The sequence below is a fragment of the Phalangium opilio genome, unplaced genomic scaffold (assembly GCF_054372755.1).
Source record: "Phalangium opilio isolate 3A_F unplaced genomic scaffold, DU_Popi_V2 ptg000528l_1, whole genome shotgun sequence".
In the NCBI taxonomy this organism is placed as follows: Eukaryota; Metazoa; Arthropoda; class Arachnida; order Opiliones; family Phalangiidae; genus Phalangium; species Phalangium opilio.
Window position 1 is genome coordinate 864,395 of NW_028324242.1, and position 72,089 is coordinate 936,483.

The 72,089-nt window shown below is 39.2% G+C and overlaps 3 protein-coding genes and 1 long non-coding RNA gene across 4 annotated transcripts; 2 read left to right on the forward strand and 2 right to left on the reverse strand.

The window, feature by feature from the left end:
- Positions 1-3,123: 3,123 nt before the first annotated feature.
- LOC149588931 (uncharacterized) lies at positions 3,124-5,778 on the reverse strand. Its single transcript, XR_016379762.1, has 2 exons — positions 3,516-5,778; positions 3,124-3,446 (listed from the first exon to the last, which is right to left on the reverse strand). It is a non-coding gene; the product is annotated as an uncharacterized LOC149588931 (long non-coding RNA).
- A 3,112-nt stretch (positions 5,779-8,890) lies between these two features.
- On the forward strand, positions 8,891-13,632 carry LOC149588932 (uncharacterized). The gene has a single exon (XM_089862008.1). The coding sequence runs from the start codon at positions 11,168-11,170 to the stop codon at positions 13,040-13,042; it is 1,875 nt and encodes a 624-aa protein (XP_089718134.1). The 5' UTR covers positions 8,891-11,167; the 3' UTR covers positions 13,043-13,632.
- A 122-nt stretch (positions 13,633-13,754) lies between these two features.
- LOC149588933 (uncharacterized) lies at positions 13,755-15,890 on the forward strand. Its single transcript, XM_089862009.1, has 4 exons — positions 13,755-14,108; positions 14,328-14,533; positions 14,600-14,889; positions 14,954-15,890. The coding sequence occupies exons 1-4, from the start codon at positions 14,020-14,022 to the stop codon at positions 15,800-15,802; spliced, it is 1,434 nt and encodes a 477-aa protein (XP_089718135.1). The 5' UTR covers positions 13,755-14,019; the 3' UTR covers positions 15,803-15,890.
- Positions 15,891-34,793: 18,903 nt separating this feature from the next.
- On the reverse strand, positions 34,794-36,929 carry LOC149588934 (uncharacterized). Its single transcript, XM_089862014.1, has 4 exons — positions 36,576-36,929; positions 36,151-36,356; positions 35,795-36,084; positions 34,794-35,730 (listed from the first exon to the last, which is right to left on the reverse strand). The coding sequence occupies exons 1-4, from the start codon at positions 36,662-36,664 to the stop codon at positions 34,882-34,884; spliced, it is 1,434 nt and encodes a 477-aa protein (XP_089718140.1). The 5' UTR covers positions 36,665-36,929; the 3' UTR covers positions 34,794-34,881.
- Between the last annotated feature and the right edge of the window lie 35,160 nt (positions 36,930-72,089).

Genomic DNA, 72,089 nt, shown 5'->3' on the forward strand with positions numbered 1-72,089 from the left:
CCAGTGGGTTGAACTTGTTAACTTGGAAATTGGAATTCAATGGCTAGGGGCATAGGCCTCTAAGTAGAGAAATGGGTGCTACTCCTATGGCAATAGTGTTTGTCTGGCTCCCTTTAATGAAACACTATACTCTCTCCGTATCATTTATCACCTCAACTTCAATAGGGCTATATCAGTTGAAGGGGGGAAACGTCACAGTTGGGCCTGCCAATAAACGGAGCCGGTTTTCACCCTCCCCCGTGCGGGCCGCTGAAGAACTCTATGCTAAATTTCCCGCACAATATGGCGCCTAGGCGGGGACTAGCGAAACCCCGCCTCAAAATCTCTCCTTTCCCCCCCGAATTGAAATAGCTCTATACAAAATTGTACCGCCTAGCCTAGCGTTTCTTACTTTCTTTTATCCCTTTTAGAATATTTCAGGACTGAAACCGCCTCTATCTCACGAGAGAGAGGGATTTTGGGGTTGCTCAAATAAAATTCGTCCCCCCCCCCAATGCCTGCCTATACGAAACGTAAAAATCTCCTTTATTCCATTGGATGATTTTTTTATCATGTGCCTCATTTAGTAATCGTCTCGACCGCTTGGAGGCTGCACCGCGACAGAAATTTCAAAATTTTCTCTCTTCGGATCTTAGCGCTATAGGGAGAGGGCGTTTGTCAGGGAGGGAAAGAACATCCTACGTCATTTTCTACCTCTACTGAGGGAGCGTTTGTAGGCGCGATACTGAAATTCCCCCGCTAGGGGGATGGAATCGAGGTAAGAGATATAAGCCTATGACGTGCCAAGAATGGGTTTGCCCTCTCCCTATACGAGTTCTGAAGTCATAGTAGCCTGCGGAAGATGCCCAGTTGTAACCCGTATTTGTGTACTTAGAGGCATGATAAACTTATGGCATTGGGTATTGGAGGCTGAATGACACCGTACCAAAGTTTGCCACTTCTGTACCCCCCCCCCCCAAAATGGAAAACGTTCCTGCGAACAGGGAATTGGAAACTTCTGTAAATTTCTTTTACTCGCTCACATCCTTATTGAATTTCTTAAATATTTTCATGAATAATGATTCAATAACCTATACAGTAAGTACTTAAGTATTTGACGATGATTTAAAGTTGAATATTCTTTAAGAAAATTGTATAAATTCCTGATAACAGTTCTAAAAATATTTTTCTTGAAATTCCCTTATAACGTTTAATTCTGTTGAATAGATAAAGTCAAAAACGGATTTATGTAAGAAGAACGTTGAACGTAGCAAATTCACTACCCATCCTCGCATACCTTATTGAGAAACTTCGTCTGCTTATATTTTGACTCCACCCACTAATTCTGACTGACATTTCCAGGTCCATCGTTTCTTTTAAATTTTAAAAATGTGGTCCTAAAGGATTTCCCTTATTCTTTTTTCCCTCACCAAAAACTTTTTAAAACTTTCTTATATATTGACTTTATCAAAAACGGATTAATGTACTAAGAACGTGGGATCGTAGCTTTAGCCTCTAGTACCATCCTCGCATACTTTATTGAGAAACTTCGTCTGCTTATATTTTGACTCCACCCACAAATTCTGTATATAGCGACTTCCAGAGATCGAAAATGTTATTCTTATCTCTATTTTCGTGGTTAAATATTTTTTTCCGAAATTGCGCCAGTGGTAAAAAAACAAAGTGGACAACAATGCGACATAACTCCCGATTTAGTGGAATTAAGTTTTAAAGTTAAGAATTTAAATGATTGATGTTGAAGAAAAACTATAGATACTTAAAAAAAGAAACATCAATTATTTATATTCTTAACTTTAAAACTTAATTCCACTAAATCGGGAGTTATATCGCATTGTTGTCCACTTTGCTTTTTTACCACTGGCAGAATTTTGGAAAAAAATATTTAACCATGAAAATACAGATAAGAATAACATTTTCGATCTCTGGAAGTCGCTATATACAGAATTTGTGGGTGGAGTCAAAATATAAGCAGACGAAGTTTCTCAATAGCATGGCATAGCATAGCATAGCATAGCATAGCATAGCATAGCATAGCATAGCTTAGCATAGCATAGCATAGCATAGCATAGCACAGCATAGCATAGCATAGCATAGCATAGCATAGCAGCATAGCATAGCATAGCATAGCATAGCATAGCATTAGCATAGCATTAGCATAGCATATCATAGCATAGCATAGCATAAAAACCCTTTGCGCTTGCCAATCTGCATTTCCGTAAACGTCTGGAAAATCCCCCAGCATGGCGCGCGGTATCAAAATTTTACCCCAGGCAAGCGACTTGTGGATTTCTTTAAGAATGTTTATGTGAACTGCAAGATCCTCAATACAAAAATTTTACTCTCACTAAAGGGTACAAACTCAATTGTATTGATGGCAGTGGTTGATGCTGAATACAGATTCTTGGCCGTGGATATCGGAGGGTATGGTTCTAACTCGGATGGTGGTATTTTTGGATCATCGGACATTGGTAAAGCATTAAACAGTGGACAAATAGGATTTCCCGAGCCAACCAAGCTACCGAGAAGTGATGTTATTGCACCCCACGTGCTTCTTGGAGATGAAGCATTTGCTCTGACAACTAATTTTCTAAGACCATTTCCTGGGAAGGGGTTAACATCAAAAATGAGGGTTTTTAATTACCGTCTCAGTAGGGCAAGGTATAGAAATTAAGTTGAATTAAATTGCGTGTATGCAAAACCCACAATAATGCGAATTAACAATTCATGAAGACGTTGCAGCGAGAATGCCTTTGGGATTCTAGGAGCCAGGTGGCGAATATTCCATCGAACGATAAATCTTATGCCACTGAACGTTGATCGGGTTGTTAAGGCAACTGTTGTCTTGCATAATTACTTAATGTCATCAGAAAAAAACAAGCAACCGTCAAAAAGAGTTTATTGTCCACCAGGCTATGCTGATTTTACAGATAGCTTAGGAATATTGCATGCTGGAACCTGGCAAGATGAGCCTCAAACTGGTTTACGCAACTTAAGAGGTTCACAAGCGCGAAACTTTTCTTTAAATGCAAGGCAATGCCGTGATAGTTACGCAGAGTATTTCTGGAATGAAGGAGCTGTTCCTTGGCAATGGGGTTTGCCAGGCGTTAAAAAATAAATAAACAATTGTAAACGTTAAAATAGTTTATTAATCATTATCTTCAATTTGTTCTGACAAGTCAATAAATTCATTAATGCAATTGTATATTTGATTTTGACACTGTCTTGGGTATTTTTTATCAACTTTTCTCAGCTGACTAGCAATGAAATCGGCAAACAACTGGGCTTCGTCTTTTGATTTTGGAGCAGCGACTTTGGCTAAAATTCTAACATACAGTGGCGGGTTTAACGGTAAGCGGACTAAGCGGCCGCTTGGGGCCCCGGGATGCCATGGGGCCCCGAATTGAGCAGAATTAATTTTCTTCCGTTAACAATTTTTTTTTTTCAAACTAAAAAATGGAAGAGACTAATAGATTTAAAAGGAAATAAATGAAGAATATTTTCCCTTTCAGTATTACCAAGAAGGGATTTATATATATACCCGCGGCGTCGCTCGCGTGCAATAAGAACTTCCATCAAAATGATATAAAGAATGGGTAGATTTTACTGATGACTAATACTTTTGTAGCACCCTAGGAGCGAAGGCACTCGGCGTTGCCCGTCAGCCCGTCGGGACATTTTTTATTACTTTCCACGCGGACACTATTACATAAAGAAGGGTTTTTAAGTTTTTGGCCGCCATTTAAAAAGATGGCAACAAATCGAACCCAAAAGACCATTCAGCCCGTCTATATTTTAAAGTAAACCAGTGTACTAAATATTTGCAAATTCGGTTGAAACGCGCGGACTTTGTTGCATAGAGATGGGGGCGGATTGGAAAAATCTTTCTTAGTACGCGCCTACTACTTATGAGTAACGTTCCTGCAAATTTTAAGCCTTCTAGGGCAAGTGGTTGGGGCAGAGCGTTGATTATCAGTCAGTCAGTCTGTCTGTCAGTCAGTCAGTCAGGACTTTGATTTATATAGATATAGAAGACCTACGTTGCGAGATTTTACGCTTCTACTCTTACGCCGGTGTCAGTGGACAAGTAAGCCCCACCCCTTTCATGCCCGTCATTGCTCTGCGCTTTCCCATTGGAGATCCCATGGGGATAGGTCATACGGACGCGAATGACGTATTCCACCTAGAGAAAAAGCAAACCTCGAGCAAAGGAAAAAGGAAATGCATTTCTGAAACTGCACGACGGTTGCTTTTAATTGCCATGAACAAGTTAGTTTAAGGTTTTGAACATACATGACTTGATGGATTTTGAATATGTGTCTCTACGTGAAAATCGTTCGTTCTGTAATTGTTTCAAAATTGAATCAAGTGTACTATACGAATGATTTCGGGAGTTCCAAAAATCAAAACAAGGCTTAACGAAAAGGTAAAAGAAATAGATGGTGGAAAACATATAGCGTTTTTCTTTGCGATAAAAACGAGCTGCTCCGAGACAAGGGATAATGGAGTTGAGATGGATTGGAAATGATGATGGGCGACCTGCGGCACCGTATCTCTCCCAATGTACCTCGCGCACGACCCTACCCTTCGGTAGGCGATTGCTAAGTGCTGCCGCGTAGCGCCATTTTATTTGTATGAGAACTAGCTTCTATTTTAAGGATAGAGGGAGCGCCCTTTACAATTTCGTCCAGTGCGACCCTACCTAACCGCTGAGGATGCTGGTAGGACTATGTTGCCGTAGGTGGGGGTACACAGGAAACGCTATAGGTATGGGGGTTTCCACTCCATTCCTCTCTCCTTCAAGCTCCAACTCTAGAGACGGAGCGCCTGAAGACGTCAAAAAACCGCTCTGAAAAAACTTTTGTCTTTCATTCGGAGCAACTACATTCGGTCCTCCGAGCTAGAGCGATGACGTAACACGTAAATTTGGAGCGATCTCGGAGCGCTCTCAGGCGACCCCAAAGAAAAACGATATAAGATAAAATATTAAGTCCCGGCTCATTTTCAACAACCCTCCCACACATTAAGGGAGGATTGTCGACTCTCACGCGCGCACCGGACGCTATTTTAGGCCTTCTTATATAAATTTCTTCTTACAACTACTATTTAATTTTAATATCTTGAGTTTAGGGGCCCCAAAGTGGTTACCGCTTGGGGCCTCCACTTGACTTGAGCCGCCACTGCTAACATATATTTGAATAGTTTAAAAATACAGTCATAACTATATGTAATGGATAAATTACAAAATCATATTGATACCAATCAATTTTTTGGATTTCCTCATCCTCTATGGTCCGTTGTCGCTTCCTAACTTTTGATGGCTCTGTGAGCGATGAGGATGGCAACTTCGATGACGATGATGATGATCTCGTCTCACCACAGCCTTCATTTGCAATATCAGGAGGCTCTGTGAAGGATGAGGATGGCAATTTCGATGATGATGTTGATGATCTCGTCTCACAACAGTCTTCACTCACAATATCCGGTCTTGTTAGTGGCAGCCTTTCTTCTATTTCCGACGATTCATCCTAATTAACAGTGCGATTCCATTAATGCATTAAATAAAAAAGTATATGTGCTAAAGTCTTGACAAGTAGCAAATCACTCAGCGTAATCTGTGTACACTCTGGTTTTAACTGAACAAAAGGGATTATACGAAATCTTAAAAAGCCCTACCCATGCCTGTGCTAAAAACATTACGTGTACAATAGAGTAATGGCACCTACTTGCCTTTGACTGTATTAAGCTCTATGGGTAGTTAACATGGAGTGCCACTACTCTATTAATCGGTGAAGAGACAGAGTTTTGAGTGATTTGCCCCTCGATGCTTGACTCACATCTCGCGAAATTATTTCCTCATTTCCGTTGAATTTTCCGGACATGTTTGATGTTGTACTGAAATTGTATGATATAACTGTTTAATAGAACAAATCTTTGAAGGTTAAACAATAAGCATACTGTCTCCTCGTGACCACATCTTTTAAGAACAATAAACTTTTAAAAAATGGGCAATGGCAAAAAGTAAAGCTCGAGGATGGTCCCCCACCTTTGACTGTGGGTTTCCTCTAAGTTTAGAAGCTCTCTCTCCTCTCCCTTACCCCCTATGCGAGTTAGCCAATGACGTTTGAGAAAACACCCCAACCGTTTATCGATTTTTTTGAGAGGTAGTTCATAGCGACGGCAGCGCCCCGGGACAGTAGCAGGTGAAATTGTCTACTCTAAAGGAAAATTCAAATCGACCAAGTGTTACATCGTTTAAAAATTCGGGGCGCTGATTTTTATCCTTTAATAGTCCAGACAAAAAGAAATGCAGAATAACCACCACTATCTTCTTCATGTTTTGACTTAAGAAGATCACAAATCATATCATATAACAGTTCATTCATGGATCCATTACCCTTCATACAGTTAAATATTCTAATTCTACTTCCAGTATCGTCCGTGGTAAAAAGATCGTCATTTATTAATTTTAACGTTTCCACTCACAGATGTTGCTTTACCGTATATCCGTATGCAATCTTGTTAAGCCTTAGCTAGTAGGAGTCCTTTTAAAACTGTTTACAGAACTATTTTTCAGTTGCAAATAGGCACTGGCAATGTGCAATGCCTCTCCTACGCGAGGGGGTAGGAACTGTGAGAGAGAGGAAAGGGGGTTTCTAGGTTTTCATGGCGCGGGGGATCTTCCAAGTGCTTTACTTTCCCCCCTATCTACTTTTGGCAATGGCCATGTGATCATCGATACATCTTCTTCTTCTATATATTCCTGCCCCGATTTTGTTTTTGAAATTAAATGAAAATGTTCCCGAAACTGGTCTTTAAGATACTTCCAGGAAGCTTTGGCATCTTTTTCTGTGGAAAAAATGTAAAATGAAAGTCGTTTAAGATTTTTATTTATCATAATAATCTACTTACTTATCATTTTGGTTTCAATTTCCACTTCATCCCAGGCATTTTCTAACTCATCTCGGTCTCTGTGTTTTTTATCAAATTTATTCCATATAACTTCTTTTCTCCTAATAACCTCTATAAGGTTTTCCTTCTTTTCAAGTTCTTTCAATCGTTTATCCAAAGAGGGTAGAAAGAGGGGGAGTAGAAGCTAGCGGCTTTGGCAAGGCATTTTGGGTGTTCTCGCTTTTCTTTTTTATTTATTTGTTATAATTTCCTCCTAATATCCGGTTCACCCTATTTCAACCAATAAGAAGGCAGAGAAAGATGCGCGCGCACACCGGAAGCTTAGAGGTAAACTTTCAAAGCTAGAACACTCCAGCCAAGCCTTCTACTCCCCCTCTTTCTACCCTCTTTGGTTTATCGGCCTTTAAAGCCTTTTCATTTTGTTTGCGTTCTTTTAAGGAACTCATCTCATTTACATAACAAGTTGGGAAAACCAAAATATTACCTCTCCGAGTCAAGAGGTCTACTACTACAAAGTTATTTACCTAGATATGGAATTATTTACGAAATATTGAAGCAGTATTCCAAGCATAGCAAATATACAGTAAAGCAGACGACATTTTACATCCAATAAGGATAAATTTTGGACACATGGAAATCAGTCAATGGCAAAAAGAACAGGAAATGAAGTCTACGCTTCAGCTGTTTAACCTATATTCTGATAGCTACATTCACAACTGGTTTGCAGTGTAAACACTATCGTCTCGTCTCACCTCGACAATATTCTTAGTTTGCCAACATGAGTGTTAAGGCGTTAAATAATACCAGAAGAGAATAAGAGAGAAGGGACACACTTTATATCTCCATAATGCTTTACACTCGTAACAACAGTCTTACTAACCTCAAATCAACTACCCTTCACTGATTGCCTATCTAACTTCTGTCTTAGCTGTGACGTCACATAAGAAGGTGACGTCTCGGTTGACGAATAAAAAGTAGTTTTGTTTACAACTTTACATTGAAGGAGATAAAAATGGCCGAATTTCATGTTGATAAACGAAATCAAGCTGTGCAATTAATTTAGATACACGGGAATTGAGAACATACCAAAATCAGATAATTTGAAAGTAATAAATAGATGAAAATTAATTATTCTGAATTAATATTAAAAAATAAAAATTATTTTCAATAAAATACATACTTGATGTTATAATTACACAAGAACGAAAGATCGACAGCCCTAAGCCTTTGGAGAATGAAAATCTAGCAGACAAATAGGCCGCCTGATACCGCGGAGAACTTAAAGAACTATATTTGCAGTAAATTGGTTAAAAGCTGTGTACTTGCGCAAAGTTTTCGCGGTTTTCTTGAGGTTGGTCGGACTCTCGTTACCAAAGCAGGCTCTAATGTCTCCCTTCTCTCTTATTCCCTTCTGATAATACCAAAGCTAAATTGTAGCTAGACGCACTGTTACTCAGTGCGCACGATAAAGAGAATAAAAACTATGTAGCTTAGCCCTACTAGCCTAATTGCCACCATGATCTTTTCTTCAATTAAAAAATCTTAACCTGATTAATTAAGAGTGTATTTAACTTTCGGCTCACTCTGAACCGTTGATGTCTCTTCATTTCAGACACGAAAATCAAAACCCAAAGTTTACTTCACCTCAGGCCTCACTTATTTACTTTTAATTTCATTAAGCCTATTGCGGGTAATACTAGATATACCCGCCAGAGTCTAGATCTTAGCTTTCTTCATGAAATCACTAAACCAAGGAATATTCTATATACAGATGTAGTATAGCTTAAGTAATATATAAACAGCCATTTCAAATAACAATATTAAAAGAAATCTTTGGAATATCAAAATGAAACAGAGCTTTAAAGCTACAAAAGTACAAAACGCATCATAATTACGAAAAATGTTTCCACATATTCACTTTATATTATGGATAAAGGGAATATTATGGTTCTGTAGGATTTCTTTACACATCAAAACAAAACGAACTTCTAACGCAGCGCACTAGTGTAACAACGGACGGACACACACAGGCAAAAACATAGACTGCTTTTTAGCTCTTTCCGTATTAATTTTGAATTGAGAAACAAGATTATCTTAAATATTAAAATAAATATAATTAATATTTAATATTTTCTTCGTTAGTTATTCGCCTTATTGAACGTTACATCGTTTTAAAAAAGAACCATTAAACATTCTTGAAAGACTTGACTAATATTGACGTTTGAAATGAAGCATACTGCGGTTGCTCGCCTTACTCAAATAGGTAGTATATAAGGGTGTCGAACTACAGCTAAAAGCAAGAACAACCGCAATTGCGAAAACCTTTGGTGGACAACCCACCCTAGGGAGGCTAGACGTTTCTCGTAACCCTAGCTGATCGCCGCGAATGTCTTAAACCAAACGATGACTATGGAGTTAGAAGCCAATAAGACAGATTGGTGTCTATGTGGAATAGACGGAAGACCAGTAGATGGTGGTGTTTAGAAGCCAGTATGTACAGACTGGTGTCCAAGTGGGATGGACGAAGACCAGAAGATGGTGGTGATTAGAAGCCAGTATGTACAGACTGGTGTCCAAGTGGGATGGACGAAGACCAGAAGATGGTGGTGATTAGAAGCCAGTATGTACAGACTGGGGTCCAAGTGGGATGGACGAAGACCAGAAGATGGTGGTGATTAGAAGCCAGTATGTACAGACTGGTGTCCAAGTGGAATGGACGAGGACCAGAAGATGATGATGATTAGAAGCCAGTATGTACAGTTTGGTGTCCGTGTGGAATGGACAAAGACCAGAAGATGGTGGTGTGAGAACTCAAGTAGAGGAGCCATTTCCGAACCTGTGAATGCAGTTCGGAAATGGCGAACACGTTTGCTCCGATTTGGAAACTGCGAACGCGGTCACGTGGGTGTAACAACAGACACACACACAAACAAACACACCCACAAACAGACACACACGATCGTTACAGAACCTCTCCGTGACATACGTCACTCGGAGAGGTAAAAACAACAGTTAACTCCGCCGTCGCGAAAGAATCGTCTGCTTGGACTTTTAAAATAGAGTGTCACTATTCTCACCCCCGGGTAGAAATAGGCGGAAGCCTATTCCTACCCTTGGTGAAAATAGCGTAGAGGCTATATCCACCCTACCACGTGACTAAGAATTTAAGTAAGGACCGCGGTAGGGTGAAATTAGCTTGGCTGCTATTTTCACCGCTCGGTGAAGTCATGGACGGTGAATCTAGAGGACCAGCAAAGGCTAGCCTTCCACTGTATAAAATTTTCTTCCCCGCTCTTCGATCAGCTCGATGCGCGTGAACGGAGTCGTTCAAGGTTATTTCTATCACGTGATCCAGGAATTCAAAAATGGCGACCGATTTTGCTGCTCCTACTTGATATAGTGCGGTCTCGTTAGTAAACTTCCAATTAAATATAAATATATATTTAATTTATTAATAACACGCTTTGGATAGTTTTTGGCGTTAAATACTAACCTTAAAATGCCGAAAAACAAACGGTGTATGTATTCGTTGTGTCTTAATAACTCTGATCCCGCTAAGCCTCGGGTAACATATCCCAACTTTATTCCCTTTCCCCGGCCCAGAAAAGATCTTGACAAATGTAAACAGTGGATTTTGGCCTGCGGGCGTTTTGATAACCAATTAGACATTGAAAAAATTGCCAAAAAATCTTATTATATATGTGAGGAACATTTTATTGGGGGGAAGGGACCAACGCCGGAAAACCCAAACCCTGTACAGTTTCAAGAAACTTCGGAAACCTTGAAGTTAATGGTAAGTTTGAGTTTCTCATTTTTATTTGTGAAAAGAAATTAAGTCACAATTTTTAATTGGCATGCAGAATCAGTCATGGCCATCGTTAAATGAAGAACATTGTCAATCATTGAATACAAAAAGTGTTGAATGTACTTCATCTGAGTGCTTGGAAGTTAAGGACGGAGTTAAATCTAAGGAAATTATGGAATATGACAATGTTATCTGCATATCTGAGGAAGATATTTCTATCTCCAAAGAGGGACAAATTAGCAGCTCTGCCAGTTTGAATGGCACATTTAGTGACAAGTATTACAGTGAAAATCATGCTGATCAAGAAAGTGTTCTAAATTCAACTATGATTATAAATAGCTCTAATGTATGTAAATCCTTCGATTTTTACTGATAACAGTCTTTACAGGGAAAACTTTATTTACTTTTCAGGTTAACTCTGTGCATTTTGAAAGTAGTTTTCATGACAATGTTATGGAATTTAGTAAACAAGTCAGTTCTCAGACTCTCGCTGGAAAATGTATTCCTAAAAATTGGGTCTTGGTTACTGTTGATGGTGGCATTGCTTTAACAATTCAAAACATAGAGAAGGGACTAATAACTAAATCGTATGTTTTAAAAGATTGTGAGGCCAGTGGCATTCTAAAAATTAACGGGAAAATTATACCTGAAAACCATCCTTTAGTAAAATCGTTGCCTGAAATTACTAGTGTAGACGCCCTATTTAAACTCCTCGATGCTGTGAATTCATTTCCACTATGTACTGGTATTATTCAAGAGGAACTTCAGAAGCACTTTGCTACTAAGGAAAAAACTGCGGGCTACATAAACAAATTTGACGAGGCTGTTCATTCAATAGCATGTAATATAGTTTTGAGTCAGCATAAGAAACAAAACAAAATTAACTTGGAAACTAAAGATTTATGTGAGCCATGCACAAAATACCGCAGAGTTTTGATAAATAGCATTATTCGTCAGAGGAAATCCAATTCGACCAAACATGGCGAAAGAAGAAATTGTTACTTACCACGAGACAAGTTAATAAAAAAGTTAAAAACTAAATCTCAAAGAGTTATAGACCATAGGAAAAGAATCAAGAAAATCAAAAGTAAGATTAAGAAGGATAGCAAACTGTGTGGCCAATATTTCCACGACAAAGACAGCAAATTCATCGCAGATAAGTTAGAAGAGCAAAAGAAAAGTTTGCCTAAAAATTCCTTTAAGAGATTATTTGTGGAACAGCAATTAGCGATTATGAGAACAAAAACAAAAAGGCAGCGTAGGTGGCACCCTAAAATCATCAAGTGGGCTATTCATCTGCACAAAAAATCCTCCTCCGCTTACAATGCTATGCTTACGAGTGGAATTTTTGAATTGCCATCCAAACGAACCTTGTACAATCACAGTTCACATGTTGGACTTAACTCGGGATTCAGAGAAGAAAGTTTAATTCAGGCAACGGAAATGTTTAACAAAGCTTGTCCTGAAGAGCATCAAAAATTCGTTTCAGTTATTTTAGATGAAATGAAGATCAAGGACGACATCATTTATCGAGCTAGTACAGGCGAGCTAGTTGGCTTTAGTAATTTGGACGACACTGGGAATGAAATTTTAAAAATAAGAAATCAAGGTGATGATTTACCAGAAGTAGCAACGCACGTCTTACAAGTAATGATTAGAAGCATTACTGGTAATTTTAAGTATCCGCTTGCATATTTCCCTTGCAAGGACATGAACTCGGATAGCCTTCATCGAATCATTTCAGAAGCAATATCAAAATTAGAATTTAATGGCATCAAAGTGTTAAGCGTTATTGGTGATGGAGCAAGCACAAACCGTAAAATGTTTCAAAACTTCGTTCAGGATGGTTTTCGGTGGAAAAATATATATGCCTGCGATGAAGATCGGTATATATATTTTATATGTGATCCCCCTCATCTTTTGAAGACAGCTAGAAATGGAGTTAGCAATAGCAACTTTCATACCAAAACAAAACATCTAATCAAGAACGGGCAACCAATTTTGTGGACGCATCTTTTAAATTTATACGATTTAGATTACCAAAGAACTGTTAAACTTGTGCCGAAACTAACAAGGGACCATTTATTTTTGGATTCACACTCCAGAATGAGAGTTGGCCTTGCAGCCCAAGTTTTCAGCGAAGCAGTGGCAAATGCGCTAGAATTTGAGTTTGGAGATGTGTGCCGTGAAACTGTGAAACTAATTAGATTAATGAACAAATTTTTTGACTGTATGAATTCAAGAAATTTCAAAGAAGGAATTTTGAAGCGTAATCCCAACTTGGCCCCCTTTTCTAATGAAAATGATGAAAGATTAAAGGTAGGTTAATGGTTTTTTCACACAAGTTAGATAGACAAAAACAGAATCTTCTCTTATTTAGTGGCTGGAAGGACCCTTCTTACAGTATTTTGAAGAGTGGCAAATGGAAGTTGACAGATTGCCTAAAACCGTTAAAGCAGCTGATAGGAACAAGATGTCTCTAAGTAGAGAAACTGTTCTGGGTTTACAGATGACAGGTAATATAATTATGTTTATGGGTAAAAACTATATTAATAATAACAATAAATCTTCACGTGAAATTTTCAGCCAAATCAATTCCTGCTATAATTCGATTTCTACTAAGAAAAAACGCTAGGTTTGTGCTAACAAACCGTTTAAATCAAGATTGTTTAGAACAAGAATTTGGCAAACAGAGAGGTTCATGTGGAGGCAATAACAATCCTGATATTTTACATTATGCGCAAAACATTGACCGATTCAAAGATTTGGATGAAATTATTAAAGCTCCTCAAACTGGAAACACTTTTATCGAAAATTAATGGAAAGGCTTAATTTTTTTGGCATTTTTTTTTTAAATTTAGTAACTCATTAATGTGTTTTATCACAAGCAGTTGAAAAATAAAATTTTTACAAAATCATTTTTCTTGAAATTTGTTTCAAAATTTATTAACGCATTAATGCGCTATATCACAAGTTGAAAAATAAAAATATCACAAAATTGTTTTTCTAAACTAAAAAAATATCACAACCATTACGGTCCTGGACTATACCCTTTACTTTAAGGGGTAGCGTAAAATCTTTCCTAATCACAGTTAGATTTTTATCTTTGGCGTTTCCTGAAGCTTTCTTGTTTTCCTTGCACTGTTTCAACCCTTTCCGCAAACTTGCCTGCGATCTTAAATTTTCATTCTTCTTCCCATGGGTACGGACGGTGAATCTAGAGGACCAGCAAACCCCCTCGTTTTCCAACCCCGTATACCGATCAAACTAGAGGGAGTCCTTCAAGGCCATTTAAGAAAATCAAAATGGCGCGTGTGTTTAGGTCGCTTAGGTTCGAGGGCGATAAGAAAAGACCAAGAAACGTTCCACATGAGGATCACCTATATTCTAAAAGGTAATTAACATTAATGGCTTGCAATTTTACAAAGTGCTAAACTAAATACATTAGTTTTAAATAACATAATAGCCTAGATCTGTTAGTTATTATCTCCATTTCATTAAGCCTTGGTTCATATTTTATACAAGAACTCCCCCAACTCAGGCAGACATTCAGATTGTTTTTAATCTTGTTTTAATTGAAACTTGAAATTTAAGCATATAATTATATTTAAAGGCCAGAAAACAAGCTAGAGGAGCTGGAAATAAATGAAAATATAGATTTAGTTTTAAATCTTCCTCAACCTGACGAACATTCTGCAGTATTGTGGACTAATAACGAGCTTAGCTTGAAATTCAAAAAACCATATGTTCTTGTTCGGGAAAACATAGCAGTGCAAAAATCTCCTCCCAAGAAAAGAGTAAAGGGAACCCCTAAGTCAAGTAATGCTTTATTAAACATTTTGTTCCAAACTTTAGGTATATAATTGATAATGTTATAATACCTAGGAATTTCACAAAAAGAGTTCCAAGACTATTTGGTGACGAGCGTGGGGAAGTTGTCTCTATTACGAAAATATAATGAACCACGAACGGTGATTGAACTAAGATTAGTACTAGAAGATTTTAGTTGTGCGGTTAGAGACAAGAAAATCCCTCCTTGGGATAGAGGTTTTGAAGCTTTAAGTGATTTAACATTACGAGAAGCTAAAGGATTTTGGACAGATGCTCAACTACTACAGTCAAATGAGAAGATACTAGAGGATGCAATGTCATATTTATCTTCATTTGCCCCTCCTGTGAGGTGTTTAAGCTAATTGTTCTTATTCAAAAATTAATATTTTTTTCTATAAATTACTGCAGATTTTTGCTTGCGTTGACTATCACTTAAGAAAATACTGTGCTGCAGAGCTACTTAGACACCTTTTAAATTTGTTAGAAATACATGTAGAAAGAGTAGAAGTGGAATTTCAAAAGGAATCCGACAGTCTTAAAAGCATAAATGTTCCTGTCAAGTTTGACACTAAAGAAGTTCTCAGAAAGCTTCAGATATTGTACTTTGTTGCTGGCTCGACAGTTAATTCTATTTGCAAAAGCAAAGCGATAGCGCGGGATTTTAATCTTAGAGATAGCCTTGCTATTAAAGGTGCAGGAAATGACATTAAACAGTATCTATCCGAGGAGTTACCTAACTTGGAAATTACTAGCTGGGTTATGTTGAATGATAGAGGGGGCCTGCTCTATGTCAAAAAGGGCACGTTTATTTTTTTCCAAACAATTGACAAAATAATAAACAAATTTTACGATGGAAAGACCCTCGCAGATAATAATCCAAGACGAAGGGAGGAGGCAAGAGATGCTGTTATTAAAAATGACACTGTGAAGGATAGTTGGAAGACTTTATTACAGTGTTCTGAAGTTCCTAATGGGAAAGAAGATTTCGTTCTAAGGAAACTGACTGAAAGTTATCTAAAATTGAGGGGCAATGGATTGCAACTATATTTACGAGCCAAATATTTTGGGAAGAAGAATGAAAATTTAAGATCGCAGGCAAGTTTGCGGAAAGGGTTGAAACAGTGCAAGGAAAACAAGAAAGCTTCAGGAAACGCCAAAGATAAAAATCTAACTGTGATTAGGAAAGATTTTACGCTACCCCTTAAAGTAAAGGGTATAGTCCAGGACCGTAATGGTTGTGATATTTTTTTAGTTTAGAAAAACAATTTTGTGATATTTTTATTTTTCAACTTGTGATATAGCGCATTAATGCGTTAATAAATTTTGAAACAAATTTCAAGAAAAATGATTTTGTAAAAATTTTATTTTTCAACTGCTTGTGATAAAACACATTAATGAGTTACTAAATTTAAAAAAAAAATGCCAAAAAAATTAAGCCTTTCCATTAATTTTCGATAAAAGTGTTTCCAGTTTGAGGAGCTTTAATAATTTCATCCAAATCTTTGAATCGGTCAATGTTTTGCGCATAATGTAAAATATCAGGATTGTTATTGCCTCCACATGAACCTCTCTGTTTGCCAAATTCTTGTTCTAAACAATCTTGATTTAAACGGTTTGTTAGCACAAACCTAGCGTTTTTTCTTAGTACAAATCGAATTATAGCAGGAATTGATTTGGCTGAAAATTTCACGTGAAGATTTATTGTTATTATTAATATAGTTTTTACCCATAAACATAATTATATTACCTGTCATCTGTAAACCCAGAACAGTTTCTCTACTTAGAGACATCTTGTTCCTATCAGCTGCTTTAACGGTTTTAGGCAATCTGTCAACTTCCATTTGCCACTCTTCAAAATACTGTAAGAAGGGTCCTTCCAGCCACTAAATAAGAGAAGATTCTGTTTTTGTCTATCTAACTTGTGTGAAAAAACCATTAACCTACCTTTAATCTTTCATCATTTTCATTAGAAAAGGGGGCCAAGTTGGGATTACGCTTCAAAATTCCTTCTTTGAAATTTCTTGAATTCATACAGTCAAAAAATTTGTTCATTAATCTAATTAGTTTCACAGTTTCACGGCACACATCTCCAAACTCAAATTCTAGCGCATTTGCCACTGCTTCGCTGAAAACTTGGGCTGCAAGGCCAACTCTCATTCTGGAGTGTGAATCCAAAAATAAATGGTCCCTTGTTAGTTTCGGCACAAGTTTAACAGTTCTTTGGTAATCTAAATCGTATAAATTTAAAAGATGCGTCCACAAAATTGGTTGCCCGTTCTTGATTAGATGTTTTGTTTTGGTATGAAAGTTGCTATTGCTAACTCCATTTCTAGCTGTCTTCAAAAGATGAGGGGGATCACATATAAAATATATATACCGATCTTCATCGCAGGCATATATATTTTTCCACCGAAAACCATCCTGAACGAAGTTTTGAAACATTTTACGGTTTGTGCTTGCTCCATCACCAATAACGCTTAACACTTTGATGCCATTAAATTCTAATTTTGATATTGCTTCTGAAATGATTCGATGAAGGCTATCCGAGTTCATGTCCTTGCAAGGGAAATATGCAAGCGGATACTTAAAATTACCAGTAATGCTTCTAATCATTACTTGTAAGACGTGCGTTGCTACTTCTGGTAAATCATCACCTTGATTTCTTATTTTTAAAATTTCATTCCCAGTGTCGTCCAAATTACTAAAGCCAACTAGCTCGCCTGTACTAGCTCGATAAATGATGTCGTCCTTGATCTTCATTTCATCTAAAATAACTGAAACGAATTTTTGATGCTCTTCAGGACAAGCTTTGTTAAACATTTCCGTTGCCTGAATTAAACTTTCTTCTCTGAATCCCGAGTTAAGTCCAACATGTGAACTGTGATTGTACAAGGTTCGTTTGGATGGCAATTCAAAAATTCCACTCGTAAGCATAGCATTGTAAGCGGAGGAGGATTTTTTGTGCAGATGAATAGCCCACTTGATGATTTTAGGGTGCCACCTACGCTGCCTTTTTGTTTTTGTTCTCATAATCGCTAATTGCTGTTCCACAAATAATCTCTTAAAGGAATTTTTAGGCAAACTTTTCTTTTGCTCTTCTAACTTATCTGCGATGAATTTGCTGTCTTTGTCGTGGAAATATTGGCCACACAGTTTGCTATCCTTCTTAATCTTACTTTTGATTTTCTTGATTCTTTTCCTATGGTCTATAACTCTTTGAGATTTAGTTTTTAACTTTTTTATTAACTTGTCTCGTGGTAAGTAACAATTTCTTCTTTCGCCATGTTTGGTCGAATTGGATTTCCTCTGACGAATAATGCTATTTATCAAAACTCTGCGGTATTTTGTGCATGGCTCACATAAATCTTTAGTTTCCAAGTTAATTTTGTTTTGTTTCTTATGCTGACTCAAAACTATATTACATGCTATTGAATGAACAGCCTCGTCAAATTTGTTTATGTAGCCCGCAGTTTTTTCCTTAGTAGCAAAGTGCTTCTGAAGTTCCTCTTGAATAATACCAGTACATAGTGGAAATGAATTCACAGCATCGAGGAGTTTAAATAGGGCGTCTACACTAGTAATTTCAGGCAACGATTTTACTAAAGGATGGTTTTCAGGTATAATTTTCCCGTTAATTTTTAGAATGCCACTGGCCTCACAATCTTTTAAAACATACGATTTAGTTATTAGTCCCTTCTCTATGTTTTGAATTGTTAAAGCAATGCCACCATCAACAGTAACCAAGACCCAATTTTTAGGAATACATTTTCCAGCGAGAGTCTGAGAACTGACTTGTTTACTAAATTCCATAACATTGTCATGAAAACTACTTTCAAAATGCACAGAGTTAACCTGAAAAGTAAATAAAGTTTTCCCTGTAAAGACTGTTATCAGTAAAAATCGAAGGATTTACATACATTAGAGCTATTTATAATCATAGTTGAATTTAGAACACTTTCTTGATCAGCATGATTTTCACTGTAATACTTGTCACTAAATGTGCCATTCAAACTGGCAGAGCTGCTAATTTGTCCCTCTTTGGAGATAGAAATATCTTCCTCAGATATGCAGATAACATTGTCATATTCCATAATTTCCTTAGATTTAACTCCGTCCTTAACTTCCAAGCACTCAGATGAAGTACATTCAACACTTTTTGTATTCAATGATTGACAATGTTCTTCATTTAACGATGGCCATGACTGATTCTGCATGCCAATTAAAAATTGTGACTTAATTTCTTTTCACAAATAAAAATGAGAAACTCAAACTTACCATTAACTTCAAGGTTTCCGAAGTTTCTTGAAACTGTACAGGGTTTGGGTTTTCCGGCGTTGGTCCCTTCCCCCCAATAAAATGTTCCTCACATATATAATAAGATTTTTTGGCAATTTTTTCAATGTCTAATTGGTTATCAAAACGCCCGCAGGCCAAAATCCACTGTTTACATTTGTCAAGATCTTTTCTGGGCCGGGGAAAGGGAATAAAGTTGGGATATGTTACCCGAGGCTTAGCGGGATCAGAGTTATTAAGACACAACGAATACATACACCGTTTGTTTTTCGGCATTTTAAGGTTAGTATTTAACGCCAAAAACTATCCAAAGCGTGTTATTAATAAATTAAATATATATTTATATTTAATTGGAAGTTTACTAACGAGACCGCACTATATCAAGTAGGAGCAGCAAAATCGGTCGCCATTTTTGAATTCCTGGATCACGTGATAGAAATAACCTTGAACGACTCCGTTCACGCGCATCGAGCTGATCGAAGAGCGGGGAAGAAAATTTTATACAGTGGAAGGCTAGCCTTTGCTGGTCCTCTAGATTCACCGTCCATGACTTCACCGAGCGGTGAAAATAGCAGCCAAGCTAATTTCACCCTACCGCGGTCCTTACTTAAATTCTTAGTCACGTGGTAGGGTGGATATAGCCTCTACGCTATTTTCACCAAGGGTAGGAATAGGCTTCCGCCTATTTCTACCCGGGGGTGAGAATAGTGACACTCTATTTTAAAAGTCCAAGCAGACGATTCTTTCGCGACGGCGGAGTTAACTGTTGTTTTTACCTCTCCGAGTGACGTATGTCACGGAGAGGTTCTGTAACGATCGTGTGTGTCTGTTTGTGGGTGTGTTTGTTTGTGTGTGTGTCTGTTGTTACACCCACGTGACCGCGTTCGCAGTTTCCAAATCGGAGCAAACGTGTTCGCCATTTCCGAACTGCATTCACAGGTTCGGAAATGGCTCCTCTACTTGAGTTCTCACACCACCATCTTCTGGTCTTTGTCCATTCCACACGGACACCAAACTGTACATACTGGCTTCTAATCATCATCATCTTCTGGTCCTCGTCCATTCCACTTGGACACCAGTCTGTACATACTGGCTTCTAATCACCACCATCTTCTGGTCTTCGTCCATCCCACTTGGACCCCAGTCTGTACATACTGGCTTCTAATCACCACCATCTTCTGGTCTTCGTCCATCCCACTTGGACACCAGTCTGTACATACTGGCTTCTAATCACCACCATCTTCTGGTCTTCGTCCATCCCACTTGGACACCAGTCTGTACATACTGGCTTCTAAACACCACCATCTACTGGTCTTCCGTCTATTCCACATAGACACCAATCTGTCTTATTGGCTTCTAACTCCATAGTCATCGTTTGGTTTAAGACATTCGCGGCGATCAGCTAGGGTTACGAGAAACGTCTAGCCTCCCTAGGGTGGGTTGTCCACCAAAGGTTTTCGCAATTGCGGTTGTTCTTGCTTTTAGCTGTAGTTCGACACCCTTATATACTACCTATTTGAGTAAGGCGAGCAACCGCAGTATGCTTCATTTCAAACGTCAATATTAGTCAAGTCTTTCAAGAATGTTTAATGGTTCTTTTTTAAAACGATGTAACGTTCAATAAGGCGAATAACTAACGAAGAAAATATTAAATATTAATTATATTTATTTTAATATTTAAGATAATCTTGTTTCTCAATTCAAAATTAATACGGAAAGAGCTAAAAAGCAGTCTATGTTTTTGCCTGTGTGTGTCCGTCCGTTGTTACACTAGTGCGCTGCGTTAGAAGTTCGTTTTGTTTTGATGTGTAAAGAAATCCTACAGAACCATAATATTCCCTTTATCCATAATATAAAGTGAATATGTGGAAACACTTTTCGTAATTATGATGCGTTTTGTACTTTTGTAGCTTTAAAGCTCTGTTTCATTTTGATATTCCAAAGATTTCTTTTAATATTGTTATTTGAAATGGCTGTTTATATATTACTTAAGCTATACTACATCTGTATATAGAATATTCCTTGGTTTAGTGATTTCATGAAGAAAGCTAAGATCTAGACTCTGGCGGGTATATCTAGTATTACCCGCAATAGGCTTAATGAAATTAAAAGTAAATAAGTGAGGCCTGAGGTGAAGTAAACTTTGGGTTTTGATTTTCGTGTCTGAAATGAAGAGACATCAACGGTTCAGAGTGAGCCGAAAGTTAAATACACTCTTAATTAATCAGGTTAAGATTTTTTAATTGAAGAAAAGATCATGGTGGCAATTAGGCTAGTAGGGCTAAGCTACATAGTTTTTATTCTCTTTATCGTGCGCACTGAGTAACAGTGCGTCTAGCTACAATTTAGCTTTGGTATTATCAGAAGGGAATAAGAGAGAAGGGAGACATTAGAGCCTGCTTTGGTAACGAGAGTCCGACCAACCTCAAGAAAACCGCGAAAACTTTGCGCAAGTACACAGCTTTTAACCAATTTACTGCAAATATAGTTCTTTAAGTTCTCCGCGGTATCAGGCGGCCTATTTGTCTGCTAGATTTTCATTCTCCAAAGGCTTAGGGCTGTCGATGTTTCGTTCTTGTGTAATTATAACATCAAGTATGTATTTTATTGAAAATAATTTTTATTTTTTAATATTAATTCAGAATAATTAATTTTCATCTATTTATTACTTTCAAATTATCTGATTTTGGTATGTTCTCAATTCCCGTGTATCTAAATTAATTGCACAGCTTGATTTCGTTTATCAACATGAAATTCGGCCATTTTTATCTCCTTCAATGTAAAGTTGTAAACAAAACTACTTTTTATTCGTCAACCGAGACGTCACCTTCTTATGTGACGTCACAGCTAAGACAGAAGTTAGATAGGCAATCAGTGAAGGGTAGTTGATTTGAGGTTAGTAAGACTGTTGTTACGAGTGTAAAGCATTATGGAGATATAAAGTGTGTCCCTTCTCTCTTATTCTCTTCTGGTATTATTTAACGCCTTAACACTCATGTTGGCAAACTAAGAATATTGTCGAGGTGAGACGAGACGATAGTGTTTACACTGCAAACCAGTTGTGAATGTAGCTATCAGAATATAGGTTAAACAGCTGAAGCGTAGACTTCATTTCCTGTTCTTTTTGCCATTGACTGATTTCCATGTGTCCAAAATTTATCCTTATTGGATGTAAAATGTCGTCTGCTTTACTGTATATTTGCTATGCTTGGAATACTGCTTCAATATTTCGTAAATAATTCCATATCTAGGTAAATAACTTTGTAGTAGTAGACCTCTTGACTCGGAGAGGTAATATTTTGGTTTTCCCAACTTGTTATGTAAATGAGATGAGTTCCTTAAAAGAACGCAAACAAAATGAAAAGGCTTTAAAGGCCGATAAACCAAAGAGGGTAGAAAGAGGGGGAGTAGAAGGCTTGGCTGGAGTGTTCTAGCTTTGAAAGTTTACCTCTAAGCTTCCGGTGTGCGCGCGCATCTTTCTCTGCCTTCTTATTGGTTGAAATAGGGTGAACCGGATATTAGGAGGAAATTATAACAAATAAATAAAAAAGAAAAGCGAGAACACCCAAAATGCCTTGCCAAAGCCGCTAGCTTCTACTCCCCCTCTTTCTACCCTCTTTGGATAAACGATTGAAAGAACTTGAAAAGAAGGAAAACCTTATAGAGGTTATTAGGAGAAAAGAAGTTATATGGAATAAATTTGATAAAAAACACAGAGACCGAGATGAGTTAGAAAATGCCTGGGATGAAGTGGAAATTGAAACCAAAATGATAAGTAAGTAGATTATTATGATAAATAAAAATCTTAAACGACTTTCATTTTACATTTTTTCCACAGAAAAAGATGCCAAAGCTTCCTGGAAGTATCTTAAAGACCAGTTTCGGGAACATTTTCATTTAATTTCAAAAACAAAATCGGGGCAGGAATATATAGAAGAAGAAGATGTATCGATGATCACATGGCCATTGCCAAAAGTAGATAGGGGGGAAAGTAAAGCACTTGGAAGATCCCCCGCGCCATGAAAACCTAGAAACCCCCTTTCCTCTCTCTCACAGTTCCTACCCCCTCGCGTAGGAGAGGCATTGCACATTGCCAGTGCCTATTTGCAACTGAAAAATAGTTCTGTAAACAGTTTTAAAAGGACTCCTACTAGCTAAGGCTTAACAAGATTGCATACGGATATACGGTAAAGCAACATCTGTGAGTGGAAACGTTAAAATTAATAAATGACGATCTTTTTACCACGGACGATACTGGAAGTAGAATTAGAATATTTAACTGTATGAAAGGTAATGGATCCATGAATGAACTGTTATATGATATGATTTGTGATCTTCTTAAGTCAAAACATGAAGAAGATAGTGGTGGTTATTCTGCATTTCTTTTTGTCTGGACTATTAAAGGATAAAAATCAGCGCCCCGAATTTTTAAACGATGTAACACTTGGTCGATTTGAATTTTCCTTTAGAGTAGACAATTTCACCTGCTACTGTCCCGGGGCGCTGCCGTCGCTATGAACTACCTCTCAAAAAAATCGATAAACGGTTGGGGTGTTTTCTCAAACGTCATTGGCTAACTCGCATAGGGGGTAAGGGAGAGGAGAGAGAGCTTCTAAACTTAGAGGAAACCCACAGTCAAAGGTGGGGGACCATCCTCGAGCTTTACTTTTTGCCATTGCCCATTTTTTAAAAGTTTATTGTTCTTAAAAGATGTGGTCACGAGGAGACAGTATGCTTATTGTTTAACCTTCAAAGATTTGTTCTATTAAACAGTTATATCATACAATTTCAGTACAACATCAAACATGTCCGGAAAATTCAACGGAAATGAGGAAATAATTTCGCGAGATGTGAGTCAAGCATCGAGGGGCAAATCACTCAAAACTCTGTCTCTTCACCGATTAATAGAGTAGTGGCACTCCATGTTAACTACCCATAGAGCTTAATACAGTCAAAGGCAAGTAGGTGCCATTACTCTATTGTACACGTAATGTTTTTAGCACAGGCATGGGTAGGGCTTTTTAAGATTTCGTATAATCCCTTTTGTTCAGTTAAAACCAGAGTGTACACAGATTACGCTGAGTGATTTGCTACTTGTCAAGACTTTAGCACATATACTTTTTTATTTAATGCATTAATGGAATCGCACTGTTAATTAGGATGAATCGTCGGAAATAGAAGAAAGGCTGCCACTAACAAGACCGGATATTGTGAGTGAAGACTGTTGTGAGACGAGATCATCAACATCATCATCGAAATTGCCATCCTCATCCTTCACAGAGCCTCCTGATATTGCAAATGAAGGCTGTGGTGAGACGAGATCATCATCATCGTCATCGAAGTTGCCATCCTCATCGCTCACAGAGCCATCAAAAGTTAGGAAGCGACAACGGACCATAGAGGATGAGGAAATCCAAAAAATTGATTGGTATCAATATGATTTTGTAATTTATCCATTACATATAGTTATGACTGTATTTTTAAACTATTCAAACATATGTTAGCAGTGGCGGCTCAAGTCAAGTGGAGGCCCCAAGCGGTAACCACTTTGGGGCCCTTAAACTTTTCTCAGCTGACTAGCAATGAAATCGGCAAACAACTGGGCTTCGTCTTTTGATTTTGGAGCAGCGACTTTGGCTAAAATTCTAACATACAGTGGCGGGTTTAACGGTAAGCGGACTAAGCGGCCGCTTGGGGCCCCGGGATGCCATGGGGCCCCGAATTGAGCAGAATTAATTTTCTTCCGTTAACAATTTTTTTTTTTTCAAACTAAAAAATGGAAGAGACTAATAGATTTAAAAGGAAATAAATGAAGAATATTTTCCCTTTCAGTATTACCAAGAAGGGATTTATATATATACCCGCGGCGTCGCTCGCGTGCAATAAGAACTTCCATCAAAATGATATAAAGAATGGGTAGATTTTACTGATGACTAATACTTTTGTAGCACCCTAGGAGCGAAGGCACTCGGCGTTGCCCGTCAGCCCGTCGGGACATTTTTTATTACTTTCCACGCGGACACTATTACATAAAGAAGGGTTTTTAAGTTTTTGGCCGCCATTTAAAAAGATGGCAACAAATCGAACCCAAAAGACCATTCAGCCCGTCTATATTTTAAAGTAAACCAGTGTACTAAATATTTGCAAATTCGGTTGAAACGCGCGGACTTTGTTGCATAGAGATGGGGGCGGATTGGAAAAATCTTTCTTAGTACGCGCCTACTACTTATGAGTAACGTTCCTGCAAATTTTAAGCCTTCTAGGGCAAGTGGTTGGGGCAGAGCGTTGATTATCAGTCAGTCAGTCTGTCTGTCAGTCAGTCAGTCAGGACTTTGATTTATATAGATATAGAAGACCTACGTTGCGAGATTTTACGCTTCTACTCTTACGCCGGTGTCAGTGGACAAGTAAGCCCCACCCCTTTCATGCCCGTCATTGCTCTGCGCTTTCCCATTGGAGATCCCATGGGGATAGGTCATACGGACGCGAATGACGTATTCCACCTAGAGAAAAAGCAAACCTCGAGCAAAGGAAAAAGGAAATGCATTTCTGAAACTGCACGACGGTTGCTTTTAATTGCCATGAACAAGTTAGTTTAAGGTTTTGAACATACATGACTTGATGGATTTTGAATATGTGTCTCTACGTGAAAATCGTTCGTTCTGTAATTGTTTCAAAATTGAATCAAGTGTACTATACGAATGATTTCGGGAGTTCCAAAAATCAAAACAAGGCTTAACGAAAAGGTAAAAGAAATAGATGGTGGAAAACATATAGCGTTTTTCTTTGCGATAAAAACGAGCTGCTCCGAGACAAGGGATAATGGAGTTGAGATGGATTGGAAATGATGATGGGCGACCTGCGGCACCGTATCTCTCCCAATGTACCTCGCGCACGACCCTACCCTTCGGTAGGCGATTGCTAAGTGCTGCCGCGTAGCGCCATTTTATTTGTATGAGAACTAGCTTCTATTTTAAGGATAGAGGGAGCGCCCTTTACAATTTCGTCCAGTGCGACCCTACCTAACCGCTGAGGATGCTGGTAGGACTATGTTGCCGTAGGTGGGGGTACACAGGAAACGCTATAGGTATGGGGGTTTCCACTCCATTCCTCTCTCCTTCAAGCTCCAACTCTAGAGACGGAGCGCCTGAAGACGTCAAAAAACCGCTCTGAAAAAACTTTTGTCTTTCATTCGGAGCAACTACATTCGGTCCTCCGAGCTAGAGCGATGACGTAACACGTAAATTTGGAGCGATCTCGGAGCGCTCTCAGGCGACCCCAAAGAAAAACGATATAAGATAAAATATTAAGTCCCGGCTCATTTTCAACAACCCTCCCACACATTAAGGGAGGATTGTCGACTCTCACGCGCGCACCGGACGCTATTTTAGGCCTTCTTATATAAATTTCTTCTTACAACTACTATTTAATTTTAATATCTTGAGTTTAGGGGCCCCAAAGTGGTTACCGCTTGGGGCCTCCACTTGACTTGAGCCGCCACTGCTAACATATGTTTGAATAGTTTAAAAATACAGTCATAACTATATGTAATGGATAAATTACAAAATCATATTGATACCAATCAATTTTTTGGATTTCCTCATCCTCTATGGTCCGTTGTCGCTTCCTAACTTTTGATGGCTCTGTGAGCGATGAGGATGGCAACTTCGATGACGATGATGATGATCTCGTCTCACCACAGCCTTCATTTGCAATATCAGGAGGCTCTGTGAAGGATGAGGATGGCAATTTCGATGATGATGTTGATGATCTCGTCTCACAACAGTCTTCACTCACAATATCCGGTCTTGTTAGTGGCAGCCTTTCTTCTATTTCCGACGATTCATCCTAATTAACAGTGCGATTCCATTAATGCATTAAATAAAAAAGTATATGTGCTAAAGTCTTGACAAGTAGCAAATCACTCAGCGTAATCTGTGTACACTCTGGTTTTAACTGAACAAAAGGGATTATACGAAATCTTAAAAAGCCCTACCCATGCCTGTGCTAAAAACATTACGTGTACAATAGAGTAATGGCACCTACTTGCCTTTGACTGTATTAAGCTCTATGGGTAGTTAACATGGAGTGCCACTACTCTATTAATCGGTGAAGAGACAGAGTTTTGAGTGATTTGCCCCTCGATGCTTGACTCACATCTCGCGAAATTATTTCCTCATTTCCGTTGAATTTTCCGGACATGTTTGATGTTGTACTGAAATTGTATGATATAACTGTTTAATAGAACAAATCTTTGAAGGTTAAACAATAAGCATACTGTCTCCTCGTGACCACATCTTTTAAGAACAATAAACTTTTAAAAAATGGGCAATGGCAAAAAGTAAAGCTCGAGGATGGTCCCCCACCTTTGACTGTGGGTTTCCTCTAAGTTTAGAAGCTCTCTCTCCTCTCCCTTACCCCCTATGCGAGTTAGCCAATGACGTTTGAGAAAACACCCCAACCGTTTATCGATTTTTTTGAGAGGTAGTTCATAGCGACGGCAGCGCCCCGGGACAGTAGCAGGTGAAATTGTCTACTCTAAAGGAAAATTCAAATCGACCAAGTGTTACATCGTTTAAAAATTCGGGGCGCTGATTTTTATCCTTTAATAGTCCAGACAAAAAGAAATGCAGAATAACCACCACTATCTTCTTCATGTTTTGACTTAAGAAGATCACAAATCATATCATATAACAGTTCATTCATGGATCCATTACCTTTCATACAGTTAAATATTCTAATTCTACTTCCAGTATCGTCCGTGGTAAAAAGATCGTCATTTATTAATTTTAACGTTTCCACTCACAGATGTTGCTTTACCGTATATCCGTATGCAATCTTGTTAAGCCTTAGCTAGTAGGAGTCCTTTTAAAACTGTTTACAGAACTATTTTTCAGTTGCAAATAGGCACTGGCAATGTGCAATGCCTCTCCTACGCGAGGGGGTAGGAACTGTGAGAGAGAGGAAAGGGGGTTTCTAGGTTTTCATGGCGCGGGGGATCTTCCAAGTGCTTTACTTTCCCCCCTATCTACTTTTGGCAATGGCCATGTGATCATCGATACATCTTCTTCTTCTATATATTCCTGCCCCGATTTTGTTTTTGAAATTAAATGAAAATGTTCCCGAAACTGGTCTTTAAGATACTTCCAGGAAGCTTTGGCATCTTTTTCTGTGGAAAAAATGTAAAATGAAAGTCGTTTAAGATTTTTATTTATCATAATAATCTACTTACTTATCATTTTGGTTTCAATTTCCACTTCATCCCAGGCATTTTCTAACTCATCTCGGTCTCTGTGTTTTTTATCAAATTTATTCCATATAACTTCTTTTCTCCTAATAACCTCTATAAGGTTTTCCTTCTTTTCAAGTTCTTTCAATCGTTTATCCAAAGAGGGTAGAAAGAGGGGGAGTAGAAGCTAGCGGCTTTGGCAAGGCATTTTGGGTGTTCTCGCTTTTCTTTTTTATTTATTTGTTATAATTTCCTCCTAATATCCGGTTCACCCTATTTCAACCAATAAGAAGGCAGAGAAAGATGCGCGCGCACACCGGAAGCTTAGAGGTAAACTTTCAAAGCTAGAACACTCCAGCCAAGCCTTCTACTCCCCCTCTTTCTACCCTCTTTGGTTTATCGGCCTTTAAAGCCTTTTCATTTTGTTTGCGTTCTTTTAAGGAACTCATCTCATTTACATAACAAGTTGGGAAAACCAAAATATTACCTCTCCGAGTCAAGAGGTCTACTACTACAAAGTTATTTACCTAGATATGGAATTATTTACGAAATATTGAAGCAGTATTCCAAGCATAGCAAATATACAGTAAAGCAGACGACATTTTACATCCAATAAGGGTAAATTTTGGACACATGGAAATCAGTCAATGGCAAAAAGAACAGGAAATGAAGTCTACGCTTCAGCTGTTTAACCTATATTCTGATAGCTACATTCACAACTGGTTTGCAGTGTAAACACTATCGTCTCGTCTCACCTCGACAATATTCTTAGTTTGCCAACATGAGTGTTAAGGCGTTAAATAATACCAGAAGAGAATAAGAGAGAAGGGACACACTTTATATCTCCATAATGCTTTACACTCGTAACAACAGTCTTACTAACCTCAAATCAACTACCCTTCACTGATTGCCTATCTAACTTCTGTCTTAGCTGTGACGTCACATAAGAAGGTGACGTCTCGGTTGACGAATAAAAAGTAGTTTTGTTTACAACTTTACATTGAAGGAGATAAAAATGGCCGAATTTCATGTTGATAAACGAAATCAAGCTGTGCAATTAATTTAGATACACGGGAATTGAGAACATACCAAAATCAGATAATTTGAAAGTAATAAATAGATGAAAATTAATTATTCTGAATTAATATTAAAAAATAAAAATTATTTTCAATAAAATACATACTTGATGTTATAATTACACAAGAACGAAACATCGACAGCCCTAAGCCTTTGGAGAATGAAAATCTAGCAGACAAATAGGCCGCCTGATACCGCGGAGAACTTAAAGAACTATATTTGCAGTAAATTGGTTAAAAGCTGTGTACTTGCGCAAAGTTTTCGCGGTTTTCTTGAGGTTGGTCGGACTCTCGTTACCAAAGCAGGCTCTAATGTCTCCCTTCTCTCTTATTCCCTTCTGATAATACCAAAGCTAAATTGTAGCTAGACGCACTGTTACTCAGTGCGCACGATAAAGAGAATAAAAACTATGTAGCTTAGCCCTACTAGCCTAATTGCCACCATGATCTTTTCTTCAATTAAAAAATCTTAACCTGATTAATTAAGAGTGTATTTAACTTTCGGCTCACTCTGAACCGTTGATGTCTCTTCATTTCAGACACGAAAATCAAAACCCAAAGTTTACTTCACCTCAGGCCTCACTTATTTACTTTTAATTTCATTAAGCCTATTGCGGGTAATACTAGATATACCCGCCAGAGTCTAGATCTTAGCTTTCTTCATGAAATCACTAAACCAAGGAATATTCTATATACAGATGTAGTATAGCTTAAGTAATATATAAACAGCCATTTCAAATAACAATATTAAAAGAAATCTTTGGAATATCAAAATGAAACAGAGCTTTAAAGCTACAAAAGTACAAAACGCATCATAATTACGAAAAGTGTTTCCACATATTCACTTTATATTATGGATAAAGGGAATATTATGGTTCTGTAGGATTTCTTTACACATCAAAACAAAACGAACTTCTAACGCAGCGCACTAGTGTAACAACGGACGGACACACACAGGCAAAAACATAGACTGCTTTTTAGCTCTTTCCGTATTAATTTTGAATTGAGAAACAAGATTATCTTAAATATTAAAATAAATATAATTAATATTTAATATTTTCTTCGTTAGTTATTCGCCTTATTGAACGTTACATCGTTTTAAAAAAGAACCATTAAACATTCTTGAAAGACTTGACTAATATTGACGTTTGAAATGAAGCATACTGCGGTTGCTCGCCTTACTCAAATAGGTAGTATATAAGGGTGTCGAACTACAGCTAAAAGCAAGAACAACCGCAATTGCGAAAACCTTTGGTGGACAACCCACCCTAGGGAGGCTAGACGTTTCTCGTAACCCTAGCTGATCGCCGCGAATGTCTTAAACCAAACGATGACTATGGAGTTAGAAGCCAATAAGACAGATTGGTGTCTATGTGGAATAGACGGAAGACCAGTAGATGGTGGTGTTTAGAAGCCAGTATGTTCAGACTGGTGTCCAAGTGGGATGGACGAAGACCAGAAGATGGTGGTGATTAGAAGCCAGTATGTACAGACTGGTGTCCAAGTGGGATGGACGAAGACCAGAAGATGGTGGTGATTAGAAGCCAGTATGTACAGACTGGGGTCCAAGTGGGATGGACGAAGACCAGAAGATGGTGGTGATTAGAAGCCAGTATGTACAGACTGGTGTCCAAGTGGAATGGACGAGGACCAGAAGATGATGATGATTAGAAGCCAGTATGTACAGTTTGGTGTCCGTGTGGAATGGACAAAGACCAGAAGATGGTGGTGTGAGAACTCAAGTAGAGGAGCCATTTCCGAACCTGTGAATGCAGTTCGGAAATGGCGAACACGTTTGCTCCGATTTGGAAACTGCGAACGCGGTCACGTGGGTGTAACAACAGACACACACACAAACAAACACACCCACAAACAGACACACACGATCGTTACAGAACCTCTCCGTGACATACGTCACTCGGAGAGGTAAAAACAACAGTTAACTCCGCCGTCGCGAAAGAATCGTCTGCTTGGACTTTTAAAATAGAGTGTCACTATTCTCACCCCCGGGTAGAAATAGGCGGAAGCCTATTCCTACCCTTGGTGAAAATAGCGTAGAGGCTATATCCACCCTACCACGTGACTAAGAATTTAAGTAAGGACCGCGGTAGGGTGAAATTAGCTTGGCTGCTATTTTCACCGCTCGGTGAAGTCATGGACGGTGAATCTAGAGGACCAGCAAAGGCTAGCCTTCCACTGTATAAAATTTTCTTCCCCGCTCTTCGATCAGCTCGATGCGCGTGAACGGAGTCGTTCAAGGTTATTTCTATCACGTGATCCAGGAATTCAAAAATGGCGACCGATTTTGCTGCTCCTACTTGATATAGTGCGGTCTCGTTAGTAAACTTCCAATTAAATATAAATATATATTTAATTTATTAATAACACGCTTTGGATAGTTTTTGGCGTTAAATACTAACCTTAAAATGCCGAAAAACAAACGGTGTATGTATTCGTTGTGTCTTAATAACTCTGATCCCGCTAAGCCTCGGGTAACATATCCCAACTTTATTCCCTTTCCCCGGCCCAGAAAAGATCTTGACAAATGTAAACAGTGGATTTTGGCCTGCGGGCGTTTTGATAACCAATTAGACATTGAAAAAATTGCCAAAAAATCTTATTATATATGTGAGGAACATTTTATTGGGGGGAAGGGACCAACGCCGGAAAACCCAAACCCTGTACAGTTTCAAGAAACTTCGGAAACCTTGAAGTTAATGGTAAGTTTGAGTTTCTCATTTTTATTTGTGAAAAGAAATTAAGTCACAATTTTTAATTGGCATGCAGAATCAGTCATGGCCATCGTTAAATGAAGAACATTGTCAATCATTGAATACAAAAAGTGTTGAATGTACTTCATCTGAGTGCTTGGAAGTTAAGGACGGAGTTAAATCTAAGGAAATTATGGAATATGACAATGTTATCTGCATATCTGAGGAAGATATTTCTATCTCCAAAGAGGGACAAATTAGCAGCTCTGCCAGTTTGAATGGCACATTTAGTGACAAGTATTACAGTGAAAATCATGCTGATCAAGAAAGTGTTCTAAATTCAACTATGATTATAAATAGCTCTAATGTATGTAAATCCTTCGATTTTTACTGATAACAGTCTTTACAGGGAAAACTTTATTTACTTTTCAGGTTAACTCTGTGCATTTTGAAAGTAGTTTTCATGACAATGTTATGGAATTTAGTAAACAAGTCAGTTCTCAGACTCTCGCTGGAAAATGTATTCCTAAAAATTGGGTCTTGGTTACTGTTGATGGTGGCATTGCTTTAACAATTCAAAACATAGAGAAGGGACTAATAACTAAATCGTATGTTTTAAAAGATTGTGAGGCCAGTGGCATTCTAAAAATTAACGGGAAAATTATACCTGAAAACCATCCTTTAGTAAAATCGTTGCCTGAAATTACTAGTGTAGACGCCCTATTTAAACTCCTCGATGCTGTGAATTCATTTCCACTATGTACTGGTATTATTCAAGAGGAACTTCAGAAGCACTTTGCTACTAAGGAAAAAACTGCGGGCTACATAAACAAATTTGACGAGGCTGTTCATTCAATAGCATGTAATATAGTTTTGAGTCAGCATAAGAAACAAAACAAAATTAACTTGGAAACTAAAGATTTATGTGAGCCATGCACAAAATACCGCAGAGTTTTGATAAATAGCATTATTCGTCAGAGGAAATCCAATTCGACCAAACATGGCGAAAGAAGAAATTGTTACTTACCACGAGACAAGTTAATAAAAAAGTTAAAAACTAAATCTCAAAGAGTTATAGACCATAGGAAAAGAATCAAGAAAATCAAAAGTAAGATTAAGAAGGATAGCAAACTGTGTGGCCAATATTTCCACGACAAAGACAGCAAATTCATCGCAGATAAGTTAGAAGAGCAAAAGAAAAGTTTGCCTAAAAATTCCTTTAAGAGATTATTTGTGGAACAGCAATTAGCGATTATGAGAACAAAAACAAAAAGGCAGCGTAGGTGGCACCCTAAAATCATCAAGTGGGCTATTCATCTGCACAAAAAATCCTCCTCCGCTTACAATGCTATGCTTACGAGTGGAATTTTTGAATTGCCATCCAAACGAACCTTGTACAATCACAGTTCACATGTTGGACTTAACTCGGGATTCAGAGAAGAAAGTTTAATTCAGGCAACGGAAATGTTTAACAAAGCTTGTCCTGAAGAGCATCAAAAATTCGTTTCAGTTATTTTAGATGAAATGAAGATCAAGGACGACATCATTTATCGAGCTAGTACAGGCGAGCTAGTTGGCTTTAGTAATTTGGACGACACTGGGAATGAAATTTTAAAAATAAGAAATCAAGGTGATGATTTACCAGAAGTAGCAACGCACGTCTTACAAGTAATGATTAGAAGCATTACTGGTAATTTTAAGTATCCGCTTGCATATTTCCCTTGCAAGGACATGAACTCGGATAGCCTTCATCGAATCATTTCAGAAGCAATATCAAAATTAGAATTTAATGGCATCAAAGTGTTAAGCGTTATTGGTGATGGAGCAAGCACAAACCGTAAAATGTTTCAAAACTTCGTTCAGGATGGTTTTCGGTGGAAAAATATATATGCCTGCGATGAAGATCGGTATATATATTTTATATGTGATCCCCCTCATCTTTTGAAGACAGCTAGAAATGGAGTTAGCAATAGCAACTTTCATACCAAAACAAAACATCTAATCAAGAACGGGCAACCAATTTTGTGGACGCATCTTTTAAATTTATACGATTTAGATTACCAAAGAACTGTTAAACTTGTGCCGAAACTAACAAGGGACCATTTATTTTTGGATTCACACTCCAGAATGAGAGTTGGCCTTGCAGCCCAAGTTTTCAGCGAAGCAGTGGCAAATGCGCTAGAATTTGAGTTTGGAGATGTGTGCCGTGAAACTGTGAAACTAATTAGATTAATGAACAAATTTTTTGACTGTATGAATTCAAGAAATTTCAAAGAAGGAATTTTGAAGCGTAATCCCAACTTGGCCCCCTTTTCTAATGAAAATGATGAAAGATTAAAGGTAGGTTAATGGTTTTTTCACACAAGTTAGATAGACAAAAACAGAATCTTCTCTTATTTAGTGGCTGGAAGGACCCTTCTTACAGTATTTTGAAGAGTGGCAAATGGAAGTTGACAGATTGCCTAAAACCGTTAAAGCAGCTGATAGGAACAAGATGTCTCTAAGTAGAGAAACTGTTCTGGGTTTACAGATGACAGGTAATATAATTATGTTTATGGGTAAAAACTATATTAATAATAACAATAAATCTTCACGTGAAATTTTCAGCCAAATCAATTCCTGCTATAATTCGATTTGTACTAAGAAAAAACGCTAGGTTTGTGCTAACAAACCGTTTAAATCAAGATTGTTTAGAACAAGAATTTGGCAAACAGAGAGGTTCATGTGGAGGCAATAACAATCCTGATATTTTACATTATGCGCAAAACATTGACCGATTCAAAGATTTGGATGAAATTATTAAAGCTCCTCAAACTGGAAACACTTTTATCGAAAATTAATGGAAAGGCTTAATTTTTTTGGCATTTTTTTTTTAAATTTAGTAACTCATTAATGTGTTTTATCACAAGCAGTTGAAAAATAAAATTTTTACAAAATCATTTTTCTTGAAATTTGTTTCAAAATTTATTAACGCATTAATGCGCTATATCACAAGTTGAAAAATAAAAATATCACAAAATTGTTTTTCTAAACTAAAAAAATATCACAACCATTACGGTCCTGGACTATACCCTTTACTTTAAGGGGTAGCGTAAAATCTTTCCTAATCACAGTTAGATTTTTATCTTTGGCGTTTCCTGAAGCTTTCTTGTTTTCCTTGCACTGTTTCAACCCTTTCCGCAAACTTGCCTGCGATCTTAAATTTTCATTCTTCTTCCCAAAATATTTGGCTCGTAAATATAGTTGCAATCCATTGCCCCTCAATTTTAGATAACTTTCAGTCAGTTTCCTTAGAACGAAATCTTCTTTCCCATTAGGAACTTCAGAACACTGTAATAAAGTCTTCCAACTATCCTTCACAGTGTCATTTTTAATAACAGCATCTCTTGCCTCCTCCCTTCGTCTTGGATTATTATCTGCGAGGGTCTTTCCATCGTAAAATTTGTTTATTATTTTGTCAATTGTTTGGAAAAAAATAAACGTGCCCTTTTTGACATAGAGCAGGCCCCCTCTATCATTCAACATAACCCAGCTAGTAATTTCCAAGTTAGGTAACTCCTCGGATAGATACTGTTTAATGTCATTTCCTGCACCTTTAATAGCAAGGCTATCTCTAAGATTAAAATCCCGCGCTATCGCTTTGCTTTTGCAAATAGAATTAACTGTCGAGCCAGCAACAAAGTACAATATCTGAAGCTTTCTGAGAACTTCTTTAGTGTCAAACTTGACAGGAACATTTATGCTTTTAAGACTGTCGGATTCCTTTTGAAATTCCACTTCTACTCTTTCTACATGTATTTCTAACAAATTTAAAAGGTGTCTAAGTAGCTCTGCAGCACAGTATTTTCTTAAGTGATAGTCAACGCAAGCAAAAATCTGCAGTAATTTATAGAAAAAAATATTAATTTTTGAATAAGAACAATTAGCTTAAACACCTCACAGGAGGGGCAAATGAAGATAAATATGACATTGCATCCTCTAGTATCTTCTCATTTGACTGTAGTAGTTGAGCATCTGTCCAAAATCCTTTAGCTTCTCGTAATGTTAAATCACTTAAAGCTTCAAAACCTCTATCCCAAGGAGGGATTTTCTTGTCTCTAACCGCACAACTAAAATCTTCTAGTACTAATCTTAGTTCAATCACCGTTCGTGGTTCATTATATTTTCGTAATAGAGACAACTTCCCCACGCTCGTCACCAAATAGTCTTGGAACTCTTTTTGTGAAATTCCTAGGTATTATAACATTATCAATTATATACCTAAAGTTTGGAACAAAATGTTTAATAAAGCATTACTTGACTTAGGGGTTCCCTTTACTCTTTTCTTGGGAGGAGATTTTTGCACTGCTATGTTTTCCCGAACAAGAACATATGGTTTTTTGAATTTCAAGCTAAGCTCGTTATTAGTCCACAATACTGCAGAATGTTCGTCAGGTTGAGGAAGATTTAAAACTAAATCTATATTTTCATTTATTTCCAGCTCCTCTAGCTTGTTTTCTGGCCTTTAAATATAATTATATGCTTAAATTTCAAGTTTCAATTAAAACAAGATTAAAAACAATCTGAATGTCTGCCTGAGTTGGGGGAGTTCTTGTATAAAATATGAACCAAGGCTTAATGAAATGGAGATAATAACTAACAGATCTAGGCTATTATGTTATTTAAAACTAATGTATTTAGTTTAGCACTTTGTAAAATTGCAAGCCATTAATGTTAATTACCTTTTAGAATATAGGTGATCCTCATGTGGAACGTTTCTTGGTCTTTTCTTATCGCCCTCGAACCTAAGCGACCTAAACACACGCGCCATTTTGATTTTCTTAAATGGCCTTGAAGGACTCCCTCTAGTTTGATCGGTATACGGGGTTGGAAAACGAGGGGGTTTGCTGGTCCTCTAGATTCACCGTCCGTACCCATGGGAAGAAGAATGAAAATTTAAGATCGCAGGCAAGTTTGCGGAAAGGGTTGAAACAGTGCAAGGAAAACAAGAAAGCTTCAGGAAACGCCAAAGATAAAAATCTAACTGTGATTAGGAAAGATTTTACGCTACCCCTTAAAGTAAAGGGTATAGTCCAGGACCGTAATGGTTGTGATATTTTTTTAGTTTAGAAAAACAATTTTGTGATATTTTTATTTTTCAACTTGTGATATAGCGCATTAATGCGTTAATAAATTTTGAAACAAATTTCAAGAAAAATGATTTTGTAAAAATTTTATTTTTCAACTGCTTGTGATAAAACACATTAATGAGTTACTAAATTTAAAAAAAAAATGCCAAAAAAATTAAGCCTTTCCATTAATTTTCGATAAAAGTGTTTCCAGTTTGAGGAGCTTTAATAATTTCATCCAAATCTTTGAATCGGTCAATGTTTTGCGCATAATGTAAAATATCAGGATTGTTATTGCCTCCACATGAACCTCTCTGTTTGCCAAATTCTTGTTCTAAACAATCTTGATTTAAACGGTTTGTTAGCACAAACCTAGCGTTTTTTCTTAGTACAAATCGAATTATAGCAGGAATTGATTTGGCTGAAAATTTCACGTGAAGATTTATTGTTATTATTAATATAGTTTTTACCCATAAACATAATTATATTACCTGTCATCTGTAAACCCAGAACAGTTTCTCTACTTAGAGACATCTTGTTCCTATCAGCTGCTTTAACGGTTTTAGGCAATCTGTCAACTTCCATTTGCCACTCTTCAAAATACTGTAAGAAGGGTCCTTCCAGCCACTAAATAAGAGAAGATTCTGTTTTTGTCTATCTAACTTGTGTGAAAAAACCATTAACCTACCTTTAATCTTTCATCATTTTCATTAGAAAAGGGGGCCAAGTTGGGATTACGCTTCAAAATTCCTTCTTTGAAATTTCTTGAATTCATACAGTCAAAAAATTTGTTCATTAATCTAATTAGTTTCACAGTTTCACGGCACACATCTCCAAACTCAAATTCTAGCGCATTTGCCACTGCTTCGCTGAAAACTTGGGCTGCAAGGCCAACTCTCATTCTGGAGTGTGAATCCAAAAATAAATGGTCCCTTGTTAGTTTCGGCACAAGTTTAACAGTTCTTTGGTAATCTAAATCGTATAAATTTAAAAGATGCGTCCACAAAATTGGTTGCCCGTTCTTGATTAGATGTTTTGTTTTGGTATGAAAGTTGCTATTGCTAACTCCATTTCTAGCTGTCTTCAAAAGATGAGGGGGATCACATATAAAATATATATACCGATCTTCATCGCAGGCATATATATTTTTCCACCGAAAACCATCCTGAACGAAGTTTTGAAACATTTTACGGTTTGTGCTTGCTCCATCACCAATAACGCTTAACACTTTGATGCCATTAAATTCTAATTTTGATATTGCTTCTGAAATGATTCGATGAAGGCTATCCGAGTTCATGTCCTTGCAAGGGAAATATGCAAGCGGATACTTAAAATTACCAGTAATGCTTCTAATCATTACTTGTAAGACGTGCGTTGCTACTTCTGGTAAATCATCACCTTGATTTCTTATTTTTAAAATTTCATTCCCAGTGTCGTCCAAATTACTAAAGCCAACTAGCTCGCCTGTACTAGCTCGATAAATGATGTCGTCCTTGATCTTCATTTCATCTAAAATAACTGAAACGAATTTTTGATGCTCTTCAGGACAAGCTTTGTTAAACATTTCCGTTGCCTGAATTAAACTTTCTTCTCTGAATCCCGAGTTAAGTCCAACATGTGAACTGTGATTGTACAAGGTTCGTTTGGATGGCAATTCAAAAATTCCACTCGTAAGCATAGCATTGTAAGCGGAGGAGGATTTTTTGTGCAGATGAATAGCCCACTTGATGATTTTAGGGTGCCACCTACGCTGCCTTTTTGTTTTTGTTCTCATAATCGCTAATTGCTGTTCCACAAATAATCTCTTAAAGGAATTTTTAGGCAAACTTTTCTTTTGCTCTTCTAACTTATCTGCGATGAATTTGCTGTCTTTGTCGTGGAAATATTGGCCACACAGTTTGCTATCCTTCTTAATCTTACTTTTGATTTTCTTGATTCTTTTCCTATGGTCTATAACTCTTTGAGATTTAGTTTTTAACTTTTTTATTAACTTGTCTCGTGGTAAGTAACAATTTCTTCTTTCGCCATGTTTGGTCGAATTGGATTTCCTCTGACGAATAATGCTATTTATCAAAACTCTGCGGTATTTTGTGCATGGCTCACATAAATCTTTAGTTTCCAAGTTAATTTTGTTTTGTTTCTTATGCTGACTCAAAACTATATTACATGCTATTGAATGAACAGCCTCGTCAAATTTGTTTATGTAGCCCGCAGTTTTTTCCTTAGTAGCAAAGTGCTTCTGAAGTTCCTCTTGAATAATACCAGTACATAGTGGAAATGAATTCACAGCATCGAGGAGTTTAAATAGGGCGTATACACTAGTAATTTCAGGCAACGATTTTACTAAAGGATGGTTTTCAGGTATAATTTTCCCGTTAATTTTTAGAATGCCACTGGCCTCACAATCTTTTAAAACATACGATTTAGTTATTAGTCCCTTCTCTATGTTTTGAATTGTTAAAGCAATGCCACCATCAACAGTAACCAAGACCCAATTTTTAGGAATACATTTTCCAGCGAGAGTCTGAGAACTGACTTGTTTACTAAATTCCATAACATTGTCATGAAAACTACTTTCAAAATGCACAGAGTTAACCTGAAAAGTAAATAAAGTTTTCCCTGTAAAGACTGTTATCAGTAAAAATCGAAGGATTTACATACATTAGAGCTATTTATAATCATAGTTGAATTTAGAACACTTTCTTGATCAGCATGATTTTCACTGTAATACTTGTCACTAAATGTGCCATTCAAACTGGCAGAGCTGCTAATTTGTCCCTCTTTGGAGATAGAAATATCTTCCTCAGATATGCAGATAACATTGTCATATTCCATAATTTCCTTAGATTTAACTCCGTCCTTAACTTCCAAGCACTCAGATGAAGTACATTCAACACTTTTTGTATTCAATGATTGACAATGTTCTTCATTTAACGATGGCCATGACTGATTCTGCATGCCAATTAAAAATTGTGACTTAATTTCTTTTCACAAATAAAAATGAGAAACTCAAACTTACCATTAACTTCAAGGTTTCCGAAGTTTCTTGAAACTGTACAGGGTTTGGGTTTTCCGGCGTTGGTCCCTTCCCCCCAATAAAATGTTCCTCACATATATAATAAGATTTTTTGGCAATTTTTTCAATGTCTAATTGGTTATCAAAACGCCCGCAGGCCAAAATCCACTGTTTACATTTGTCAAGATCTTTTCTGGGCCGGGGAAAGGGAATAAAGTTGGGATATGTTACCCGAGGCTTAGCGGGATCAGAGTTATTAAGACACAACGAATACATACACCGTTTGTTTTTCGGCATTTTAAGGTTAGTATTTAACGCCAAAAACTATCCAAAGCGTGTTATTAATAAATTAAATATATATTTATATTTAATTGGAAGTTTACTAACGAGACCGCACTATATCAAGTAGGAGCAGCAAAATCGGTCGCCATTTTTGAATTCCTGGATCACGTGATAGAAATAACCTTGAACGACTCCGTTCACGCGCATCGAGCTGATCGAAGAGCGGGGAAGAAAATTTTATACAGTGGAAGGCTAGCCTTTGCTGGTCCTCTAGATTCACCGTCCATGACTTCACCGAGCGGTGAAAATAGCAGCCAAGCTAATTTCACCCTACCGCGGTCCTTACTTAAATTCTTAGTCACGTGGTAGGGTGGATATAGCCTCTACGCTATTTTCACCAAGGGTAGGAATAGGCTTCCGCCTATTTCTACCCGGGGGTGAGAATAGTGACACTCTATTTTAAAAGTCCAAGCAGACGATTCTTTCGCGACGGCGGAGTTAACTGTTGTTTTTACCTCTCCGAGTGACGTATGTCACGGAGAGGTTCTGTAACGATCGTGTGTGTCTGTTTGTGGGTGTGTTTGTTTGTGTGTGTGTCTGTTGTTACACCCACGTGACCGCGTTCGCAGTTTCCAAATCGGAGCAAACGTGTTCGCCATTTCCGAACTGCATTCACAGGTTCGGAAATGGCTCCTCTACTTGAGTTCTCACACCACCATCTTCTGGTCTTTGTCCATTCCACACGGACACCAAACTGTACATACTGGCTTCTAATCATCATCATCTTCTGGTCCTCGTCCATTCCACTTGGACACCAGTCTGTACATACTGGCTTCTAATCACCACCATCTTCTGGTCTTCGTCCATCCCACTTGGACCCCAGTCTGTACATACTGGCTTCTAATCACCACCATCTTCTGGTCTTCGTCCATCCCACTTGGACACCAGTCTGTACATACTGGCTTCTAATCACCACCATCTTCTGGTCTTCGTCCATCCCACTTGGACACCAGTCTGTACATACTGGCTTCTAAACACCACCATCTACTGGTCTTCCGTCTATTCCACATAGACACCAATCTGTCTTATTGGCTTCTAACTCCATAGTCATCGTTTGGTTTAAGACATTCGCGGCGATCAGCTAGGGTTACGAGAAACGTCTAGCCTCCCTAGGGTGGGTTGTCCACCAAAGGTTTTCGCAATTGCGGTTGTTCTTGCTTTTAGCTGTAGTTCGACACCCTTATATACTACCTATTTGAGTAAGGCGAGCAACCGCAGTATGCTTCATTTCAAACGTCAATATTAGTCAAGTCTTTCAAGAATGTTTAATGGTTCTTTTTTAAAACGATGTAACGTTCAATAAGGCGAATAACTAACGAAGAAAATATTAAATATTAATTATATTTATTTTAATATTTAAGATAATCTTGTTTCTCAATTCAAAATTAATACGGAAAGAGCTAAAAAGCAGTCTATGTTTTTGCCTGTGTGTGTCCGTCCGTTGTTACACTAGTGCGCTGCGTTAGAAGTTCGTTTTGTTTTGATGTGTAAAGAAATCCTACAGAACCATAATATTCCCTTTATCCATAATATAAAGTGAATATGTGGAAACACTTTTCGTAATTATGATGCGTTTTGTACTTTTGTAGCTTTAAAGCTCTGTTTCATTTTGATATTCCAAAGATTTCTTTTAATATTGTTATTTGAAATGGCTGTTTATATATTACTTAAGCTATACTACATCTGTATATAGAATATTCCTTGGTTTAGTGATTTCATGAAGAAAGCTAAGATCTAGACTCTGGCGGGTATATCTAGTATTACCCGCAATAGGCTTAATGAAATTAAAAGTAAATAAGTGAGGCCTGAGGTGAAGTAAACTTTGGGTTTTGATTTTCGTGTCTGAAATGAAGAGACATCAACGGTTCAGAGTGAGCCGAAAGTTAAATACACTCTTAATTAATCAGGTTAAGATTTTTTAATTGAAGAAAAGATCATGGTGGCAATTAGGCTAGTAGGGCTAAGCTACATAGTTTTTATTCTCTTTATCGTGCGCACTGAGTAACAGTGCGTCTAGCTACAATTTAGCTTTGGTATTATCAGAAGGGAATAAGAGAGAAGGGAGACATTAGAGCCTGCTTTGGTAACGAGAGTCCGACCAACCTCAAGAAAACCGCGAAAACTTTGCGCAAGTACACAGCTTTTAACCAATTTACTGCAAATATAGTTCTTTAAGTTCTCCGCGGTATCAGGCGGCCTATTTGTCTGCTAGATTTTCATTCTCCAAAGGCTTAGGGCTGTCGATGTTTCGTTCTTGTGTAATTATAACATCAAGTATGTATTTTATTGAAAATAATTTTTATTTTTTAATATTAATTCAGAATAATTAATTTTCATCTATTTATTACTTTCAAATTATCTGATTTTGGTATGTTCTCAATTCCCGTGTATCTAAATTAATTGCACAGCTTGATTTCGTTTATCAACATGAAATTCGGCCATTTTTATCTCCTTCAATGTAAAGTTGTAAACAAAACTACTTTTTATTCGTCAACCGAGACGTCACCTTCTTATGTGACGTCACAGCTAAGACAGAAGTTAGATAGGCAATCAGTGAAGGGTAGTTGATTTGAGGTTAGTAAGACTGTTGTTACGAGTGTAAAGCATTATGGAGATATAAAGTGTGTCCCTTCTCTCTTATTCTCTTCTGGTATTATTTAACGCCTTAACACTCATGTTGGCAAACTAAGAATATTGTCGAGGTGAGACGAGACGATAGTGTTTACACTGCAAACCAGTTGTGAATGTAGCTATCAGAATATAGGTTAAACAGCTGAAGCGTAGACTTCATTTCCTGTTCTTTTTGCCATTGACTGATTTCCATGTGTCCAAAATTTATCCTTATTGGATGTAAAATGTCGTCTGCTTTACTGTATATTTGCTATGCTTGGAATACTGCTTCAATATTTCGTAAATAATTCCATATCTAGGTAAATAACTTTGTAGTAGTAGACCTCTTGACTCGGAGAGGTAATATTTTGGTTTTCCCAACTTGTTATGTAAATGAGATGAGTTCCTTAAAAGAACGCAAACAAAATGAAAAGGCTTTAAAGGCCGATAAACCAAAGAGGGTAGAAAGAGGGGGAGTAGAAGGCTTGGCTGGAGTGTTCTAGCTTTGAAAGTTTACCTCTAAGCTTCCGGTGTGCGCGCGCATCTTTCTCTGCCTTCTTATTGGTTGAAATAGGGTGAACCGGATATTAGGAGGAAATTATAACAAATAAATAAAAAAGAAAAGCGAGAACACCCAAAATGCCTTGCCAAAGCCGCTAGCTTCTACTCCCCCTCTTTCTACCCTCTTTGGATAAACGATTGAAAGAACTTGAAAAGAAGGAAAACCTTATAGAGGTTATTAGGAGAAAAGAAGTTATATGGAATAAATTTGATAAAAAACACAGAGACCGAGATGAGTTAGAAAATGCCTGGGATGAAGTGGAAATTGAAACCAAAATGATAAGTAAGTAGATTATTATGATAAATAAAAATCTTAAACGACTTTCATTTTACATTTTTTCCACAGAAAAAGATGCCAAAGCTTCCTGGAAGTATCTTAAAGACCAGTTTCGGGAACATTTTCATTTAATTTCAAAAACAAAATCGGGGCAGGAATATATAGAAGAAGAAGATGTATCGATGATCACATGGCCATTGCCAAAAGTAGATAGGGGGGAAAGTAAAGCACTTGGAAGATCCCCCGCGCCATGAAAACCTAGAAACCCCCTTTCCTCTCTCTCACAGTTCCTACCCCCTCGCGTAGGAGAGGCATTGCACATTGCCAGTGCCTATTTGCAACTGAAAAATAGTTCTGTAAACAGTTTTAAAAGGACTCCTACTAGCTAAGGCTTAACAAGATTGCATACGGATATACGGTAAAGCAACATCTGTGAGTGGAAACGTTAAAATTAATAAATGACGATCTTTTTACCACGGACGATACTGGAAGTAGAATTAGAATATTTAACTGTATGAAAGGTAATGGATCCATGAATGAACTGTTATATGATATGATTTGTGATCTTCTTAAGTCAAAACATGAAGAAGATAGTGGTGGTTATTCTGCATTTCTTTTTGTCTGGACTATTAAAGGATAAAAATCAGCGCCCCGAATTTTTAAACGATGTAACACTTGGTCGATTTGAATTTTCCTTTAGAGTAGACAATTTCACCTGCTACTGTCCCGGGGCGCTGCCGTCGCTATGAACTACCTCTCAAAAAAATCGATAAACGGTTGGGGTGTTTTCTCAAACGTCATTGGCTAACTCGCATAGGGGGTAAGGGAGAGGAGAGAGAGCTTCTAAACTTAGAGGAAACCCACAGTCAAAGGTGGGGGACCATCCTCGAGCTTTACTTTTTGCCATTGCCCATTTTTTAAAAGTTTATTGTTCTTAAAAGATGTGGTCACGAGGAGACAGTATGCTTATTGTTTAACCTTCAAAGATTTGTTCTATTAAACAGTTATATCATACAATTTCAGTACAACATCAAACATGTCCGGAAAATTCAACGGAAATGAGGAAATAATTTCGCGAGATGTGAGTCAAGCATCGAGGGGCAAATCACTCAAAACTCTGTCTCTTCACCGATTAATAGAGTAGTGGCACTCCATGTTAACTACCCATAGAGCTTAATACAGTCAAAGGCAAGTAGGTGCCATTACTCTATTGTACACGTAATGTTTTTAGCACAGGCATGGGTAGGGCTTTTTAAGATTTCGTATAATCCCTTTTGTTCAGTTAAAACCAGAGTGTACACAGATTACGCTGAGTGATTTGCTACTTGTCAAGACTTTAGCACATATACTTTTTTATTTAATGCATTAATGGAATCGCACTGTTAATTAGGATGAATCGTCGGAAATAGAAGAAAGGCTGCCACTAACAAGACCGGATATTGTGAGTGAAGACTGTTGTGAGACGAGATCATCAACATCATCATCGAAATTGCCATCCTCATCCTTCACAGAGCCTCCTGATATTGCAAATGAAGGCTGTGGTGAGACGAGATCATCATCATCGTCATCGAAGTTGCCATCCTCATCGCTCACAGAGCCATCAAAAGTTAGGAAGCGACAACGGACCATAGAGGATGAGGAAATCCAAAAAATTGATTGGTATCAATATGATTTTGTAATTTATCCATTACATATAGTTATGACTGTATTTTTAAACTATTCAAACATATGTTAGCAGTGGCGGCTCAAGTCAAGTGGAGGCCCCAAGCGGTAACCACTTTGGGGCCCCTAAACTCAAGATATTAAAATTAAATAGTAGTTGTAAGAAGAAATTTATATAAGAAGGCCTAAAATAGCGTCCGGTGCGCGCGTGAGAGTCGACAATCCTCCCTTAATGTGTGGGAGGGTTGTTGAAAATGAGCCGGGACTTAATATTTTATCTTATATCGTTTTTCTTTGGGGTCGCCTGAGAGCGCTCCGAGATCGCTCCAAATTTACGTGTTACGTCATCGCTCTAGCTCGGAGGACCGAATGTAGTTGCTCCGAATGAAAGACAAAAGTTTTTTCAGAGCGGTTTTTTGACGTCTTCAGGCGCTCCGTCTCTAGAGTTGGAGCTTGAAGGAGAGAGGAATGGAGTGGAAACCCCCATACCTATAGCGTTTCCTGTGTACCCCCACCTACGGCAACATAGTCCTACCAGCATCCTCAGCGGTTAGGTAGGGTCGCACTGGACGAAATTGTAAAGGGCGCTCCCTCTATCCTTAAAATAGAAGCTAGTTCTCATACAAATAAAATGGCGCTACGCGGCAGCACTTAGCAATCGCCTACCGAAGGGTAGGGTCGTGCGCGAGGTACATTGGGAGAGATACGGTGCCGCAGGTCGCCCATCATCATTTCCAATCCATCTCAACTCCATTATCCCTTGTCTCGGAGCAGCTCGTTTTTATCGCAAAGAAAAACGCTATATGTTTTCCACCATCTATTTCTTTTACCTTTTCGTTAAGCCTTGTTTTGATTTTTGGAACTCCCGAAATCATTCGTATAGTACACTTGATTCAATTTTGAAACAATTACAGAACGAACGATTTTCACGTAGAGACACATATTCAAAATCCATCAAGTCATGTATGTTCAAAACCTTAAACTAACTTGTTCATGGCAATTAAAAGCAACCGTCGTGCAGTTTCAGAAATGCATTTCCTTTTTCCTTTGCTCGAGGTTTGCTTTTTCTCTAGGTGGAATACGTCATTCGCGTCCGTATGACCTATCCCCATGGGATCTCCAATGGGAAAGCGCAGAGCAATGACGGGCATGAAAGGGGTGGGGCTTACTTGTCCACTGACACCGGCGTAAGAGTAGAAGCGTAAAATCTCGCAACGTAGGTCTTCTATATCTATATAAATCAAAGTCCTGACTGACTGACTGACAGACAGACTGACTGACTGATAATCAACGCTCTGCCCCAACCACTTGCCCTAGAAGGCTTAAAATTTGCAGGAACGTTACTCATAAGTAGTAGGCGCGTACTAAGAAAGATTTTTCCAATCCGCCCCCATCTCTATGCAACAAAGTCCGCGCGTTTCAACCGAATTTGCAAATATTTAGTACACTGGTTTACTTTAAAATATAGACGGGCTGAATGGTCTTTTGGGTTCGATTTGTTGCCATCTTTTTAAATGGCGGCCAAAAACTTAAAAACCCTTCTTTATGTAATAGTGTCCGCGTGGAAAGTAATAAAAAATGTCCCGACGGGCTGACGGGCAACGCCGAGTGCCTTCGCTCCTAGGGTGCTACAAAAGTATTAGTCATCAGTAAAATCTACCCATTCTTTATATCATTTTGATGGAAGTTCTTATTGCACGCGAGCGACGCCGCGGGTATATATATAAATCCCTTCTTGGTAATACTGAAAGGGAAAATATTCTTCATTTATTTCCTTTTAAATCTATTAGTCTCTTCCATTTTTTAGTTTGAAAAAAAAAAATTGTTAACGGAAGAAAATTAATTCTGCTCAATTCGGGGCCCCATGGCATCCCGGGGCCCCAAGCGGCCGCTTAGTCCGCTTACCGTTAAACCCGCCACTGTATGTTAGAATTTTAGCCAAAGTCGCTGCTCCAAAATCAAAAGACGAAGCCCAGTTGTTTGCCGATTTCATTGCTAGTCAGCTGAGAAAAGTTGATAAAAAATACCCAAGACAGTGTCAAAATCAAATATACAATTGCATTAATGAATTTATTGACTTGTCAGAACAAATTGAAGATAATGATTAATAAACTATTTTAACGTTTACAATTGTTTATTTATTTTTTAACGCCTGGCAAATCCCATTGCCAAGGAACAGCTCCTTCATTCCAGAAATACTCTGCGTAACTATCACGGCATTGCCTTGCATTTAAAGAAAAGTTTCGCGCTTGTGAACCTCTTAAGTTGCGTAAACCAGTTTGAGGCTCATCTTGCCAGGTTCCAGCATGCAATATTCCTAAGCTATCTGTAAAATCAGCATAGCCTGGTGGACAATAAACTCTTTTTGACGGTTGCTTGTTTTTTTCTGATGACATTAAGTAATTATGCAAGACAACAGTTGCCTTAACAACCCGATCAACGTTCAGTGGCATAAGATTTATCGTTCGATGGAATATTCGCCACCTGGCTCCTAGAATCCCAAAGGCATTCTCGCTGCAACGTCTTCATGAATTGTTAATTCGCATTATTGTGGGTTTTGCATACACGCAATTTAATTCAACTTAATTTCTATACCTTGCCCTACTGAGACGGTAATTAAAAACCCTCATTTTTGATGTTAACCCCTTCCCAGGAAATGGTCTTAGAAAATTAGTTGTCAGAGCAAATGCTTCATCTCCAAGAAGCACGTGGGGTGCAATAACATCACTTCTCGGTAGCTTGGTTGGCTCGGGAAATCCTATTTGTCCACTGTTTAATGCTTTACCAATGTCCGATGATCCAAAAATACCACCATCCGAGTTAGAACCATACCCTCCGATATCCACGGCCAAGAATCTGTATTCAGCATCAACCACTGCCATCAATACAATTGAGTTTGTACCCTTTAGTGAGAGTAAAATTTTTGTATTGAGGATCTTGCAGGTCACATAAACATTCTTAAAGAAATCCACAAGTCGCTTGCCTGGGGTAAAATTTTGATACCGCGCGCCATGCTGGGGGATTTTCCAGACGTTTACGGAAATGCAGATTGGCAAGCGCAAAGGGTTTTTATGCTATGCTATGCTATGATATGCTATGCTAATGCTATGCTAATGCTATGCTATGCTATGCTATGCTATGCTATGCTGCTGTGCTATGCTATGCTATGCTATGCTATGCTGTGCTATGCTATGCTATGCTATGCTATGCTAAGCTATGCTATGCTATGCTATGCTATGCTATGCTATGCTATGCTATGCCATGCTATTGAGAAACTTCGTCTGCTTATATTTTGACTCCACCCACAAATTCTGTATATAGCGACTTCCAGAGATCGAAAATGTTATTCTTATCTGTATTTTCATGGTTAAATATTTTTTTCCAAAATTCTGCCAGTGGTAAAAAAGCAAAGTGGACAACAATGCGATATAACTCCCGATTTAGTGGAATTAAGTTTTAAAGTTAAGAATATAAATAATTGATGTTTCTTTTTTTAAGTATCTATAGTTTTTCTTCAACATCAATCATTTAAATTCTTAACTTTAAAACTTAATTCCACTAAATCGGGAGTTATGTCGCATTGTTGTCCACTTTGTTTTTTTACCACTGGCGCAATTTCGGAAAAAAATATTTAACCACGAAAATAGAGATAAGAATAACATTTTCGATCTCTGGAAGTCGCTATATACAGAATTTGTGGGTGGAGTCAAAATATAAGCAGACGAAGTTTCTCAATAAAGTATGCGAGGATGGTACTAGAGGCTAAAGCTACGATCCCACGTTCTTAGTACATTAATCCGTTTTTGATAAAGTCAATATATAAGAAAGTTTTAAAAAGTTTTTGGTGAGGGAAAAAAGAATAAGGGAAATCCTTTAGGACCACATTTTTAAAATTTAAAAGAAACGATGGACCTGGAAATGTCAGTCAGAATTAGTGGGTGGAGTCAAAATATAAGCAGACGAAGTTTCTCAATAAGGTATGCGAGGATGGGTAGTGAATTTGCTACGTTCAACGTTCTTCTTACATAAATCCGTTTTTGACTTTATCTATTCAACAGAATTAAACGTTATAAGGGAATTTCAAGAAAAATATTTTTAGAACTGTTATCAGGAATTTATACAATTTTCTTAAAGAATATTCAACTTTAAATCATCGTCAAATACTTAAGTACTTACTGTATAGGTTATTGAATCATTATTCATGAAAATATTTAAGAAATTCAATAAGGATGTGAGCGAGTAAAAGAAATTTACAGAAGTTTCCAATTCCCTGTTCGCAGGAACGTTTTCCATTTTGGGGGGGGGGTACAGAAGTGGCAAACTTTGGTACGGTGTCATTCAGCCTCCAATACCCAATGCCATAAGTTTATCATGCCTCTAAGTACACAAATACGGGTTACAACTGGGCATCTTCCGCAGGCTACTATGACTTCAGAACTCGTATAGGGAGAGGGCAAACCCATTCTTGGCACGTCATAGGCTTATATCTCTTACCTCGATTCCATCCCCCTAGCGGGGGAATTTCAGTATCGCGCCTACAAACGCTCCCTCAGTAGAGGTAGAAAATGACGTAGGATGTTCTTTCCCTCCCTGACAAACGCCCTCTCCCTATAGCGCTAAGATCCGAAGAGAGAAAATTTTGAAATTTCTGTCGCGGTGCAGCCTCCAAGCGGTCGAGACGATTACTAAATGAGGCACATGATAAAAAAATCATCCAATGGAATAAAGGAGATTTTTACGTTTCGTATAGGCAGGCATTGGGGGGGGGGACGAATTTTATTTGAGCAACCCCAAAATCCCTCTCTCTCGTGAGATAGAGGCGGTTTCAGTCCTGAAATATTCTAAAAGGGATAAAAGAAAGTAAGAAACGCTAGGCTAGGCGGTACAATTTTGTATAGAGCTATTTCAATTCGGGGGGGAAAGGAGAGATTTTGAGGCGGGGTTTCGCTAGTCCCCGCCTAGGCGCCATATTGTGCGGGAAATTTAGCATAGAGTTCTTCAGCGGCCCGCACGGGGGAGGGTGAAAACCGGCTCCGTTTATTGGCAGGCCCAACTGTGACGTTTCCCCCCTTCAACTGATATAGCCCTATTGAAGTTGAGGTGATAAATGATACGGAGAGAGTATAGTGTTTCATTAAAGGGAGCCAGACAAACACTATTGCCATAGGAGTAGCACCCATTTCTCTACTTAGAGGCCTATGCCCCTAGCCATTGAATTCCAATTTCCAAGTTAACAAGTTCAACCCACTGGTCCCCTGATATCAATATGCCAATTTTTTATATAAAATATATAACCTTTCTCGGCCCCTCCCTCCCATCTACTACACAAGAAAATTATTCCGTATGATCATCCCTCCACGCTAAATTGATTTTAGTCTGTTACCAATAATAATCTAATCTTTGACTGACAGTTTCGAGACTAAATATAATAAACCATCAGAAGCGAATAAAAGAAGTCAACAAACAGACCGGGGATCGAGCTAGGCGCGTCACTTATAAAAACCAGTGGGGGTGATTTGAGATCTCCAGAAAGTTTCCCCCTCCCCAATATTTTCCCGACTCTCGCAAGGAGAGCTGGGTAACTGTGTCGCGGCTGTCGCCATCTCTCGCGCTGATTTGCGCCGCTCAGCGCTCATTCGGTTCATCTCTCTCTATGATTCGGTTAGCAGCTGAGCGCCAAAGTATGTAACCGAGGCTTAGTGAATGCTTATTTACGGTGGAGACGGAATCGCTTGATGATGGCGACGCCCGGGCTACTGATTCTACTGGTACCGTGGAAAAGTTGTTTACTTTACAAGAAAATGATATTTCTTATTACATTAAGTCTTCGGAAAGTCGCATGAAATTGTTTTATTAATTTTTTGTTTATTAATTAAGTAAAAATTATACTGTGTTGATTTATCTTTCATCTCTGAAATGATACTTAAATCTAAATTGGATCGCGATGTTCTATTTTTCCCTTTAATTAATATGACAATAATACTTTACATTTTAGTCTTAAATTCTTTTTAGGAAGTACAAATATTTAATTTACACAAATTTAACAATATTTATTAAATTATTAAATAAAATAGTATGTTAATCTAGGGGGTACGGTACCCCCCACCTAAAATTTACGGGGGTACATTGTACCCCTGTACCCCCCGTTGCTGCGCCACTAAGCGTAGCGTAGCGTAGCATAGCATAGCATAGCGTAGCATAGCATAGCGTAGCATAGCATAGCATAGCATAGCGTAGCATAGCGTAGCATAGCATAGCATAGCATAGCATAGCGTAGCGTAGCATAGCATAGCGTAGCATAGCATAGCGTAGCGTAGCGTAGCATAGCATAGCATAGCGTAGCATAGCATAGCGTAGCATAGCGTAGCATAGCATAGCGTAGCGTAGCATAGCATAGCATAGCATAGCATAGCGTAGCGTAGCGTAGCATAGCATAGCATAGCGTAGCATAGCATAGCGTAGCGTAGCATAGCATAGCATAGCGTAGCATAGCATAGCATAGCATAGCATAGCATAGCGTAGCATAGCGTAGCATAGCATAGCGTAGCATAGCGTAGCGTAGCATAGCATAGCGGAGCATAGCGTAGCGTAGCATAGCGTAGCGTAGCGTAGCGTAGCATAGCGTAGCATAGCGTAGCATAGCATAGCATAGCATAGCATAGCATAGCGTAGCGTAGCATAGCATAGCATAGCATAGCGTAGCGTAGCGTAGCATAGCGTAGCGTAGCATAGCATAGCGGAGCATAGCGTAGCGTAGCATAGCGTAGCGTAGCATAGCGTAGCATAGCGTAGCATAGCATAGCATAGCATAGCATAGCATAGCGTAGCGTAGCATAGCATAGCATAGCATAGCATAGCGTAGCATAGCATAGCATAGCATAGCATAGCATAGCATAGCATAGCATAGCATAGCATAGCATGGCGTAGCGTAGCATAGCATAGCATAGCAGAGCATAGCGTAGCATAGCATAGCGTAGCGTAGCGTAGCGTAGCGTAGCGTAGCATAGCGTAGCGTAGCATAGCGTAGCATAGCGTAGCGTAGCATAGCGTAGCATAGCGTAGCATAGCATAGCATAGCGTAGCGTAGCATAGCGTAGCATAGCATAGCGTAGCATAGCATAGCATAGCATAGCGTAGCGTAGCGTAGCGTAGCGTAGCATAGCATAGCGTAGCATAGCATAGCATAGCATAGCGTAGCATAGCGTAGCATAGCATAGCATAGCATAGCATAGCATAGCATAGCATGGCGTTGCGTAGCGTAGCGTAGCATAGCATAGCATAGCATAGCATAGCGTAGCGTAGCGTAGCATAGCATAGCGTAGCGTAGCATAGCGTAGCGTAGCATAGCGTAGCATAGCGTAGCGTAGCATAGCGTAGCATAGCATAGCATAGCGTAGCATAGCGTAGCATAGCATAGCATAGCGTAGCATAGCATAGCATAGCATAGCGTAGCGTAGCATAGCGTAGCATAGCATAGCGTAGCATAGCATAGCATAGCATAGCGTAGCATAGCGTAGCATAGCATAGCATAGCATAGCATAGCGTAGCGTAGCATAGCATAGCGTAGCATAGCATAGCGTAGCGTAGCGTAGCATAGCATAGCACAGCGTAGCATAGCGTAGCGTAGCGTAGCATAGCATAGCATAGCATAGCATAGCGTAGCGTAGCGTAGCATAGCATAGCATAGCGTAGCATAGCATATCGTAGCGTAGCATAGCATAGCATAGCGTAGCATAGCATAGCATAGCATAGCATAGCATAGCATAGCGTAGCATAGCGTAGCATAGCATAGCGTAGCGTAGCGTAGCATAGCGTAGCGTAGCGTAGCGTAGCATAGCATAGCGTAGCATAGCGTAGCGTAGCATAGCGTAGCGTAGCATAGCGTAGCGTAGCGTAGCATAGCGTAGCATAGCGTAGCATAGCGTAGCATAGCGTAGCATAGCATAGCATAGCATAGCGTAGCGTAGCATAGCATAGCATAGCATAGCATAGCGTAGCATAGCATAGCATAGCATAGCATAGCGTAGCATAGCATAGCATAACATAGCATAGCATAGCATAGCATAGCATAGCATAGCATAGCATAGCATAGCATAGCATAGCATAGCATAGCATAGCATAGCATAGCATAGCATAGCATAGCATAGCATAGCATGGCGTAGCGTAGCGTAGCGTAGCATAGCATAGCATAGCGTAGCGTAGCGTAGCATAGCGTAGCGTAGCGTAGCGTAGCGTAGCATAAAGTAACGTAGCGTAGCGTAGCGTAGCATAGCGTAGCATAGCGTAGCGTAGCATAGCGTAGCATAGCATAGCATAGCATAGCGTAGCATAGCATAGCGTAGCATAGCATAGCATAGCATAGCGTAGCGTAGCATAGCGTAGCGTAGCATAGCGTAGCATAGCATAGCGTAGCATAGCGTAGCGTAGCATAGCATAGCATAGCATAGCGTAGCATAGCATAGCATAGCATAGCATAGCGTAGCGTAGCATAGCATAGCATAGCATAGCATAGCGTAGCATAGCGTAGCATAGCATAGCATAGCATAGCATAGCATAGCATAGCATAGCGTAGCATAGCGTAGCATAGCATAGCATAGCATAGCGTAGCATAGCGTAGCATAGCATAGCGTAGCATAGCATAGCGTAGCATAGCGTAGCGTAGCATAGCATAGCGTAGCATAGCATAGCATAGCGTAGCATAGCATAGCGTAGCATAGCGTAGCATAGCATAGCGTAGCATAGCATAGCGTAGCATAGCGTAGCGTAGCATAGCATAGCGTAGCATAGCATAGCATAGCGTAGCATAGCATAGCATAGCATATCATAGCGTAGCATAGCATAGCATAGCGTAGCATAGCATAGCATAGCGTAGCATAGCATAGCATAGCGTAGCATAGCGTAGCATAGCGTAGCATAGCATAGCATAGCGTAGCATAGCGTAGCATAGCGTAGCATAGCATAGCATAGCATAGCGTAGCGTAGCATAGCATAGCATAGCGTAGCGTAGCATAGCATAGCATAGCATAGCGTAGCATAGCATAGCATAGCATAGCGTAGCGTAGCATAGCATAGCATAGCATAGCGTAGCATAGCATAGCATAGCGTAGCATAGCATAGCATAGCGTAGCATAGCATAGCATAGCATAGCGTAGCATAGCATAGCATAGCATAGCGTAGCGTAGCATAGCATAGCATAGCATAGCGTAGCATAGCATAGCATAGCGTAGCATAGCATAGCATAGCGTAGCATAGCGTAGCCTAGCGTAGCGTAGCATAGCATAGCGTAGCGTAGCATAGCATAGCGTAGCATAGCATAGCATAGCATAGCATTAGCATAGCATTAGCATAGCATAGCATAGCATAGCATAGCGTAGCATAGCATAGCATAGCGTAGCATAGCGTAGCGTAGCATAGCATAGCGTAGCGTAGCATAGCATAGCGTAGCATAGCGTAGCATAGCATAGCATAGCATAGCGTAGCATAGCATAGCATAGCATAGCATAGCGTAGCGTAGCGTAGCATAGCGTAGCGTAGCGTAGCATAGCGTAGCGAAGCGTAGCATAGCGTAGCGTAGCATAGCGTAGCGTAGCGTAGCATAGCGTAGCGAAGCGTAGCATAGCGTAGCGTAGCATAGCGTAGCATAGCGTAGCATAGCATAGCATAGCATTAGCATTAGCATAGCATAGCATAGCATAGCATAGCATAGCATAGCATAGCATAGCATAGCATAGCATAGCATAGCATAGCATAGCAATTAGCATAGCATAGCATAGCATTAGCATAGCATAGCACAGCATAGCATTAGCATAGCATTAGCATAGCATAGCATAGCATAGCATAGCATAGCATTAGCATAGCATAGCATAGCATTAGCATTAGCATAGCATAGCATTAGCATAGCATAGCATTAGCATTAGCATAGCATAGCATTAGCATAGCATAGCATAGCATTAGCATAGCATTAGCATTAGCATTAGCATAGCATAGCATAGCATAGCATAGCATAGCATAGCATAGCATAGCATAGCATAGCATTAGCATAGCATAGCATAGCATTAGCATTAGGATAGCATAGCATAGCATAGCATAGCATTAGCATAGCATAGAATAGCATTAGCATTAGCATAGCATAGCATAGCATTAGCATAGCATAGCATAGCATAGCATTAGCATTGCATAGCCAAGCATAGCATAGCATTAGCATAGCATAGCATAGCATAGCATAGCACAGCATAGCATAGCATAGCACAGCATAGCATAGCATTAGCATAGCATAGCCAAGCATAGCATTAGCATTAGCATAGCATTAGCATAGCATTAGCATAGCATAGCATAGCATAGCATAGCATTAGCATAGCATAGCATAGCATAGCATAGCATTAGCATAGCATAGCATAGCATAGCATAGCATAGCATTAGCATAGCATTAGCATAGCATAGCATAGCATTAGCATAGCATTAGCATAGCATAGCATAGCATTAGCATAGCATAGCATAGCATAGCATTAGCATAGCATTAGCATAGCATTAGCATAGCATAGCATAGCATAGCATTAGCATAGCATTAGCATAGCATAGCATAGCATTAGCATAGCATAGCATAGCATAGCATAGCATAGCATAGCATTAGCATAGCATAGCATAGCATAGCATTAGCATAGCATAGCATAGCATAGCATAGCATTAGCATAGCATTAGCATAGCATAGCATAGCATTAGCATAGCATTAGCATAGCATTAGCATAGCATAGCATAGCATTAGCATAGCATAGCATAGCATTAGCATAGCATTAGCATAGCATAGCATAGCATAGCATAGCATAGCATTAGCATAGCATAGTATAGCATAGCATAGCATAGCATAGCATAGCATAGCATTAGCATAGCATTAGCATAGCATAGCATAGCATAGCATAGCATTAGCATAGCATTAGCCTAGCATAGCATAGCATTAGCATAGCATTAGCATAGCATAGCATAGCATAGCATAGCATAGTATAGCATAGCATAGCATAGCGTAGCATAGCGTAGCATAGCATAGCATAGCGTAGCGTAGCGTAGCGTAGCATAAAGTAACGTAGCGTAGCGTAGCGTAGCATAGCGTAGCATAGCGTAGCGTAGCATAGCGTAGCATAGCATAGCATAGCATAGCGTAGCATAGCATAGCGTAGCATAGCATAGCATAGCATAGCGTAGCGTAGCATAGCGTAGCGTAGCATAGCGTAGCATAGCATAGCGTAGCATAGCGTAGCGTAGCATAGCATAGCATAGCATAGCGTAGCATAGCATAGCATAGCATAGCATAGCGTAGCGTAGCATAGCATAGCATAGCATAGCATAGCGTAGCATAGCGTAGCATAGCATAGCATAGCATAGCATAGCATAGCATAGCATAGCGTAGCATAGCGTAGCATAGCATAGCATAGCATAGCGTAGCATAGCGTAGCATAGCATAGCGTAGCATAGCATAGCGTAGCATAGCGTAGCGTAGCATAGCATAGCGTAGCATAGCATAGCATAGCGTAGCATAGCATAGCGTAGCATAGCGTAGCATAGCATAGCGTAGCATAGCATAGCGTAGCATAGCGTAGCGTAGCATAGCATAGCGTAGCATAGCATAGCATAGCGTAGCATAGCATAGCATAGCATATCATAGCGTAGCATAGCATAGCATAGCGTAGCATAGCATAGCATAGCGTAGCATAGCATAGCATAGCGTAGCATAGCGTAGCATAGCGTAGCATAGCATAGCATAGCGTAGCATAGCGTAGCATAGCGTAGCATAGCATAGCATAGCATAGCGTAGCGTAGCATAGCATAGCATAGCGTAGCGTAGCATAGCATAGCATAGCATAGCGTAGCATAGCATAGCATAGCATAGCGTAGCGTAGCATAGCATAGCATAGCATAGCGTAGCATAGCATAGCATAGCGTAGCATAGCATAGCATAGCGTAGCATAGCATAGCATAGCATAGCGTAGCATAGCATAGCATAGCATAGCGTAGCGTAGCATAGCATAGCATAGCATAGCGTAGCATAGCATAGCATAGCGTAGCATAGCATAGCATAGCGTAGCATAGCGTAGCCTAGCGTAGCGTAGCATAGCATAGCGTAGCGTAGCATAGCATAGCGTAGCATAGCATAGCATAGCATAGCATTAGCATAGCATTAGCATAGCATAGCATAGCATAGCATAGCGTAGCATAGCATAGCATAGCGTAGCATAGCGTAGCGTAGCATAGCATAGCGTAGCGTAGCATAGCATAGCGTAGCATAGCGTAGCATAGCATAGCATAGCATAGCGTAGCATAGCATAGCATAGCATAGCATAGCGTAGCGTAGCGTAGCATAGCGTAGCGTAGCGTAGCATAGCGTAGCGAAGCGTAGCGTAGCGTAGCGTAGCGTAGCATAGCGTAGCGAAGCGTAGCATAGCGTAGCGTAGCATAGCGTAGCATAGCGTAGCATAGCATAGCATAGCATTAGCATTAGCATAGCATAGCATAGCATAGCATAGCATAGCATAGCATAGCATAGCATAGCATAGCATAGCATAGCATAGCATAGCATAGCATAGCAATTAGCATAGCATAGCATAGCATTAGCATAGCATAGCACAGCATAGCATTAGCATAGCATTAGCATAGCATAGCATAGCATAGCATAGCATAGCATTAGCATAGCATAGCATAGCATTAGCATTAGCATAGCATAGCATTAGCATAGCATAGCATTAGCATTAGCATAGCATAGCATTAGCATAGCATAGCATAGCATTAGCATAGCATTAGCATTAGCATTAGCATAGCATAGCATAGCATAGCATAGCATAGCATAGCATAGCATAGCATAGCATAGCATTAGCATAGCATAGCATAGCATTAGCATTAGGATAGCATAGCATAGCATAGCATAGCATTAGCATAGCATAGAATAGCATTAGCATTAGCATAGCATAGCATAGCATTAGCATAGCATAGCATAGCATAGCATTAGCATTGCATAGCCAAGCATAGCATAGCATTAGCATAGCATAGCATAGCATAGCATAGCACAGCATAGCATAGCATAGCACAGCATAGCATAGCATTAGCATAGCATAGCCAAGCATAGCATTAGCATTAGCATAGCATTAGCATAGCATTAGCATAGCATAGCATAGCATAGCATAGCATTAGCATAGCATAGCATAGCATAGCATAGCATTAGCATAGCATAGCATAGCATAGCATAGCATAGCATTAGCATAGCATTAGCATAGCATAGCATAGCATTAGCATAGCATTAGCATAGCATAGCATAGCATTAGCATAGCATAGCATAGCATAGCATTAGCATAGCATTAGCATAGCATTAGCATAGCATAGCATAGCATAGCATTAGCATAGCATTAGCATAGCATAGCATAGCATTAGCATAGCATAGCATAGCATAGCATAGCATAGCATAGCATTAGCATAGCATAGCATAGCATAGCATTAGCATAGCATAGCATAGCATAGCATAGCATTAGCATAGCATTAGCATAGCATAGCATAGCATTAGCATAGCATTAGCATAGCATTAGCATAGCATAGCATAGCATTAGCATAGCATAGCATAGCATTAGCATAGCATTAGCATAGCATAGCATAGCATAGCATAGCATAGCATTAGCATAGCATAGTATAGCATAGCATAGCATAGCATAGCATAGCATAGCATTAGCATAGCATTAGCATAGCATAGCATAGCATAGCATAGCATTAGCATAGCATTAGCCTAGCATAGCATAGCATTAGCATAGCATTAGCATAGCATAGCATAGCATAGCATAGCATAGTATAGCATAGCATAGCATAGCGTAGCATAGCGTAGCATAGCATAGCATAGCGTAGCATAGCATAGCATAGCGTAACATAGCGTAGCATAGCGTAGCGTAGCATAGCATAGCGTAGCGTAGCATAGCATAGCGTAGCATAGCGTAGCATAGCATAGCATAGCATAGCGTAGCATAGCATAGCATAGCATAGCATAGCGTAGCGTAGCGTAGCATAGCGTAGCGTAGCGTAGCATAGCGTAGCGAAGCGTAGCATAGCGTAGCGTAGCGTAGCATAGCGTAGCATAGCGTAGCATAGCATAGCATAGCATTAGCATTAGCATAGCATAGCATAGCATAGCATAGCATAGCATAGCATAGCATAGCATAGCATAGCATAGCATAGCATAGCATTAGCATTAGCATAGCATAGCATAGCATTAGCATAGCATAGCATAGCATAGCATAGCATAGCATAGCATTAGCATTGCATAGCCAAGCATAGCATAGCATAGCATTAGCATAGCATAGCATAGCATAGCATAGCACAGCATAGCATAGCATAGCACAGCATAGCATAGCATTAGCATAGCATAGCCAAGCATAGCATTAGCATAGCATAGCATTAGCATAGCATTAGCATAGCCTAGCATAGCATAGCATAGCATAGCATAGCATAGCATTAGCATAGCATAGCATAGCATAGCATAGCATAGCATTAGCATTAGCATTGCATAGCCAAGCATAGCATAGCATAGCATTAGCATAGCATAGCATAGCATAGCATAGCACAGCATAGCATAGCATAGCACAGCATAGCATAGCATTAGCATAGCATATCCAAGCATAGCATTAGCATAGCATAGCATTAGCATAGCATTAGCATAGCATAGCATAGCATAGCATAGCATAGCATAGCATTAGCATAGCATAGCATAGCATAGCATTAGCATTAGCATAGCATAGCATTAGCATAGCATAGCATTAGCATAGCATAGCATTAGCATAGCATAGCATAGCATTAGCATAGCATTAGCATAGCATAGCATAGCATTAGCATAGCATAGCATAGCATAGCATTAGCATAGCATTAGCATAGCATTAGCATAGCATAGCATAGCATAGCATTAGCATAGCATTAGCATAGCATTAGCATAGCATAGCATAGCATTAGCATAGCATAGCATAGCATAGCATAGCATAGCATAGCATTAGCATAGCATAGCATAGCATAGCATTAGCATAGCATAGCATAGCATAGCATAGCATTAGCATAGCATTAGCATAGCATAGCATAGCATTAGCATAGCATTAGCATAGCATTAGCATAGCATAGCATAGCATTAGCATAGCATAGCATAGCATTAGCATAGCATTAGCATAGCATAGCATAGCATAGCATAGCATAGCATTAGCATAGCATAGTATAGCATAGCATAGCATAGCATAGCATAGCATAGCATTAGCATAGCATTAGCATAGCATAGCATAGCATAGCATAGCATAGCATTAGCATAGCATAGCATAGCATAGCATAGCATTAGCATAGCATAGCATAGCATAGCATAGCATTAGCATAGCATTAGCATAGCATAGCATAGCATAGCATAGCATTGGCATAGCATTAGCATAGCATAGCATAGCATAGCATAGCATTAGCATAGCATAGCATAGCATTAGCATAGCATTAGCATAGCATAGCATAGCATAGCATAGCATAGCATTAGCATAGCATTAGCATAGCATAGCATAGCATAGCATAGCATAGCATTAGCATAGCTTAGCATTAGCATAGCATAGCATAGCATAGCATAGCATAGCATAGCATAGCATAGCATAGCATAGCATAGCATAGCATAGCATAGCATTAGCATAGCATAGCATTAGCATAGCATAGCATAGCATAGCATAGCATAGCATAGCATTAGCATAGCATTAGCATAGCATAGCATAGCATAGCATAGCATTAGCATAGCATAGCATAGCATAGCATTAGCATAGCATTAGCATAGCATAGCATAGCATAGCATTAGCATAGCATAGCATTAGCATAGCATAGCATAGCATAGCATAGCATTAGCATAGCATTAGCATAGCATAGCATAGCATAGCATAGCATTAGCATAGCATAGCATTAGCATAGCATAGCATAGCATAGCATAGAATAGCATTAGCATAGCATAGCATAGCATAGCATTAGCATAGCATAGCATTAGCATAGCATAGCATAGCATTAGCATAGCATTAGCATAGCATAGCATAGCATAGCATAGCATAGCATAGCATAGCATAGCATATAGCATAGCATAGCATAGCATAGCATAGCATAGCATATAGCATAGCATAGCATAGCATAGCATAGCATATAGCATAGCATAGCATAGCATAGCATATAGCATAGCATAGCATAGCATATAGCATAGCATATAGCATAGCATATAGCATAGCATATAGCATAGCATATAGCATAGCATAGCATAGCATAGCATAGCATAGCATATAGCATAGCATAGCATAGCATAGCATAGCATATAGCATAGCATAGCATAGCATAGCATATAGCATAGCATAGCATAGCATAGCATAGCATATAGCATAGCATAGCATATAGCATAGCATAGCATAGCATAGCATATAGCATAGCATAGCATATAGCATAGCATATAGCATAGCATATAGCATAGCATAGCATAGCATATAGCATAGCATAGCATAGCATAGCATAGCATATAGCATAGCATAGCATAGCATAGCATAGCATAGCATAGCATAGCATAGCATAGCATATAGCATAGCATAGCATAGCATATAGCATAGCATAGCATATAGCATAGCATAGCATAGCATAGCATAGCATAGCATAGCATAGCATATAGCATAGCATAGCATAGCATAGCATAGCATAGCATATAGCATAGCATAGCATAGCATAGCATATAGCATAGCATAGCATAGCATAGCATAGCATATAGCATAGCATAGCATAGCATAGCATAGCATAGCATAGCATATAGCATAGCATATAGCATAGCATATAGCATAGCATAGCATAGCATAGCATATAGCATAGCATAGCATAGCATAGCATAGCATAGCATAGCATATAGCATAGCATAGCATAGCATAGCATAGCATAGCATTAGCATAGCATAGCATAGCATAGCATAGCATAGCATAGCATAGCATAGAATAGCATAGCATAGCATAGCATAGCATAGCATAGCATAGCATAGCATAGCATAGCATAGCATAGCATAGCATAGCACAGCATAGCACAGCATAGCACAGCATAGCATAGCATAGCATAGCATAGCACAGCATAGCACAGCATAGCATAGCATAGCACATCACAGCATACCATAGCACAGCATAGCATAGCATAGCATAGCATAGCACAGCACAGCATAGCATAGCATAGCACAGCATAGCATAGCATAGCACAGCATAGCATAGCATAGCATAGCATAGCATAGCATAGCATAGCATAGCATAGCATAGCATAGCATAGCACAGCATAGCATAGCATAGCATAGCATAGCACAGCATAGCATAGCATAGCATAGCATAGCATAGCACAGCACAGCATAGCATAGCACAGCATAGCACAGCATAGCACAGCATAGCACAGCACAGCATAGCATAGCATAGCATAGCATAGCATAGCATAGCATAGCACAGCATAGCATAGCATAGCACAGCATAGCACAGCATAGCATAGCATAGCATAGCATAGCACAGCACAGCATAGCACAGCATAGCACAGCATAGCATAGCATAGCATAGCATAGCATAGCATAGCATAGCATAGCACAGCATAGCATAGCACAGCATAGCATAGCATAGCGTAGCATAGCATAGCGTAGCATAGCATAGCGTAGCATAGCGTAGCGTAGCATAGCATAGCGTAGCATAGCATAGCATAGCGTAGCATAGCATAGCATAGCATAGCATAGCGTAGCATAGCATAGCATAGCGTAGCATAGCATAGCATAGCGTAGCATAGCATAGCATAGCGTAGCATAGCGTAGCATAGCATAGCATAGCGTAGCATAGCGTAGCATAGCGTAGCATAGCATAGCGTAGCGTAGCATAGCATAGCGTAGCATAGCGTAGCGTAGCATAGCGTAGCGTAGCATAGCGTAGCGTAGCGTAGCATAGCGTAGCATAGCGTAGCATAGCGTAGCATAGCGTAGCATAGCATAGCATAGCATAGCGTAGCGTAGCATAGCATAGCATAGCATAGCATAGCGTAGCATAGCATAGCATAGCATAGCATAGCATAGCATAGCATAGCGTAGCATAGCATAGCATAGCGTAGCATAGCATAGCATATAGCATAGCATAGCATAGCATAGCATAGCATAGCATTAGCATAGCATAGCGTAGCATAGCATAGCATAACATAGCATAGCATAGCATAGCATAGCATAGCATAGCATAGCATAGCATAGCATAGCGTAGCATAGCATAGCATAGCGTAGCATAGCGTAGCATAGCATAGCATAGCGTAGCATAGCGTAGCATAGCGTAGCATAGCATAGCGTAGCGTAGCATAGCATAGCGTAGCATAGCGTAGCGTAGCATAGCGTAGCGTAGCATAGCGTAGCGTAGCGTAGCATAGCGTAGCATAGCGTAGCATAGCGTAGCATAGCATAGCATAGCATAGCATAGCGTAGCGTAGCATAGCATAGCATAGCGTAGCGTAGCGTAGCATAGCGTAGCGTAGCGTAGCGTAGCGTAGCATAAAGTAACGTAGCGTAGCGTAGCGTAGCATAGCGTAGCATAGCGTAGCGTAGCATAGCGTAGCATAGCATAGCATAGCATAGCGTAGCATAGCATAGCGTAGCATAGCATAGCATAGCATAGCGTAGCGTAGCATAGCGTAGCGTAGCATAGCGTAGCATAGCATAGCGTAGCATAGCGTAGCGTAGCATAGCATAGCATAGCATAGCGTAGCATAGCATAGCATAGCGTAGCGTAGCATAGCATAGCATAGCATAGCATAGCGTAGCATAGCGTAGCATAGCATAGCATAGCATAGCATAGCATAGCATAGCATAGCGTAGCATAGCGTAGCATAGCATAGCATAGCATAGCGTAGCATAGCATAGCGTAGCATAGCATAGCGTAGCATAGCGTAGCGTAGCATAGCATAGCGTAGCATAGCATAGCATAGCGTAGCATAGCATAGCGTAGCATAGCATAGCGTAGCATAGCATAGCGTAGCATAGCGTAGCGTAGCATAGCATAGCGTAGCATAGCATAGCATAGCGTAGCATAGCATAGCATAGCATATCATAGCGTAGCATAGCATAGCATAGCGTAGCATAGCATAGCATAGCGTAGCATAGCATAGCATAGCGTAGCATAGCGTAGCATAGCGTAGCATAGCATAGCATAGCGTAGCATAGCGTAGCATAGCGTAGCATAGCATAGCATAGCATAGCGTAGCGTAGCATAGCATAGCATAGCGTAGCGTAGCATAGCATAGCATAGCATAGCGTAGCATAGCATAGCATAGCATAGCGTAGCGTAGCATAGCATAGCATAGCATAGCGTAGCATAGCATAGCATAGCGTAGCATAGCATAGCATAGCGTAGCATAGCGTAGCCTAGCGTAGCGTAGCATAGCATAGCGTAGCGTAGCATAGCATAGCGTAGCATAGCATAGCATAGCATAGCATTAGCATAGCATTAGCATAGCATAGCATAGCATAGCATAGCGTAGCATAGCATAGCATAGCGTAGCATAGCGTAGCATAGCGTAGCGTAGCATAGCATAGCGTAGCGTAGCATAGCATAGCGTAGCATAGCGTAGCATAGCATAGCATAGCATAGCGTAGCATAGCATAGCATAGCATAGCATAGCGTAGCGTAGCGTAGCATAGCGTAGCGTAGCGTAGCATAGCGTAGCGAAGCGTAGCATAGCGTAGCGTAGCATAGCGTAGCGTAGCGTAGCATAGCGTAGCGAAGCGTAGCATAGCGTAGCGTAGCATAGCGTAGCATAGCGTAGCATAGCATAGCATAGCATTAGCATTAGCATAGCATAGCATAGCATAGCATAGCATAGCATAGCATAGCAATTAGCATAGCATAGCATAGCATTAGCATAGCATTAGCATAGCATAGCATAGCATAGCATAGCATAGCATAGCATAGCATAGCATAGCATAGCATAGCATTAGCATAGCATTAGCATAGCATAGCATAGCATTAGCATAGCATTAGCATAGCATAGCACAGCATAGCATTAGCATAGCATTAGCATAGCATAGCATAGCATAGCATAGCATAGCATTAGCATAGCATAGCATAGCATTAGCATTAGCATAGCATAGCATTAGCATAGCATAGCATTAGCATTAGCATAGCATAGCATTAGCATAGCATAGCATAGCATTAGCATAGCATTAGCATTAGCATTAGCATAGCATAGCATAGCATAGCATAGCATAGCATAGCATAGCATAGCATAGCATAGCATAGCATAGCATAGCATTAGCATAGCATAGCATAGCATTAGCATTAGGATAGCATAGCATAGCATAGCATAGCATTAGCATAGCATAGCATAGCATTAGCATTAGCATAGCATAGCATAGCATTAGCATAGCATAGCATAGCATAGCATTAGCATTGCATAGCCAAGCATAGCATAGCATTAGCATAGCATAGCATAGCATAGCATAGCACAGCATAGCATAGCATAGCACAGCATAGCATAGCATTAGCATAGCATAGCCAAGCATAGCATTAGCATAGCATAGCATTAGCATAGCATTAGCATAGCATAGCATAGCATAGCATAGCATAGCATTAGCATAGCATAGCATAGCATAGCATTAGCATTAGCATAGCATAGCATAGCATAGCATAGCATAGCATTAGCATAGCATTAGCATAGCATAGCATAGCATTAGCATAGCATTAGCATAGCATAGCATAGCATAGCATTAGCATAGCATAGCATAGCATAGCATTAGCATAGCATTAGCATAGCATTAGCATAGCATAGCATAGCATAGCATTAGCATAGCATTAGCATAGCATAGCATAGCATTAGCATAGCATAGCATAGCATAGCATAGCATAGCATAGCATTAGCATAGCATAGCATAGCATAGCATTAGCATAGCATAGCATAGCATAGCATAGCATTAGCATAGCATTAGCATAGCATAGCGTAGCGTAGCGTAGCATAGCGTAGCGTAGCGTAGCATAGCGTAGCGAAGCGTAGCATAGCGTAGCGTAGCATAGCGTAGCGTAGCGTAGCATAGCGTAGCGAAGCGTAGCATAGCGTAGCGTAGCATAGCGTAGCATAGCGTAGCATAGCGTAGCATAGCATAGCATAGCATTAGCATTAGCATAGCATAGCATAGCATAGCATAGCATAGCATAGCATAGCATAGCATAGCATAGCATAGCATAGCATAGCATAGCATAGCATAGCATAGCAATTAGCATAGCATAGCATAGCATTAGCATAGCATTAGCATAGCATAGCATAGCATAGCATAGCATAGCATAGCATAGCATAGCATAGCATAGCATAGCATTAGCATAGCATTAGCATAGCATAGCATAGCATTAGCATAGCATTAGCATAGCATTAGCATAGCATAGCATAGCATTAGCATAGCATAGCATAGCATAGCATTAGCATAGCATTAGCATAGCATTAGCATAGCATAGCATAGCATAGCATTAGCATAGCATTAGCATAGCATAGCATAGCATTAGCATAGCATAGCATAGCATAGCATAGCATTAGCATAGCATAGCATAGCATAGCATAGCATTAGCATAGCATAGCATAGCATAGCATAGCATTAGCATAGCATTAGCATAGCATAGCATAGCATAGCGTAGCATAGCGTAGCATAGCATAGCATAGCATAGCGTAGCATAGCATAGCATAGCATAGCATAGCGTAGCGTAGCGTAGCATAGCGTAGCGTAGCGTAGCATAGCGTAGCGAAGCGTAGCATAGCGTAGCGTAGCATAGCGTAGCGTAGCGTAGCATAGCGTAGCGAAGCGTAGCATAGCGTAGCGTAGCATAGCGTAGCATAGCGTAGCATAGCATAGCATAGCATTAGCATTAGCATAGCATAGCATAGCATAGCATAGCATAGCATAGCATAGCATAGCATAGCATAGCATAGCATAGCATAGCATAGCATAGCATAGCATAGCAATTAGCATAGCATAGCATAGCATTAGCATAGCATTAGCATAGCATAGCATAGCATAGCATAGCATAGCATAGCATAGCATAGCATAGCATAGCATAGCATTAGCATAGCATTAGCATAGCATAGCATAGCATTAGCATAGCATTAGCATAGCATAGCACAGCATAGCATTAGCATAGCATTAGCATAGCATAGCATAGCATAGCATAGCATAGCATTAGCATAGCATAGCATAGCATTAGCATTAGCATAGCATAGCATTAGCATAGCATAGCATTAGCATTAGCATAGCATAGCATTAGCATAGCATAGCATAGCATTAGCATAGCATTAGCATTAGCATTAGCATAGCATAGCATAGCATAGCATAGCATAGCATAGCATAGCATAGCATAGCATAGCATAGCATAGCATAGCATAGCATAGCATAGCATTAGCATAGCATAGCATAGCATTAGCATTAGGATAGCATAGCATAGCATAGCATAGCATTAGCATAGCATAGCATAGCATTAGCATTAGCATAGCATAGCATAGCATTAGCATAGCATAGCATAGCATAGCATTAGCATTGCATAGCCAAGCATAGCATAGCATTAGCATAGCATAGCATAGCATAGCATAGCACAGCATAGCATAGCATAGCACAGCATAGCATAGCATTAGCATAGCATAGCCAAGCATAGCATTAGCATAGCATAGCATTAGCATAGCATTAGCATAGCATAGCATAGCATAGCATAGCATAGCATAGCATTAGCATAGCATAGCATAGCATAGCATTAGCATTAGCATAGCATAGCATAGCATAGCATAGCATAGCATTAGCATAGCATTAGCATAGCATAGCATAGCATTAGCATAGCATTAGCATAGCATAGCATAGCATTAGCATAGCATAGCATAGCATAGCATTAGCATAGCATTAGCATAGCATTAGCATAGCATAGCATAGCATAGCATTAGCATAGCATTAGCATAGCATAGCATAGCATTAGCATAGCATAGCATAGCATAGCATAGCATAGCATAGCATTAGCATAGCATAGCATAGCATAGCATTAGCATAGCATAGCATAGCATAGCATAGCATTAGCATAGCATTAGCATAGCATAGCATAGCATTAGCATAGCATTAGCATAGCATTAGCATAGCATAGCATAGCATTAGCATAGCATAGCATAGCATTAGCATAGCATTAGCATAGCATAGCATAGCATAGCATAGCATAGCATTAGCATAGCATAGTATAGCATAGCATAGCATAGCATAGCATAGCATAGCATTAGCATAGCATTAGCATAGCATAGCATAGCATAGCATAGCATTAGCATAGCATTAGCCTAGCATAGCATAGCATTAGCATAGCATTAGCATAGCATAGCATAGCATAGCATAGCATAGTATAGCATAGCATAGCATAGCGTAGCATAGCGTAGCATAGCATAGCATAGCGTAGCATAGCATAGCATAGCGTAACATAGCGTAGCATAGCGTAGCGTAGCATAGCATAGCGTAGCGTAGCATAGCATAGCGTAGCATAGCGTAGCATAGCATAGCATAGCATAGCGTAGCATAGCATAGCATAGCATAGCATAGCGTAGCGTAGCGTAGCATAGCGTAGCGTAGCGTAGCATAGCGTAGCGAAGCGTAGCATAGCGTAGCGTAGCGTAGCATAGCGTAGCATAGCGTAGCATAGCATAGCATAGCATTAGCATTAGCATAGCATAGCATAGCATAGCATAGCATAGCATAGCATAGCATAGCATAGCATAGCATAGCATAGCATAGCATAGCATAGCATAGCATAGCATAGCATAGCATAGCATTAGCATTAGCATAGCATAGCATAGCATTAGCATAGCATAGCATAGCATAGCATAGCATAGCATAGCATTAGCATTGCATAGCCAAGCATAGCATAGCATAGCATTAGCATAGCATAGCATAGCATAGCATAGCACAGCATAGCATAGCATAGCACAGCATAGCATAGCATTAGCATAGCATAGCCAAGCATAGCATTAGCATAGCATAGCATTAGCATAGCATTAGCATAGCCTAGCATAGCATAGCATAGCATAGCATAGCATAGCATTAGCATAGCATAGCATAGCATAGCATAGCATAGCATAGCATTAGCATTGCATAGCCAAGCATAGCATAGCATAGCATAGCATTAGCATAGCATAGCATAGCATAGCATAGCACAGCATAGCATAGCATAGCACAGCATAGCATAGCATTAGCATAGCATATCCAAGCATAGCATTAGCATAGCATAGCATTAGCATAGCATTAGCATAGCATAGCATAGCATAGCATAGCATAGCATAGCATTAGCATAGCATAGCATAGCATAGCATAGCATAGCATAGCATAGCATAGCATTAGCATAGCATAGCATTAGCATAGCATAGCATAGCATTAGCATAGCATTAGCATAGCATAGCATAGCATTAGCATAGCATAGCATAGCATAGCATTAGCATAGCATTAGCATAGCATTAGCATAGCATAGCATAGCATAGCATTAGCATAGCATTAGCATAGCATTAGCATAGCATAGCATAGCATTAGCATAGCATAGCATAGCATAGCATAGCATAGCATAGCATAGCATTAGCATAGCATAGCATAGCATAGCATTAGCATAGCATAGCATAGCATAGCATAGCATTAGCATAGCATTAGCATAGCATAGCATAGCATAGCATAGCATAGCATTAGCATAGCATAGCATAGCATAGCATAGCATTAGCATAGCATAGCATAGCATAGCATAGCATTAGCATAGCATTAGCATAGCATAGCATAGCATAGCATTAGCATAGCATTAGCATAGCATAGCATAGCATAGCATAGCATTAGCATAGCATAGCATAGCATTAGCATAGCATTAGCATAGCATAGCATAGCATAGCATAGCATAGCATTAGCATAGCATTAGCATAGCATAGCATAGCATAGCATAGCATAGCATAGCATAGCATTAGCATAGCATAGCATTAGCATAGCATAGCATAGCATAGCATAGCATAGCATAGCATAGCATAGCATAGCATAGCATTAGCATAGCATAGCATTAGCATAGCATAGCATAGCATAGCATAGCATAGCATAGCATAGCATAGCATTAGCATAGCATTAGCATAGCATAGCATAGCATAGCATAGCATTAGCATAGCATAGCATAGCATAGCATAGCATTAGCATAGCATTAGCATAGCATAGCATAGCATAGCATTAGCATAGCATAGCATTAGCATAGCATAGCATAGCATAGCATAGCATTAGCATAGCATTAGCATAGCATAGCATAGCATAGCATAGCATTAGCATAGCATAGCATTAGCATAGCATAGCATAGCATAGCATAGAATAGCATTAGCATAGCATAGCATAGCATAGCATTAGCATAGCATAGCATTAGCATAGCATAGCATAGCATTAGCATAGCATTAGCATAGCATAGCATAGCATAGCATAGCATAGCATAGCATAGCATAGCATATAGCATAGCATAGCATAGCATAGCATAGCATAGCATATAGCATAGCATAGCATAGCATAGCATAGCATATAGCATAGCATAGCATAGCATAGCATATAGCATAGCATAGCATAGCATATAGCATAGCATATAGCATAGCATATAGCATAGCATATAGCATAGCATATAGCATAGCATAGCATAGCATAGCATAGCATAGCATATAGCATAGCATAGCATAGCATAGCATAGCATATAGCATAGCATAGCATAGCATAGCATATAGCATAGCATAGCATAGCATAGCATAGCATATAGCATAGCATAGCATATAGCATAGCATAGCATAGCATAGCATATAGCATAGCATAGCATATAGCATAGCATATAGCATAGCATATAGCATAGCATAGCATAGCATATAGCATAGCATAGCATAGCATAGCATAGCATATAGCATAGCATAGCATAGCATAGCATAGCATAGCATAGCATAGCATAGCATAGCATAGCATAGCATATAGCATAGCATAGCATAGCATATAGCATAGCATAGCATATAGCATAGCATAGCATAGCATAGCATAGCATAGCATAGCATAGCATAGCATAGCATATAGCATAGCATAGCATAGCATAGCATAGCATAGCATATAGCATAGCATAGCATAGCATAGCATATAGCATAGCATAGCATAGCATAGCATAGCATATAGCATAGCATAGCATAGCATAGCATAGCATAGCATAGCATATAGCATAGCATATAGCATAGCATATAGCATAGCATAGCATAGCATAGCATATAGCATAGCATAGCATAGCATAGCATAGCATAGCATAGCATATAGCATAGCATAGCATAGCATAGCATAGCATAGCATTAGCATAGCATAGCATAGCATAGCATAGCATAGCATAGCATAGCATAGAATAGCATAGCATAGCATAGCATAGCATAGCATAGCATAGCATAGCATAGCATAGCATAGCATAGCATAGCATAGCACAGCATAGCACAGCATAGCACAGCATAGCATAGCATAGCATAGCATAGCACAGCATAGCACAGCATAGCATAGCATAGCACATCACAGCATACCATAGCACAGCATAGCATAGCATAGCATAGCATAGCACAGCACAGCATAGCATAGCATAGCACAGCATAGCATAGC

Coding starts and splice junctions, on each gene's coding strand:
- LOC149588934 (XM_089862014.1), bottom strand. CDS start 36,664: ATGGCGCGTGTGTTTAGGTCGCTTAGGTTCGAGGGCGATAAGAAAAGA. Junction 36,357..36,575: donor GATCACCTATATTCTAAAAG/GTAATTAACATT, acceptor TTATATTTAAAG/GCCAGAAAACAAGCTAGAGG. Junction 36,085..36,150: donor AAAGGGAACCCCTAAGTCAA/GTAATGCTTTAT, acceptor TATAATACCTAG/GAATTTCACAAAAAGAGTTC.
- LOC149588932 (XM_089862008.1), top strand. CDS start 11,168: ATGGAATTTAGTAAACAAGTCAGTTCTCAGACTCTCGCTGGAAAATGT.
- LOC149588933 (XM_089862009.1), top strand. CDS start 14,020: ATGGCGCGTGTGTTTAGGTCGCTTAGGTTCGAGGGCGATAAGAAAAGA. Junction 14,109..14,327: donor GATCACCTATATTCTAAAAG/GTAATTAACATT, acceptor TTATATTTAAAG/GCCAGAAAACAAGCTAGAGG. Junction 14,534..14,599: donor AAAGGGAACCCCTAAGTCAA/GTAATGCTTTAT, acceptor TATAATACCTAG/GAATTTCACAAAAAGAGTTC.